This window comes from Schistocerca serialis, chromosome 7 (assembly GCF_023864345.2).
Source record: "Schistocerca serialis cubense isolate TAMUIC-IGC-003099 chromosome 7, iqSchSeri2.2, whole genome shotgun sequence".
In the NCBI taxonomy this organism is placed as follows: domain Eukaryota; kingdom Metazoa; phylum Arthropoda; class Insecta; order Orthoptera; family Acrididae; genus Schistocerca; species Schistocerca serialis.
Window position 1 is genome coordinate 227,159,056 of NC_064644.1, and position 72,089 is coordinate 227,231,144.

At 41.8% G+C, this 72,089-nt stretch overlaps 1 protein-coding gene across 1 annotated transcript; it reads left to right on the forward strand.

The window, feature by feature from the left end:
- Positions 1 to 20,719: 20,719 nt before the first annotated feature.
- On the forward strand, positions 20,720 to 38,184 carry LOC126412883 (uncharacterized). Its single transcript, XM_050082774.1, has 4 exons — positions 20,720 to 20,858; positions 22,568 to 22,717; positions 31,647 to 31,801; positions 37,933 to 38,184. The coding sequence occupies exons 2-4, from the start codon at positions 22,570 to 22,572 to the stop codon at positions 38,065 to 38,067; spliced, it is 438 nt and encodes a 145-aa protein (XP_049938731.1). The 5' UTR covers positions 20,720 to 20,858; positions 22,568 to 22,569; the 3' UTR covers positions 38,068 to 38,184.
- The last annotated feature ends 33,905 nt before the right edge of the window (positions 38,185 to 72,089 follow it).

Sequence of the window (72,089 nt, forward strand, 5' to 3'; positions counted from 1 at the left end):
CATCTGAGGTCATCAGTCCCCTAGAACTTAGAACTACTTAAACCTAACTAACCTAAGGACATCACACACATCCATGCCCGAGGCAGGATTCGAACCTGCGACCGTAGCAGTCGCGCGGTTCCGGACTGCGTGCCTAGAACCGCTAGACCACCGCGGCCGGCCATCCTTTTGTTACTCTGATTGTATACCGTAGTTATTTAAAACTCGCCCCTATATTTTTTTCACTACCCACAGTTAGCACTTCTTTACTTGTTTATTTCTAAGAGTAAAGGAAAAAAATGACGCCGTATCATCGGCTTCGTCGATATAAAGCAAAACACATCAATATGCCCAATTTTACCTCTTCCTATAGGATCGGCTACCTTACTCATTAATTGACTACATATTATTTCCAATAACACTAAACAGGTATCGCCGTTATAGTTTAATTGTATTCAAAAGCATGTTATTATTATTATGACCGACCAAATTGTAACAAATCGCGCGGCGTGCGTTTTTAATGATAGCTTTATACTCGCCCAGCCTTTATTCATGCAATATTATATATAAATATACAGACAGGATCGAAAGATCGATCTCTCTACCGTAACCAATAGAGGCAAATACTCTATTCAAGTTCCGTTGCAACTATCTTGACTCGCATCGTTACATGGTCCTCCAGACTGTGATGTCTTGATGAGGGTTCCAGACAGAACAGACTTATTTGTTGTGTACTGTGAAAGGAGAGGGTATTTGTTTCGGCGAATCCACTCACTCTCAGATTCACTCAACAAGTCAGTACATACATTCTACAATATTTAAGTTGAATTAATGGGCCTAGACAAAATGCCCTTAACTAAATTCCACATTTGTTTATAGATCGTCTTAGAAACACTTCGCACTAATCACTTCATATTCACACCACATTTTTTCTTGGACGAAGCCCTCAGTTCTTCAACCGATTGTGCAAGGCAGGGATCACAGACAGGTTCGACGATTGGCATCCTAGGTAAAGACCCTTATCAGGCCACTTGTTTAGCCAGAGAGGATTTGGTCCTTTTCTTTTCCTCTTAATTCCACTTTTAAATCATACATCCTCGCTGTTCGGTGAAAGGATAAATCGTATTTCAGAATTGTCATTGCTGCTGATACCAAGAAGGTATCTCATGGAAATCTTCGGTATGTTCTTTAATTAGTATAAGTATGTATTAGTATAAGTATAAGTATGTATTTATCCACGAGTGCTTTTATTTAGTCCACTCTGAGTGTAGTCTTGGTGTCATTCAGTGTCTCTTGAATCTATATTTCGTTCATTATTGATAATACTTCTTCAGGTCTATGTGAGGGAACAAGCCTTTAATTACATCAGTATCACAATCTGCCAGGAGGGAGCTCCCGTCATCATGTATTTTCATTATTTTGTATGGACCTGTATATAAATATTGCCATTTCTTATTCAGTCTTTCCCTGGTTGATGATTCTGGGTGATTTCTCAATAAAATTTCTTCCCCTACATCATACGTGACTACTTTCTTCAAGTTTTTATCAAACCGGGTTTTTCTCAATTGTGCTTGATACTTCAGGTTTTTGTAGACCTTCTTCACCATATCTTCTTTCTTGATAGTCTTTTGTTCTATCGCAGGTAATTTATTCATCCATTCTGGCACAATACTTTCACCAAATACTATTTGGTTAGGTGAATAACCTGTCGATAAGTGCGATAAGTCATTATACACGTTCTCAAATTCATAAATCCAATCGATCCATTTATTTGTTTGGGTATGTATGTCCGTAAAAATCGGTTCAACTCTCGGAAGATTCTCTCAACCGAATTTCTACAAGGGTAAAATCTTGAGATGTAAATGTGCTGGATTCCTTGTTCTTTCATAGTGTCTCTCTTTACTTTGCTTGTATAATAAGCAGCGTTGTCTGTCAAAATCATTATAGGTTTGCCAAGCTCAGTTATACAGTTGTTGATACATTTACGTAACATGGGTCGAATATGGAGATTTTTCAAAGGATATAATTTCACATATTTTGAAAACAGATCGTAGAAAGCCAAAACATATTTGAACCGTCCTCGTGTCATGGGACCTGGCCCACAGACCTCACATGACACCAACATTAAAGGTTGTTGTGGGATGATCGGATGTAATTCTATCTTCCGACAAAAGTTTATGGGTTTTGCCTTCTGACATATTTCGCACATTTTAAGAATATTCGTAGCTAGACGTCCCAAATTTGGATGATAGCAGTATTGTGCTATTTTGGCTGTACATTTAGCGGCACCAAAATAACCCCAATTCAAGTGAGTGTACCATACTAGTGATTCTAAATATTTATTTGGAACACAAACTTTCCAAACATCTTCTTCATCCTTCCTTCGATACAATATTCCGGATTTTAATTGATACTGTTCTTGAGAGTGACTTAGCGTTTGGCTTTCAACAGCACGTCTAATGGCTTTCCACAACTTATCCTCTTCTTGCAGTTGTGGGAGACTTCGACATAGCTGTGAAATCTGCCTCTCACAATATTGCCATGATAAATGACTCTGAGCACTATGCGACTTAACTTCTGAGGTCATCAGTCGCCTAGAACTTAGAACTAATTAAACCTGACTAACCTAAGGACGTCACACACATACATGCCCGAGGCAGGATTCGAACCTGCGACCGTAGCGGTCGCTCGGCTCCAGACTGTAGCACCTAGAACCGCATGGCCACACCGGCTGGCTGCCATAATAAATTCATGACTTTAAAGTCAATAGTCCGTTCTTCGCACTCGTTGTCATTCTTCCTTTTCGGTAATCTTGAAAGAGCATCGGCTATGATGATTTCTTTCCCTCTGATGTATTTGAGCGTAATATCATATTATTGCAGTAGCAAGGCCCATCGGGTTAAATGTGAATGGAACATCCTTCCCGTTAAAATAAAAGATAAAGCTTTGTGGTCGCAGAATACAATGATCTTCTTTCCATATACAAAATAGCGAAACTTTCTAAGGGACCAGACCACGGGCATTACTTCCAATTGAGTAGTACAATACGCACGTTCACAGCTAGAGAGTGTTCTGCTGGCAAACCCAATTAGTTTGATGGTACTGGATTGTCCATCTGGAAAAGAGTGGCACCCAATCCTGTTTCAGAAGCATCCGCAGCAATATAAAAATCTTGATCAAGTCTCGGATGATGTAACAGTGGAGCATTAGTCAAAGCATTGCCAATGTTATCAAAAGCTTGCGTGCATTCGGTATTCGATTCCCATATGACATTTTTTCTTAACAGCCATAACAGACAGTCTTGGCTTCCTAACTGATTGGGTAAAAATCGTCGAAAAAAAGAAACTAAGCCGATAAACGACTTTAATTCCGTTCTATTCTTTGGATAAGCACATCTGTTAATTGCATCCATCTTTTTAGGATTTTGTTTTATCCCTTCAGGAGTAATTATATGTCCAAGAAATTTCAATTGATTATGAGTAAACTTGGATTTGCTCAAATTTACAGTAACTCCATATTCCAAAAATTTCGCAAAACTATTCTTAATAAGTCCAAATGTTCCTCCCAAGTTTCAGAAGCAATTAGCAAATCAACCACATATATAGCAACTTCATCCAAAAGGTCTCTCCCCAGTACGGTATCTAATGCCGATATGAAAACACCACCGCTTATTTTCAACCCAAATGGCATGACGGTAAATTGGTAACTTCGGCCGAGAAAAACGAATGCAGTATATTTTCGAGATTCTTTCGATATTCTAGTTTGCCAATATGAACTACGTATATCCAAACAAGTTAAGAAGCGGTCGCCATAAAACTTTTGTACTAACTCTTCTAGGTTCTCCGGTCGCGTTTGTACAGGTATAATGATCTTATTGATCTCTCTGGCATCCAACACCAATCTGATGTCACCATTGGGTTTAATTACCGCCACAAGAGGGTTACAATATTCGGAATCTGAGGGCTCAATAATACCCCATTCCAACATTTTATTGATTTCCTTTCTATTTCTTTCTTTGTCCATGGGATAGAATAGGAAGTACAACAAAAGGGTTTATGCGCATACGTCTTTATATGGTATTCAAAGTCTTTTATTATACCTGGACGTTTACTAAAAATCGACTGATATGCTTCCAACAAGTAGTACAATTCGTCCCTTTGGATAACAGATAAATATTCTGATTCTAACACCTTTTCCTGCAATGACATTTTATCCATCATTTCTTCAGAACATTCAATAAGGCAGATATCATACACATTTTCATCATCAATATTGACATATTTTACCATTAGATTGATACACAGTTGATTTGGAATTACTCGGCCCTTTCTCATGGTGGCTGCCAAACATTACCATTGGAATTAAATATACATTCACCTTTCTCTAAATTAATGATTGCACCTGTCTCACATAAAAAAACCCAAACTCCAGGTACATGGTACTGTCATTTTAGGAACAACCAGGAACGTACTTTCTATTTGAGCCCCCCGTATTGTAACGTCGACACGTTCACAACTCTTTGCATTTTTGCGCCGAACGAGCCAGACACGGTACATCCTGTGATCGGAAAAGTGGGCATTTTTACCCCTCGGCTTATCTGTTTTAAACAGTCCAGCGTCATGACACTAATAGTCGCTCCAGTATCAATTAATATTTCAGCATCAACATCATTTATACTTGTTGGAATCATTGCCTGTAAAATTTGTCCGCATTTATTAGAAACTTCAGGTTTTTCTTCACTTAATTCATTCCTTATATCGCCCGCATCTCGTGGTCGTGCGGTAGCGTTCTCGCTTCCCACACCCGGGTTCCCGGGTTCGATTCCCGGCGGGGTCAGGGATTTTCTCTGCCTCGTGATGGCTGGGTGTTGTGTGCTGTCCTTAGGTTAGTTAGGTTTAAGTAGTTCTAAGTTCTAGGGGAATGATGACCATAGATGTTAAGTCCCATAGTGCTCAGAGCCATTTGAACCATTCCTTACATCCTGATCGTTACTGTACCTTGATACTCCCAGTTGAAATTGATGCCAATCTTCCTTCTCCCTTCCAGTCATTCTAGGAAAGCATTTGGTGACTGGTATTAGTTTAATCTATCTCGTTGAGTCATCGGTGGGGCTTCATGAACTTCCACAATCCGTACAGTATGATCCGAGTAATGGTATTCACCCCGCCGCACATTGGAGGGTCCTTCGCCCATTGGTATAACTCCTTGTGCTGGATGAGGACTCGAGGCATTTGTTCCATCCTCCCGATGAACATTATGCTTCGAATTATCTTCCCAAGGTCGAATACAATTGGGTTCATCACTTGGGTACCTGTTACTCTTATTAATATCACTACTATGCACATTCGCGTTACCATATCGGTGTTTACCTCTAGCACAGTAAGTATCTCTTCTATGTTTATTATAATCATTGTTTTTGTTGTAACCTTAGGACTAAGATTGTCCACGCTCCTGTGATGCGGGTTTGACCTGGTTTTCGGTATTATTATTATTATCATAAGTTAAATTATTATTATAATTATTCGTATTACTCTGAATGTGAGTCGACGACATTTGATTACTACTCATTTGTCTTGCGTCTTCCATAATCGTATCTATAGAGTCAATCACCGACAAGAATTGTTCTACGTCGTGGTCACGAACATTTATTAACTTTTCACGTATATTTATGGCAACCTTCCCTTGTGAGCAATCGGATCACTCCAATAACGTGTCTTATTTATGTACTTTTCAAAATATTGCCTTAAAGTACTCCTTTTACTGTTAAAATACTCAGGTCGATAAACCTCTTTTCTTAATTTCTCTTGTTTACTCGACGACCAATATTTAGCCAAAAAATGTTGTTCAAATTCAGCGCAAGTATGGCAACTTTCACTTACTTCGGCGGCCCATAATGCGGCTTCTCCGGTAATTTTGAATACTATAAGTTCAAGTCGGTTGTGTTCAGACCAGCTACGTGGAAATATTCTTTTGAAATTATTGATAAAGATTTTCGGATGCAGGTTGTTCTTTTCAGTGGAGAATGTTGGGAATTGTCTACTTTTAAAAATGCTATTCTCCACCTTTAAAGAAGACAAATACACTCGCTGACCAAAAGAATCATCATCTTTACCAACCAAATCATCAACTTCCCAATGCAAATTTTCACCACAGTTGTTCTTCGTATTATCACATATTCGGTTGTTTTTCGTCCTATTCTGTGAACGTTTGTTCTCAGTCAACAAATTTTGTGATGACTTTCGTTCTAACTCCGCCAATTTATGATTGGTTTCCTTTTGCCATTTAGGGAACTCAGCAACTATTTTGTCTTTTTATTTTCTGAATTTCGCTAGTAAAGAGCTTAATTAATTCATCATTTCTACTTAGGTGCTCATTGATATTTTCATTTGGCTGGGATCCAATAGTAGTCTTAACCTTGTCTACAATTTCATTTCCTTTTATTTCTATCCATTCAGATAGATCTTCGTCAAGTCTTTTATTCTGATCTACCAAATACTTGTCAATCCCCTTACGAGCATCGGACTCAAACTCGACTATTTCTTTCGAAAGCCTTTCTATCTGTGCGTTAGCATTGAAACAGCTACTTTCACACGTAACCATCCTATTGGACAGGCCATCATAACTCTTCGAAATTACCTCAGATTTCTTTTCTACGTTACGAAGTTTTCCCATTAAATTATTATGTTGCCTTTCTAGGGTGTTAGAAAACTCTACATCTAGTTCTCCAAATTTCGCATTTAATTGAGTCTCCCAGTCCGCCTTTAATTCTTTCTTAGTATTTTCCAGTTTATGATCAAAGGTGTTCAGTTTGCTCTCCAAAGAATCCATTTTACCTTCTAATGAACCAAATTCGGCCTCAAATTTTTCATGTAACTTTTGATTGTCCTCTTTTAATTGCTTATTACCTTTTTCTAGTGAACCAAGTCTTCCATTCATTACACCCGTTTGAGTATTTATTGATACCAGCATATCAAACATTATTTGATTAATAATTCCATTTTGAGGATCAACTTGCTGATCTACTTCCGAAACCTCAAGATCTTTATGTTCTCCCACGCTACTTACCTTACGTATCATTGTATTTGATTCTCCTAACTACTCTAAATCAATAACTGTATTATTATCTGCACATGTCTCCTGTCCCACATTGAGCTCATGGGATGCATTATCCATATCCACCTCACTTTCTCCTCTCTCTCTAATCATTACTCTAATCAACTGCACATTATCATGTATTCTTTAGGTTCGCTTTGACATGATTATTCACTACCAAGACATACATTATTTTCACTATGTATTTATATATATTTATCTACCAAAATCACAAGTCTCAACTTCCTTTTTTTATAATTATATTGTTATTTTAATCATACCTGGTCGTATCGCTCATTTTTAGCGATTATTGAAGAATACCTCTCTCATTGGACAGATTCACTGGCTGCTACAATATTTTCCAACTCTAGGGTTCGTGAATCCGGATGACACTCGACTCGATGCAGCAATCCTCCTCGATCGAGCCGCACGTAGTGGCGCCACCTCTGTCGTATCTTCCTTCGTCGTCGGCGTTGTCGTTGTTGCCGTGAGGCACCGTTATACCAAGTGGAAAGGCGCGTCGATTTTAGAGAATGCGATATGGTAACCTTAAGTCATTGACAACACACAACGGTCACGGTAGCACCTCATTCCAGAATAGCTGCAGTAGTTAGGATCTACGAACTACCCCCTCTTGACCAGGTCCCCAAAACTTAACTCGTAACGAGATCCCTTCGAAGCAAATTGTCATAACGATCGTATATAAAGGCTTCGTACAACGATAAGAAATGTTACAGTTTATGGAATAATGACAGATACGACCAAACTGTCTTGTTTCTTCTGTTTTATTTAACGTAACTTCGTTCACAGTTTTATTTCGCATTCACCACTCATTCACACTCTGATGTGGAGTATATGCAAGTGCCTGAACCCTAACTCCCAAGTTCCATCGAAACCCTTTGATGAACAGTTTTCGTTGCTCGACACCAACAGTCAATGATAATGATACAGTTTTTCTCCTTTTCGTAAATTGGAGACCGCTCTCCGCGATATAATTAAAAAAAAATTAAAAAAACTGTCTCAATACCGCGTCCCTCGTGAGATACGTATAGATTTATCCCGGAATTGACCGCCCTGTAGGTGTACTCAATTTCATGACCACACGTCGCTATCCGCGATTTCGTGTAACTAAATGTCCTTTTGTTACTCTGATTGTATACCGTAGTTATTTAAAACTCGCCCCTATATTTTTTCACTACGCACAATTAGCACTTCCTTACTTGTTTATTTCTAAGAGCAAAGGAAAAAAATGACGCCGTATCATCGGCTTCGTCGATATAAAGCAAAACACCTCAATATGCCCAATTTTACCTCTTCCTATAGGATCGGCTACCTTACTCATCCTCGCCCCATGAACCATGGACCTTGCCGTTGGTGGGGAGGCTTGCGTGCCTCAACGATACAGATAGCCGTACCGTAGGTGCAACCACAACGGAGGGGTATCTGTTGAGAGGCCAGACAAACGTGTGGTTTCTAAGAGGGGCAGCAGCCTTTTCAGTAGTTGCAGGGGCAACAGTCTGGATGATTGACTGATATGGCCTTGTAACAATAACCAAAACGGCCTTGCTGTGCTGGTACTGCGAACGGCTGAAAGCAAGGGGAAACTACGGCCGTAATTTTTCCCGAGGGCATGAAGCTTTACTGTATGATTAAATGATGATGGCATCCTCTTGGGTAAAATATTCCGGAGGTAAAATAGTCCCCCATTCGGATCTCCGGGCGGGGACTACTCAAGAGGACGTCGTTATCAGGAAAAAGAAAACTAGCGTTCTACGGATCGGAGCGTGGAATGTCAGATCCCTTAATCGGGCAGGTAGGTTAGAAAATTTAAACAGGGAAATGGATAGGTTAAAGTTAGATATAGTGGGGATTAGTGAAGTTCGGTGGCAGGAGGAACAAGACTTCTGGTCAGGTCACTACAAGGTTATAAACACAAAATCGAACAGGGGTAATGCAGGAGTAGGTTTAATAATGAATAGGAAAATAGGAATTCGGGTAAGTTACTACAAACAGCATAGTGAACGCATTATTGTGGCCAAGATAGATACGAAGCCCACACCTACTACAGTAGTTCAAGTTTATATGCCAACTAGCTCTGCAGATGACGAAGAAACTGAAGAAATGTATGATGAAATAAAAGAAATTATTCAGAAAATGAAGGGTGACGAAAATTTAATAGTGATGGGTGACTGGAATTCGGTAGTAGGAAAAGGGAGAGAAGGAAACGTAGTAGGTGAATATGGATTGGGGCTAAGAAATGAAAGAGGAAGCCGCCTGGTAGAATTTTGCACAGAGCACAAATTAATCATAGCTAACACTTGATTCAAGAATCATATAAGAAGGCTGTATACATGGAAGAAGCCTGGAGATACTGACAGGTTTCAGATAGATTATATAATGGTAAGACAGAGATGTAGGAACCAGGTTTTAAATTGTAAGACATTTCCAGGGGCAGATGTGGACTCCGACCACAATCTATTGGCTATGACCTGTAGTTTAAAACTGAAGAAACTGCAAGAAGGTGGGAATTTAAAAAGATGGGACCTGGATAAACTGACTAAACCAGAGGTTGTACAGAGTTTCAGGGAGAGCATAAGGGAACAATTGACAGGAATGGGGGAAAGAAATACAGTAGATGAAGAATGGGCAGCTTTGAGGGATGAAGTAGTGAAGGCAGCAGAGGATCAAGTAGGTAAAAAGACGAGGGCTAGTAGAAATCCTTGGGTAACAGAAGAAATATTGAATGTAATTGATGAAAGGAGAAAATATAAAAATGTAGTAAATGAAGCAAAAAGGAATACAAAAGTCTCAAAAATGAGATCGACAGGAAGTGCAAAATGGATAAGCAGGGATGGCTAGAGGACAAATGTAAGGATGTAGAGGCTTATCTCACTAGGGGTAACATATATACTGCCTACAGGAAAATTAAATAGACCTTTGGAGATAAGAGAACCACTTGTATGAACATTAAGAGCTCAGATGGAAAACCAGTTCTAAGCAAAGAAGGGAAAGCAGAAAGGTGGAAGGAGTATATAGAGGGTCTATACAAGGCGATGTACTTGAGGACAATTTATAGAAATGGAAGAGAATATAGATGAAGATGAAATAGGAGATATGATACTGCATGAAGAGTTTGACAGAGCACTGAAAGACCTAAGTCGAAACAAGGACCCGGGAGTAGACAACATTCCTTTAGAACTATTGGCAGCCTTGGGAGAGCCGGGCCTAACAAAACTCTACCATCTAGTGAGCAAGATGTATGAGACAGGCGAAATACCCTCAGACTTCAAGAAAAATATAATAATTCCAATCCCAAAGAAAGCAGGTGTTGACAGATGTGAAAGTTACCGAACTATCAGTTTAATAAGCCACGGCTGCAAAATACTCTCATGTATTATTTGCAGACGAATGGAAAAACTGGTAGAAGCCGACCTCAGGGAAGATCAGTTTGGATTCCGTAGAAATGTTGGAACATGTGAGGCAATGCTGACCTACGACTTATCTTAGAAAATAGATTAAGGAAAGGCAAACCTACGTTTCTAGCATTTGTAGACTTGGAGAAAGCTTTTGACAATGTTGACTGGAATACTCTCTTTCAAATTCTGAAGGTGGCAGGGGTAAAATACAGGGAGCGAAAGGCTATTTACAATTTGTAAAGAAACTAGATGGCAGTAATAAGAGTCGAGGGACATGAAAGGGAAGCAGTGGCTGGGAAGGGAGTGAGACAGGGTTGTAGCCTCTCCCCGATGTTATTCAATCTGTATATTGAGCAAGCAGTAAAAGAAACAAAAGAAAAATTCGGAGTAGGTATTAAAATCCATGGAGAAGAAATAAAAACTTTGAGGTTCGCCGATGACATTGTAATTCTGTCAGAGACAGCAAAGGACTTGGAAGAGCAGTTGATCGGAATGGATATTGTCTTGAAAGGAGGATATAAGATGAACATCAACAAAAGCAAAACGAGGATAATGGAATGTAGTCAAATTACGTCGAGTGATGCTGAGGGAATTAGATTAGGAAATGAGACACTTAAAGTAGTAAAGAAGTTTTGCTATTTGGGGAGCAAAATAACTGATGATGGTCGAGGTAGAGAGGATATAAAAGGTAGACTGGCAATGGCAAGGAAAGTGTTTCTGAAGAAGAGAAATTTGTTAACATCGAGTATAGATTTAAGTGTCAGGGAGTCATTTCTGAAAGTATTTGTATGGAGAGTAGCCATGTATGGAAATGAAACATGGACGGTAAATAGTTTGGACAAGAAGAGAATAGAAGCTTTCGAAATGTGGTGCTACAGAAGAATGCTGAAGATTAGATGGGTAAATCACATAACTAATGAGGAAGTATTGAATAGGATTGGGGAGAAGAGAAATTTGTGGCACAACTTGACCAGAAGAAGGGATCGGTTGGTAGGACATATTCTGAGGAATCAAGGGCTCAACAATTTAGTATTGGAGGGCAGCGTGGAGGGTAAAAATCGTAGAGGGAGACCAAGAGATGAATACACTAAGCAGATTCAGAAGGATGTAGGTTGCAGTAGGTACTGGGAGATGAAGAAGCTTGCACAGGATAGAGTAGCATGGAGAGCTGCATCAAACCAGTTCAGGACTAAAGACCACAACAACAACAACAACAACCTTACTCATTAATTTACTACATATTATTTCCAATAACACTAAACAGTATCGCCGTTATATTTTAATTGTATTCAAAAGCATGTTATTATCATTGTGACCGACCAAATCGTAACAAATCGTGCTGTGTGCGTTTTTAATGATAGCTTTATACTCGCCCAGCCTTTATTCATGCAATACTATATATAAATATACAGACAGAACCGAAAGATCGATCTCTCTACCGTAACCAATAGAGGCAAATACGCTATCCAATTTCCGTTACATCTATCTTGACTCGTATTGTTACAACAGGATACATCTCAATCTCGGATTGAGCGTTGACAGATACTTTAAAATCGCAGCACAGGTGGATATACCAGGATGGCTTTCGCACTTTGATTAATGAGGTAGCCCATTGACTAGTAGGAATGGGTTCTAGAACTCCATTTTCAGTTAGGCGATCCAATTCATTCTTTACTTGGTCTCTCAGAGCTAGCGGAACGGCGCGAACTCGAAAGTACCTACGATGTGCGCCTCAAAATCATTTGCAGTGCTGAGATCCGGGGTGAACAGGTCCTCATAATACTGGAAAAGTCCCTGTAGGTCAGAGTATGGAACATCTTCTGGTACCAAATTCACGGAATCATCTATTGAAGTCCCGGCGGAGGTTCGAATCCTCCCTCCGGCATGGGTGTGTGTGTTTGTCCTTAGGATAGTTTAGCTTAAGTAGTGTGTAAGCTGATGACCTTAGCAGTTAAGTCCCATAAGATTTCACAAACATTTTGAACATCTATTGAAAATTCAAATTTCTGAAAAGAGTCAAGTGCAAACAAGTTCTCAGCGGAATCACTGTTAACGATTAAAAAAGTAATGTAGTAGGTGTCATTATAATATGTTGTTGGCAGTTCGACTTGACCACTTCCTGGGATGGTACGTTTATTATGCGCGATTAAACGTCTCTTTGTTTCTTGCAAAGGATGAGCTCCAATAGGTACCATAATTCACAATGCTCACGCTGTGCCGCTGTTTACTTGTAATTGAATTGGTTTTTCTGCAATTTGCACGTCTACGAAAAACGTATTAGAGGTCTCTTTATGGTCTATAGGGGCTACCAGATTAACATCCATCTGTTGGGGAGGAGGCTGTCATGCCTGACGGGACATACAGAAGCTAAATTGCCGTTGGCAGAACAGTTTTGACAGTAAACCCATCTGTCACGACAATCTTCACGTTGATGTTCTTTTAAAACAATTAGTACATGACGGCAATCGTTTCGGTACCCAAACCGGTTTGATCGGCTCGAGAGTGATGGAGGACGTTGTTGGTTAATGGTACGGCCCCCCGCCTGTACTGTTGCGAAGTCCAAATCGCGACTAGTGTGGCCATTGGCTACTTGGTCGGATGTGTTTGCATTAACGGCTGCTATGTCGATCCACCACTTTGAAGTTTTGTCTGATGACGGATCTCTGAGTTGAAGTGCCTCATGCTGGAAATCCCTGTCTGGGGTACCCCGGATCATCACGTTCCTAATCATTTCTTCTGCATACGACTCCTTACCTTTAGCGGTAACAAAATGACATTTTCGCCCTAAACCTTGCAACTCTGCAGCCCATTCTTTATGAGTCTGGTTTGGCAGATTTTTTACACTGGTAAAATGCTACCTGGGAGGAAATAACATAGGTATGCTGCTGGTAATATTTAGTCAGCAACGAACGAATATTTGAAAAGGTGAGCTCTCAAGGCTTCGATAAGGAGACGAGTTTGCACAGTAGCCGATAAATCTCAGGTTTTAACCATGACAAAAACAAAGATTTCATGAGGCTGTCGTCAGTTGCCTTGAATGCGTGGAAATAGCCCAGTAACCTTGATTCGTAGGCTTCTCAATCCTAAAAAGCCTCATCAAAGGAAGGAAAAGCCGTCAATTGCTGTGTTGCTTGCGTCGCTGTAAACTTTGAAGAAGTGGCTGGAGGGTGTTCAGTAGCAGCTTCTGGTTCTCGTCCTGCTGATGAAAAAGTTGCGTGAGTAGAGCTTTCAGTGTAGATGGTTGCTGGCTCGTTGCCATTTTATTGTGTTATAACTAGGAATAACACAAAAAACACAGTACATCCAATTATCTGCTGCATAAAGTACAGTTCCTTCAATAAATATAACACATCAACAGAAGTCAGTAGACAGGGTAGAGCATACTAAGTTTTTGGGTGTACGTATAGATGAGAATCTTAATTGGAAAATCCATATTTTCGATCTTTTAAAGCGACTAGGTTCAGCAACTTTTGCAATCAGAATAATTGGCAATTGTGAGGATATAGAAATTTGTAAGCTAACATACTTTGCATACTTTCACTATCTGATGTCACACGGAATAATATTTTGGGGTAACTCAACATTTAGACAAAAAGTATTCACTACTCGAAAGAAAGTGGTTAGAATAATGTGTGGGGTTCATAGTCGCATATCTTGTAGGCACCTTTTTAAAAGCTTGGGAATTCTTACAACAGCCTCACAGTGCATTTACTCACTAATGAAATTTGTTCTCAACAACATGGATCAGTTTAAAAACAACAGTGACTTTCATGATTATAATACCAGAAAAAAGAAACACTTGCACTATCCTCTATTCAACCTATCTTTGGCTCAGAAAGGGGTAAAATATGCTGCTATAAAAATTTTCGACAAATTACCAGATGAAATAAAATGTCTGACAGACAGCAGTAATAGCTTCAAAAAACAAATTGAAATCATATCTCCTTGACAACTCCTTCTACACCACAGATGAATTCTTGAATAGGAATAAATAACTCTATAAATATAGTATATGCATTTTGTGCCATTTAATGGAATGGGGTAAATAATAGAAATATTAATCCTTAACTCTGTATTGTACTATATATATAGCCCATATATTAAAAAATCTTGTTTCATATGTGCATTTCTTGTGCGCTTGACACGTTCCACATCATAACGGCTACCGTACCGTGCGATTGATCAATGGAACACGCAACCAACTAACTAACATACAGCACCGTTCTACGCTTCTACTGACACAACTCTGAGACAAATAATTCTGTTGCCAAGCGCCGAGTTGTAGATGAACACTTTGTGGAAAATTATATAAATTAATGGTCGTTATACCAATTTTCCAGGAAGTGCAAGCGAAATGCAGAATTTGAGCGGAAATCACAAGTCCGTTGACATAATAAGCCTAGTGAACATTGGAGTGCGAGTTCCAGTATAGCACCGTGATTCTAAGTCCAGAGTGCAGCCGAATCAAACTCGAACACCAGATCTCCCACAGCGTAGCACTTGCGAGTTGTGAAGTAGAACAGAGCATGATGAGAACTGGCACGTAGACTTCAGTAGCGGTGTTAAATAAGGCTCCCGATGGCTGGGGTCACTGTATATTCTGGGCGGCCGAACGCTGCGTGCATGGTTGGCCAATCTCTGTGTTTTGAAGAGCGCGCGCGCGTGCGCACGAAGGCGGCCTGCGGTGTTGCAGCGGGCCGCGCACGGGGAGTTGCGGCCAATAATGCATTTCTCGGCCGCGCGTAATGGAGCACGCCACTGCTCTGTGCGATTTATTAGTGGTGGGTACCACTATTACAGTAATAAATAATCTTCATCGGAACTGGAGCAGTTATCAAAGAGAAATGTTTTCAGTTTAGTTTCAAATTTTACTTCGCTGTGAGTCAGGCATTTTATATCAGTGGGTACGTGATCAAATGTTCAAATGGCTCTGAGCACTATGGGGCGTAACTGCTGAGGTCATCAGTCACCTAGAACTTAGAACTACTTAAACCTAACTAGCCTAGGGACATCACACACATCCATGCCCGAAGCAGGATTCGAACCTGCGACCGTAGTGGCCGCGCGGTTCCAGGCTGTAACGCTTAGAAACGCTCGGCCAGTCCGGCCGGCGGTACGTGATCAAAACTTACGTTGCAGCATCGTGAACGCCTGTTTCTTCTACAGACAACCATAATGTGGCGTAATGAATGTCATTTTTTTTTCTTCTGGTATTGTCATTATATACGTAACTGTTCCTATTGAAGTGCTGTGGATTATTTACAACAAACTTCATGACGGAATATCTATAACGTGAAACAGATAGATTCCTAGTGACACGCCGAGCACAAGGCAGGCACGACGAAAAGAGTGTTCACATACATTTTCAGTCAAAGCCTTCTTCAGAAAGGAAGCACAGCACACATACACATTCATATAATCATCCACACGAAACTCACGCACACATGACGGCTGTCTCTGGCTGTTCTAGCCAGAACCGTTTTAAAGGGATTGGAAATGTGAACAATGAATGATAATTATCGGCGAGAGGAATTTAGGCATCAGATGCTGCCGCAGCCATCAGCGCAGCTACGTAGCCGTTGTGTTGTGCAGGTACGAGACCATTGATACAGTGTGGCTCGGATGTCTGAGCGTTTGCGATTTGGAAGTCACCGACCGCTGTGGCCGAGGGGTTCTAGGCGCTTCAGTCCGGAACCGCGCTGCTGCTACGGTCGCAGGTTCGAATCCTGCCTCGGACATGGATGTGTGTGATGTCCTTAGGTTAGTTAGGTTTAAGTAGTTCTAAGTCTAGGGGACTGATGACCTCAGATGTTAAAGTCCCATAGTGCTTACAGCCAATTTGGAAGGCAATGAAAAACACAGGAAAGAAGAGAAAGAACGGACGCTGAGTAAAGTAAGTAAATCTAAAGTCAAATGACGGACATAAAACCACTACAATAAAAGTAAACAGTGCAGCAATAATTGATGTATATGAAAGAAAATATTGTTTGAATTGCTCCACTTATGAATAAAATGTGATTCCCTTAAACCTTAGAGTATGATAAGATCGATTAGTACACCCGTAAACAATGCAAGCCGGCCGCGGTGGTCTCGCGGTTCTAGGCGCGCAGTCCGGAACCGTGCGACTGCTACGGTCGCAGGTTCGAATCCTGCCTCGGGCATGGATGTGTGTGGTGTCCTTAGGTTAGTTAGGTTTAAGTAGTTCTAAGTTCTAGGGGACTGATGACCACAGCTGTTAAGTCCCATAGTGCTCAGAGCCATTTTTTAAACAATGCAAGCTCGCATTTTTGATGAAACAACTACGTCTCCACACAATCAAACTACCCAACACGGTCGAAACTGGACACGGGCACATCAGAGTGTTGTCTCAGGGAAATGACACAGCGGTGAACTGTGAGGGTATGAATGCTGTGATCCTAATGTTTTGGGCCAGTTAAGATGGCGTATATGAGCTTCAAGTTTGTGACACAATGACCCTCTCTTCTTTTTTTACCTCCGTGGGCATTACAGACTTACGCTGTATGTTGTTTTGAAGTCAGAGTGAGCATTAGTAGACTACTGTTTACTATTGTTTCTCGCTCATTACTTCTACATGCTTTCGTAATCCATTTAACTCCACTTTTACTGTATTTGTATCAACAGCATACTAAAATCGAGCTACGAAACCAATGTTTGTTTTTAGATTGGATTAGATTAGGTTTACCTTCATTCCAATTGATCCATAGTGAGGAGGTCCTCCAGGACGTAGAACATGTTAGAAAAACAATACGTGACAAATATTTACAACTAAAACAAATAAGCTAATGTACCGTTCCACAAGTCCCAAGTGGAATGATCGTAATTTTTTAATGAACACTATATGAAAGAGTCATTTTACAAATCCTAATGCACTGAGAAGTTATATTAGTTGGTTTTGCTGAGAAATTCATCAATGGTGTAGAAGGAGTTGGCCACCGACAAATCCTTTAGGCTTCTCTTAAACTGAATTTCATTTGTTGTTAAGCTTTTTATGACTGCTGGCAAGTTATTGAAAATGAGTGTTCCTGAATAATGCACACCTTTTTGTACAAGACTAAGTGACTTTAAATCCTTGTGAAGATTATTCTTATTTCTAGTACTGATTTCATAAATTGAGCTGTTGGTTTGAAAAAGTGATATGTTTTTAATGACAAATTTCGTTAAAGAATAAAGATATTGGGAAGCAGTGGTTAGTACCCCTAGTTCCCTAAACAGGCTTCTGCAGGATGTTCTTGAGTTCACACCACATATAACTCTTACTGCACGTTTTTGTGCCCGGAAAACTGCTTACTGGCATCGGTACTGCTTCTTGTTCGTCACATTTTCAGCTTTCAAATCATATGCACTCTCCTTTTAGTGTCCACGTTTGCAAAAAAAACTTACCTACATGTCCTTTGCTAGCCCATAAATGTGTTCAATGAGGAAAGGGGTAAGGTACGCTATCTTATCTTGTGCAATATCAACAAAGTGAATGATTACTGAAATGTCAAAGAAACAGAACTATATAGAAGTATACCTCCATGCAGAATACAGTTCTTGTTTTATTGGATTGTCAGTGCATTAATCTAACTGTACGCTAATTTGTCAAAAACTGACATTTTGAGCCCGTGGCTGTGTACAAAATATAGGTTGACTCTTACATAGAACATTGCAGCAACCAGCCACTTTGTCCAATGCTATTTATTTAAACAGCTTCGTTACCGGTTTCCAACCGCCAGGTTCATCTTCAGACGGCTAGTTCACGTTTTATAATAGATTTCGCCTTTTGCTTCCCCTACTGAAGAAATTTCCTTGGGGTGGTGGAGCCCTACAACCAAAAACAGCTGTGAGACAATGTCGTTTTAACTGTAATTGTGCATCACAACGATCTTAAGTGATGTGAACCAATTATTAAAGGAAAGATATTTAGGTTACTTACGATGAAGAATCCACGCCATTATGTTCAAGGGTAGACTCCTTATGATCTCACGGCAGCGAAAACTTTACAATAGACTTTCCTGTAGGTATATGTATGCACAAAATGTAAAGCAGCACTCACACACTAAGACGTTTCATCACATGGAGGTATGTACACAAAGATGACGATATTACAACCATAACAATGTCAAAGACTTCCACTCTCAGAGATATATCTATATGTACATGTACGTGACAGTAGAAATCTACAAACTGCTAATACTACATTACTTCCTATTTACATTGCAAGAGAACTGATTAGAATTAAGATAAACAAATAAAGCAGTCAGTTTCACCCTGGGACCTTGGTGTGGGCGAAAGGAACTGGCCGGCAACCAGCCTGGATTTCGGGAACAATAGTCCAGCCCCGGGGCCGGAAGGTCTTCAGTGTGCAACTTTTGGACCAGGAGGTTCTGCAACATGCCAATCAAATCTGTTCCCGACTACTTCCCTAACAGTATTTTCCGTCCGTCTCTCCGCACCACCATTACGTCACCTAGTTCCCATCCCACCCAGTCAGAGCAACACCAGTCTTACACATGTCTATTGCCCACAGCTGGGTGACCAACAACACACCCCAAGAGGAGTGACTTACACCAGATGTCGCCTAGCTCCAGAAGCTGCCCTTCCTGGACGGTCACCAATCACGAGTAATTCCGGATGAAGACGAAGACATGCCAATGTCTATCTTCAGGAGTTCTAGGAATCGGGGTGATGCAAAACTTTTTTTGATGTGTGTATGTTAGTCTTAAAAGATTTATAATTTTTAGTATTTTAAACAGTTGTTGCGCGCAAGCGACAGAAATAATGAACAAGAAGCAATCGCAAACAGTAGTCCGCTAATGTTTTGGGCCACCTAAAATGGCGGCAGACCCCGGCCACTCTAGCTTCAAAACGACGTACAGCCTAGGTCTGTAATGCCAGCTCCCTTCTTTTTTTACGTCCGTGGTTATCCGTCTTCGTATCGTAAATCAATGACGTCTTCCAGGACGTCATGGGTCAAAGTGGATTGGTGGAATCGGATATTGCTCATGACTATCTCCGAATTCCCATGAATTTATAATTTTACAGCACAAGGTTAAAAATATCAGTACCTGCAAAATCAGAGTGTGTCAGTGTTTTTATATTCGCAATCCTTCTTACTATATGCGGCAACTCAAGATTCACCTTCACTTTTCAATGTAGTTTGTGTTCCCTGATTAACTATAGATTCTAATGTAATTTCTCACTCTGTGTTGGCGTAGCGGACATGAAACATAACTAGACGACAGCACTTAACATCCAGATAAATGAGTAGCAGCCAGGCAGCTATATCGTCACACGTGGCATGCCATTCATCACATAGCATGACTTGAGCATCATCCATAACGAAGAAATCGATTATCTTGCCAAAGAAGCCACAAACCCTGGAACTTTCATCGACCCAAACTTTCGCCCTCTGAACTCTACCATCTGGCCACATAGAATGCCTTTCGACAATGCCAAGAGGACTGGAACGTATCTCAACTGTTCAGGGGAAGATATTACGCCTATGTTCAGCCTTTTATCCCACGCAGTCCTTGGTCTCGCGAAGTTCGCATACCCAGATGGCTAATGTCTACTGTCTGCCGTATGAGATTCAACATCGGGAGGTTTCCAATGCACCTCTATCGCATTAGTATCAGTCCAAAACCGCTCTATGGCTGTAATAACACTACAGCCAGTGACATAAATCACATAATCTTTGCATGTGCGAAATAGGAAGGCACAGACAATCCTTTTTTACAACAATTACGTCGTCTTAAAGTAGAGTTTCCTACGAGTGCCCCCATTCTTTCTTTGATTAATGCTACATGTGTCAAAGAGCTTTTCAAATTTTTACGAGCTGTCAAGATATCTTTGTAAATAATAACTGAGCACCGGAGAATGTGTTAGCTGTTACGTTAATAAGTATTTTACGTGGATAGTTATTTTAATTTAAGCTTTGGACATTGTATTTCTGGTGCTTCTATTTTTTCAATTTATTTATTAACTTGTACTGTTAATTTTTAGTGTTGTTATATTTGCATCACCGTTATGTCATCAATTATGTGTTGTACTGCATGTCTCTTATTTAACGTTGGCCGATAGCTGCCGGTGGCCAAATAAATAAATAAATCACATTGCATGGGATTTCGATTTCCGACCAATCAGCGATCGATGGATCGATCGTTGCAGTCTGCGACTGCTGACAAACGTGCGATCTGTGGAGAGATCGCGTGATCTGGCAACGGATTGTTGCTATGCACCGCGCCTATGCGGCAGCCCTAAAGCGTTCCAAGAAGGTTCGATACGACAGCTGGGGTGTGGTTTCCAGGACGACAGTTTCAACACGTTCGCCATCAGCTGCCGAGATCTCTCGCCGCTAACCATTCTGCAGTAAGTACATTCTTTTCTGTAATCTTTGACACCCTTGGTGAAATGGTGCCGTCATCTATCACCATACAAAATAATATGTGCGATTATGTAAGTGTTCTCTGCCTTCCAAAGAATAAATCTAAATTTTAAAAGTTTCCTTCTAACAGCGGTTGTAAATTTTGTTGTGACATTTATTATGCGATAGTTTACAATCGGTACCACAGTGCCGTATCCATCTTAGTTCAAAAGAAACTGTGACACTATTACAGCCGTATGGGATCCGTTGAAAGAAAATTTTGAGAATAATTTCGTTGCAAACTCACAATATACTCAAAAAGTATTTCCGTCTTTTGTGCATTCCAGTACTGTTATTATTGTGGTCTTCTGTCCGAAGACTGATTTGATGCAGTTCTCCACGCAGCTCTATCCACGTCTATTCATCTCCGAATAACTACTACAAACTATGCACACGAAAGAATTTATAAAGTTAGTGGGTTTTGCCTTTCGAAGAATGTTACCTTCTATTGAAGATTTGGGTACAATCTCGATTTACGATTAGTTCATTTGCTCTATAAATAGTGTAGTTATCCGCTTTTCATTTTTTACTGCTCGTGGAGCCGTCTACTGATGTTCTTCAGTCTTGTCGTTTCCAGTTAGGCTGCTCAAGCGAAGTGTAAACCTGGCGTGAGGGAACACAAACAGTTAGTTATTCGTGTATTCAGAGTAACTGAAGCCACAGCACTTACGTGTAACCATGTACAGCCCGTGAAATTCTGCCCGATGAAAGGATACAAGAGAACAAAATGACAAAACCACGCTTGGCACGCTATTCCTTCAGTAGATCCGAAATACACCATTACCCTTCGTCAGTGTAATAATGCCACACTGATCCTGTGGCCGTGGAAGAGATTTCTTATTGCGAATAATTCATTCTGCATCTTGTAGTGAATGGTTGTTATGCTAACATATCTTATTCTACTTTTCCTGTAATAATTATTGGGCTAGGTAAGCAATAGCCGTACACCTGATTAAGAAATTCGAGTACGTTTTCATATGACGTTTTTAACTGATAGCATGATAATAGAATTATTATTTTAACATCTGTTTATAACACATATGTTTTGGGTCTTTCCATCTTGAAGTGTTTATTCGTGGTATATTCGAAAATTAAGGAACGTTTACTGTCATTTAAATACTGCCAATTCGGAAAGAAGTTACACGAATTCAGTGTGATCTATTGATTGATTACAAAGCCAAAGAAATCATTGTTTTGTAGTTGTTCGATTGTAGGTGAAATCTAACGTCAGTGGATTCCAAAATCGTTGATCTCGCCAGCTGCGAGGTGCCTGCCGTTAACTCTATTTTTGTATGCAACAGGATTTCAAGTTAATCAGGAGTTGAAACATCCTGGCAGATTAAAACTGTGTGCCTGACCGAGACTCGAACTCCGGACCTTTGCCTTTCGCGGGCAAGTGCTCTACCATCTGAGCTACCGAAGCACGACTCACGCCCGGTCCTCACAGCTTTACTTCTGCCAGTATCTCGTCTCCTACCTTCCAAACTTTACAGAAGCTCTCCTGCGAACCTTGCAGAACTAGCACTCCTGAAAGAAAGGATACTGCACACTCCGCTGCAGAGTGAACATCTCATTCTGGAAACATCCCCCAGGCTGTGGCTAAGCCATGTCTCCACAGTATCACGCTGTGAGCACCCCGTCTGGCTTGTTGCAGAGATGTCAGAGCCGGAGGACAAGTGGGTACCGAAGCACCGTACTAGCAGCCGCCCGTGGTTGCTGGGACCACCCGGCGTGACGCCAGAGAAGCACTCCTGCCTACACGACGACTATCCTCCGCCCGTGACGATGCGGCCGAGCGTCAAAGGTACACCAAAATAGTATATCTTTCATGTGCTGTTCTCTCTCTCTGAGACAGAACGTACAGAGAAAGCACTTTTATTGAAGTTAGCATAGTATACAAGTGAAACAAATGCAATAGCGGTTATACCAGACTGGGTCAAAGATAATCACGAAGTTACTAATAGTAGTTCTCGTTACAATCAATCTTTGAATGTTCGATGTTCGATGTTCCAAGTGCTCTGGGTACTGCATGTGATATTGCTCCCTCTGAGGATCCCCTCACTGGCACTCATCTCGAGCTTGCCATGCCTCTCTCTTCCTCCTTCACTACACTCTTTAATGTGAATGTCTTCTCTTTCCTACCGAGCGGGGTGGCGCAGTGGTTAGACACTGGACTCGCATTCGGGAGGACGACGGTTCAATCCCGCGTCCGGCCATCCTGATTTAGGTTTTCCGTGATTTCCCTAAATCGCTCCAGGCAAATGCCGGGATGGTTCCTCTGAAAGGGCACGGCCGACTTCCTTCCCCATCCTTCCCTAATCCGATGAGACCGATGACCACGCTGTCTGGTCTCCTTCCCCAAAACCAACCAATCTTCTCTTTCCTGATCGAGGATCTCTCTTTCACGGAGGAAGACGGCATCAGTGCCTCAGTCGACAAACATGGCCGCCTTACGATCCGAGTATGCCTGGTCGGGCGCGACCCCAGTCAATCCCTGTCTCTCGCGATGGCTGCCCACTCTGCTCTCTGGTGTGGCTTCAAGACCATGTCGTTTCGGACCTATACAGCTCTGTGCCTTTCCTCCCCCCCCTTCCCCCGTTGCAGCCTGCAGCGCAGAGGAGAGGAGGGGGGAAGAGGGAGGAAACAAAGAAGCTGGAGTGTGACAAGTTTGCCCGACCAGCCTGGAAGGGGATGCGGTTGGACTGTTTCTCACAGTGAGAAAAGGCACAGAGCTATGTACATCCATAGTCGAAGCCACGCCAGAGAACACAGTGGGCAGCTTGTGCAAGAGATAGGGATCAACTGGGGTCATGCATGACCAAGCATTCTCAGATGGAAAGGCAGCCATGTTTGTTGATCGAGGCACTGATGCTGTCTTCCTCCATGAAGGAGAGATCCTTGACCAGGAAAGAGGAGACATTGACATTATAGAGTGCAGCGCAGGAGGACATGGCAAGCTCAAGATGAGTGCCAGCGAGGGCAGTGTCAGAGCGAGCAATATCACTTGCAGTTACCCAGAGCACTTGTAACAACTTGGATAACACTGGGGAAGTCAGTCAGTGGGGGGTCCCTGGAGAGGGAAGAGAAAACTCAGCAGCTGGAGGAGTATCTGATGTACCTGTGGGAGGGAGATCATCATCAAGCGTCCAAGCTGCCTCGAATCTGTTGATGGAGGCAGTTTGTGGCTTACCATGTAAGAGGATATCAAAGATGTGGGTGGAGTGATGGAGCACTTTGTGGGGGCCAGAATAAGGCTGTTGGAGAATAGCCCACACACTGTCATCATGGAGCATTTCATAGTCACAGTGCTGTAAGTTCTTCTGAGTATAGATACATGGGGCAGTGTAGGCGCACAGGGCTGGAGTGTGGATATGAGAAACGTGAGTGCACAGACATGCCCGATCAAAGTTGAGAGCTCGGAAGGGAGACAAGGCTTGGAGTATTCAACAAATTCAGCAGACAAGATCAGAGGTTCACCATAAAGTATGTCAGCTAGTGAAGCCTGCAAGTCCTCCTTGAATGCTGTGTGAATTCTGAACAGAACACAGGGGATGTCCTCTGACATGGAAGTAGACTTACACATTAGCGCTGTTTTAAGGGCACAGTGCCAGCTTTCACCCAGTCCATTAATTTGGGGATGGTAAGCAGTTGTGCAAAATTTATTGGCACTGCACAAGTTGTGCGTGCAGTGTGCTGAAAAGGACAGTTTCGAACTATCGCCTCTAATCAGTAGTAATGTAAGACGGGCAACCAAAGCAAGCAATCCAAGAGCTGATAAATGCACAGGCAACAGTGTTGGCAGTAATGTCTGGGATAGGCACAGCCTTGACCCACATCCTGATGTGGTCAATGATAGACAGTATCTGTATGCGACCAACTCAGAGGAAGAGGACCGATGAAGTCGAGATGAGCATGTCGACACTATGCTTTGAGGATGTCAATTGACCCAGCAATTGACCCAGTGGAGGTTTGGTATCGCATCTATCTTTGCTATGTCCAAATGAATTGTTCAGCAAAATGGTGAATAGTGGCCCTAATGCCCAGATGAGTGAGATTGTGAATCGCTGAGAAGGCTTTGTGGTGCAGGAGGCAGGAGGCTGGAACAAGGGCGTGGAGGGTACCTGTAAGGGTTTCACATACCACAGGGAGTGAAGAGCCATGGAGGCGATGTGACACAATAGTTAGTGTTGTAGCATCGTTTTGTCGTCAATGGCAGATACACTATGTGATCAAAAGTATCCAGACACCCCCAAAACATACGTTTTTCATATCTGATGGCACGTCAGTGGAGTACTGCAAATAAGGTCTGTGTAACGAAAACGTCAGGGCTGCAAGTCGCTAACAGCATTACAGATGGATCTGTGAGTGGTTTGTGATCTGTTTAGTTAGTTACAGGATGGTCTTCTATGTTGTCACGAAAGTTGTGGACTGCCTCATACATCGCAAACGGTTCCCTATCAAAGTTGACCACTTACATTGTGAGGTGAAGACTTTGTTGGAGAAGAAACGAAGGTGCTGCATCGAGTCATATATGTGCTGTTGAAGAATGGTGGCAATTGATGATCTGCACACATTACTAGTGATAGAAATGCAAGCATCAGTGATGGGGTGAGCAAGCATGACAGTGATGTCCAAATCGGTTTTAAGAAAGCTTGAAGGCACGCCGCAAATCGTCAGATCATAGCACTTTTTGAAATTCTACAGCTTGTAGCAGCATTTAAATAAGCCGAAAGGCATGCCAATGGCTGTATTAGGTCACTGTGCATAGACATTTTGTGAAAAGTTTCACGACAGTCGATAATTCTGAAAATCTATGCACCGTGCTGTTGCGGCACAAGATCCTGGATGTGTGGTATAGGATAATTGTCAAGGATCGACCGAGAATTGAGTTTGTGATAGTCTCCACAGAAGCAGAAAGTACTGTCTTTGTTAGGTACAAGTTATATAGAGGACGACCAGCTACTGTCCAAACGGCGCACAATTCCAGAATCTAAGAAGTGCTGGATAGCAGCTTTAGTGTGGCAGAGTTTGGTGGTATTGAGGTGGCGACCCTTACACCAGACAAGGAGGCCCTTAGTAGTAACTAGCCATCAGTAATAGCGCCTATAACTGAGGGGGGCAGACGTGTAACAACACTGGACAGTGGAGAGCTGGAGCAATGAAACACTGAGAGTTTGATTGTCACGGTCCTGCAGAGCTTGCAGTGAAGGTGAAGGGGGAGACAGGTTACGAACAGGAGAAGCATCAGTGACATCATGTGACCACAATGCGGAGAGGTCAGTAACCGTGTGAAGAGCATGCACCAGGTTGGCTGTCACATTGGCGATTATGTGAAGCAGTTTGTTGTGGTCAGAGTGAAAGCCGACGATCTTGCGACATTGAGCCATAAGCTGGGCCAGCGAGTGGACAAGATGATCTGTCAAATGTGAGCACTCACAGGTAGTGCGGATAAGAATGTCATACTGAGCAGGAAATGAGGAGGGTGAGGGGACGAAGGAACTGGTAATGACTGAGCACAATGCACGGTGAGGCAGTACGGCTGTCTGAAGGTCCAGTGAGAGGCCTAAATGTTTGAGAAAATAAATCCCAAGGATGGGGTTGTCGACGTCAGCAACCTTTATGGTCAAAGGGAAGAGTAGGTTCAGTGCATGCTGGAGATGAATGTCAGCCATGCTGTGGACAGGTATGTAGGAATTATTGGCTGCACTAAATGATGTTTCCAAACGTTACTAAACGGTACTACAAATAGGACATTCTAGCAGAAGTCAATGAAAATTTCGATGGCCACCATTAAATGCGAGAGTGCGAAAAACAGATGGGAATAAAAGTAACGTAGAACACGAGCAATATGCTTACAGTGCGTTTAAACTGAGCGGTTCACACACGGATGCACAAGTAGTAAAAAATAGATATGGGTCCACAGAACCCCATGTAGTGAATACAGCTTATGTTTCATAAGAAACATAAAAAATATGGAATCATTTACCCCACCCATTATTACAGATAAGAGCAAACATTAAGCAGAACACCAAAAAACATATTTACATTGCAGTACACACAAAAAATCGAAATCACATAATAACAACTATATGTTAGAAACTGGTTCAAATGGCTCTAAGCACTATGGGACTTAACATCTGAGGTCATCAGTCCCCTAGATTTAGAACTACTTAAACCTAACTAACCTAAGGACTTCACACATATACATGCCCAAGGCAGAATTCGAACCCGCGACCGTAGCAGCAGCGCGGTTCCGGACTGAAGCGCCTAGAACCGCTTGGCCACAGCGGCCGGCGTAGAAACTGGAATACTGGGTTTTACAAATAAATATACTTTACCATCAGACTACCAGACCCTACCATAAAGAATAAATGAAAAATATTATCGTCTGACATTCGTATTTCACAAAGCAAGAATACAGATTATCGTGCCATGTTTTCTCGAATTCGAATGGCTCTCTCGTGCGAGATGCCGTTCCATGTGAATCATGCAGCTGATGAGGTTCTTGGCTGCTATGAGATGTTGGTGTCCTGTACCTACTGCTGCAGAGCGTTTTTCTTTTCAAAATGCTACACATACGTATATTACAGACTGCTACTCTCGTACAATTAAATTCGTTTTGACACCTTTTTTTGCGTTGTTTTTGAGAGTTACAATTCACCTTGTCACTTTGTATAAATGTGTTTAGGTGTCAATTGCTGATAGTACATCCAATTGCTGGTAGTACATACATAAATTGGCGTGTTTTGGCGTGTTTGTAGCCCATCTTCGTTCTCTTTCCCTTCCTAGGCGACACCTATCGCTGGTAGACCCCCACCCCAACCACAATCATATACACCTCCTGTTCTCCTGCCCCCACCATTACCTCCTGGAGTGCCTCCACCAGGCTTTCCCCATCTGCTCCCCTTCCATCTCCTTCCCTCCCCTTAATTCCCACCTGTATAATACCCCTGCTCCTGCTCCTCCCCCTGCTCCCATTCATTCTCCTGCCCCCACTCCCTCCGCTACTGCCCATCGGATGACTTTCCTACACTCCCCACTCACTTGCTATGACCGCCCCTGTTTCTGCTCAGCCTGATGTATCTCTAACAACTCCGGCCCTACCTTCCTTATGCATATGTTCACAGTGTCTGCCTGCTCCATAGATGACCTCCTCACTCAGGGAGCCCTGATTCTCAACTGTCGCCACCCCATTCCCCCCCCCCCCCCCATTCCCGTCATCAATCCTACCACTGCCAATACTGTCTCCTCTACAATGACCACCTCATTCAAAACTGCCCCCACTGTAAGCCCTCCCACAGTGTGCTAGCCTCTCCTCTCCTCCTTCCTGCAACACCTGCAACGAACCCCACCCCACCTATTCCTCCAAAAGCAAGGCCAAACCCCTCCCACCATCCCCAAGGTAAATGGTCCCGTTCATCCCATCGAACAGCCCATTCAGCCCAACAATTTCCTTCACCCACTACAGCTGAAGACTTCATCTGTTTCATGACTATCGTCTTCCAGAATGTCCATCCCTTCCAACGCCCCCACACCCTCCAGCAGATCTCCCTTGCGGCACACTTCATCTTCCTTTTGAATACCTACACCTCATACTCCCACAACCAGGCCCGCTTCACCTTCACCTGCCTAGACACCCTTGCTTGAGCCTCTCTCCTCCTCCCTCCATTCCCTTCCCCCTCCTTCCCCTGACATGCTATCAGTATCGTCTTCTGTACTTAAACATTCACTCTCTCCCTGCCAATAAATACCTCTCCGTGCACACCCTGTCGCAGCACTAGGTCTACTTCTTCTTTCTTAACGAAACCTTCCCCCAACCTCACCATGTTGTCTGCACCTCTCCCTACCTTCTTCACTGCACTGACAATCCCTCTCCTATAGCACAAGATGGGGTCACTACTGGCCATCTCAAGCATACCCCTGTCCTGCCACAACCCCTGCTCAATTATCCAACCAAACACCTCATCCACAGCATCTTCTTTCCCTGCCTCACTGTCACCTATGCCAATACCTATGTCTGTCCTGGAGTTCCTCTCCCCTACGAATTCATCTCTCATGTTGATCACACTTTCTCCACCTTTGTGATTGCCACACATCTGTGACCCTGCCACCCTTTGACGGTGCCATCAGTTCCTCGCTACTTTCCATGGTGACCTTCTTTCCCTCATACAGCACACCTGTCCTGAAAGTAACTCGACCCCAGATGGCATCCTCACTTTCCCCAACTTCCTTGGTCATATCTCCGTGGACGTCCTTGATCCGATTGGTAGCGACTACCTCCCAGTCCTTCTCACCATCTCCTCAGCCCATCGCCCACATCCTGCCCCACGCCCTGCTGCCCCTCCAAAGAATGTCCATGACTACTGCTGAGCCAACTGGGATTCCAACCGGGAATCCATTACCTGACAGGTCGAAAGCCACCCACTTACCTTTCACCTTCCGCTGACATCACCCATGCCTCATCCTTCCTCCAGAAGACCATCACTGACGCTGTGGAGGCCCACATTCCTGCCAAACATATCCATCCTCACCACCCTATTCTTCTTCCACACTCCATCCTTCTTCTCCACAAATCCCACAGGCTCTACCTTGTCATTAGTTACGTGATCTACTCATCTAATCTTCAGAATTCCTCTGTAGCACCACACTTCGAAAGCTCACCAAATCAAAAAACCAAACATTTGTGTAACGACAGAATCGTCTATTACTCATGGGGGTTTTTCCACACTGTTGCTGGGCAACGTCAGCAGATGATGGAATGTCCCATCACTTGGATGCAAGCTTGAATACGCCATGGCATATCATCGATGAAGCCAGCCCTGGTCCAAGTTATCCCATTCTTCAGTAGCCACTCTGCTTAAATCACACAGAGTTCTTGGTCGTTGTCGACGTCCTAAAACTGCTCGTTTCAAGCGGTCCCACGCATGTTGAACTGAATTCATGTCCAGAGAACGGGCTGGCCACTCCATTCTGGTGATCCTAGTGCGCTAAAGGAACATATTCTCGAGGACAACAAGATGAGCACGCGAGTTATCATCCATTAAGATGGAATTGTCACGAAAATGTTGATGCAGTCCCACCGTCGGCTGCATAATGTCATCTCTGTTCTGTAGAGCGGTGAGCTTCCCCTCAGCAGCGGTGGGAGGTCTATGTTGGCCACATGCAATGCCAGCCCAGAACATCATTCCACCATCACCACCACCACCACCACCTTGTAGCACAAGGGGAGCACACTGCTGGAATATTCGAATTACTAGGTTATCTCCAAGCACATTATTTGCAATTATGAAGGTACAAACAGACCAAGTTTCTTCTGTAGACAAGACCCGGTGCGAATCCTGTGGAATCCATTCTGCATGACTGCAAGAGTTCTTGTCCATCTGTAACGCAATCAATGGCATTGTGGCTCTCGACAGGGTCGTCGGGAATCGTGATTCGTATCATGAAGTCGTCCCCTAATAGTTATGGATGCGATACGTGACATCCAGGAACCTCTTCGAATGCCAAATTCCATTGTGAAGCTGTCAGCCCACGATTTCTTTGGCTCAATAGTCGTAGATATCACTCATCCTATACACCTATCGAACGTGGACGGCCTGTGTGTTATAAGACCTCAACAGAACCTGTCAATTGTAACTGATTCTATGTCCGCACCATATCACTTTGACTCCAGTGCACACATCGAGCAACTTCCCTGGTTGACAAGACTTCTGCATATAACGTAATGATGTGGGCCCGATAACTGGCCGCTATTGTCGTTGGTGATATGATGGTCGTTCACTGCATTATTTCATAAACGTCTCTACTGGTGCTTTACTTTCAAACGAAATGCCGCAGTCCATCAAATGTGGCTTTCTGCTCGAAGCGATCTTGGTGACTCTGTGTGTTTTACAAATAACATCAAGGGTGATCTTCCGATCGGTACAGGAACAGTCACAACAGCAACACACCGGCAAGATACATCGGGGTGAGGCAACACTTTTTTTATGTATGTATAATATGTCTCATTCCACATCTCTGAAGGTTCTCCATCATTATCGCCTTGACGGTGATGGACGTTCACTCTACTGTTCCATAGAAGTCTCCAATGCGTCTCCACTGGTGCTTTATGTTCGACTAAAATGCTGCAGTCCATTCGAGTGCGGCTTTCTACCCATAGGAATTGCTCATGGTAAATGTGTCAAGGGTGGTTCTCCGATCGGAGAGGAACAGTCACAACAGCAACACACCTGAACAACATATCGGGGTATGCAACATATTTTTTTTTCGTATTTGTATAACATGAATTATCCCTCACCCCTGAAGGTTCTCCGTCATTATTGCCTTGACTGTGATGGCTGTTCACACTACTGTTCCGCAGACATCTCGAAAGCATCTTTACTGGTGCTTTATTTTCATCTGAAATGCTGAAATTTATTTGAGTGCGGCATTCTACTCGTAGGAATCGCTCATGGTAACTGTGTGGATTTTTACAAACAACGTCAAGGATGATGTATGGATTGGTACAGGAACAGTCACAATAGCAACACACGTTCACGACATATCAGGATGATGCGATACTTTTATTTATGTGCGTATAACTCGATTCATCCCACATCCCTGAATGTTCTCCTTCATTATTGCTTTGACGGTACGTATGAGAGTGAATGTGTGGTTGGATGGATGGGCCCCTTAGACAGTCAGTTTGAAGCGCAGCCTTGAGACGCTAGAGCAGTATAATTTTTGGCTGGCAGGGCGACAGGCGCAGCTGCTGGAGGCGTTCCTGTGGCAGCAGGCGCTGGAGGAGGCAGCCGCCCGGATGACGCGGCCGCAGCCGGTGCAGGAATACTCCACCGAGTACCGGCGCCACTTCTACAAGGACGTGCCGCCGTCGCCGCTGCCGCGGGCGGTCTGTACAGCACAGCCTCCAACCTCTCCCTTCTTAACACCTCTTATATTTATTTCACGTTTGGGACTGGTTCAAACACATTCAGTACTGCCAACATTCACTATCTGATCAAAAATATCCAGACACCTATATGTACCGCAGAAGCGACCACAAGATGTAACGAGAGCCAGAACAGCCATTACAAAACGAGGCGGAGAGTCTGCGTTGTCAGAAGAGAACCAGCAACACCAAAATGGCTCGGTCAACAGAGCTGTGACTTCGAACGTGTTCGTCACCTGAGTAACAATTGAGGACGTTTCAGCCCTCCTACAGCTGCCCAAGTCGACTGTTGATGACGTGATTGTGAAGTGGAAACGGAGGGAACAACTACAGCTAATACGCAGTGTGTATCAAAAAGTATCATCCATTTTAAAAAATCATAACTACTATTGCACGCGAACAACTTACTGTTGGAAAGAGCAAACTCTTGAGATTCACATAGTTCCCGCAAGGCAGCAGCAGTGTGCGCCCACTTCAGTTCCAGTAAAAATGGTGTCAGCACAACAGAAGGCGTTTTGTGTTCTACGTTTTGCGCAGTGCGGGTCAGTTATAACTGTTCAGCGTGACTTCCGTTACCATGTATGGTGTGGATCCTACGATAACACATAGCATTAAAAGATGGCATGAACAATTCCGAGAAGCAGGTTGTTTACGTAAAGACAAATTGCCGGTCCGACCCCCAGTGTCTGACACAGACGTCGAACGCATCCGCCATAGTTTCACAAGGAGTCTGCAGAAATCCGTTCGCCGTGCAGCTCGACAGCTCAACATTCCCCCGATGTCCGTCTGGCGTGTGTTGCGGACGCAGGATGACAGTTTTCTTCCATGCTTAGTGTTCAGTGACGAGGCAACATTCCACTTAAATGGAAAGGTGAACCGTCAAATGTGATAATATGGGGTACGGAACAATCACATGATATGCCCGAGAACTTTTTTTCCCGCAGTTGGAGACTGATTGGAACGACTTCATTTACCAACAGAATGGGGCATCGCCACTCTGGCATCTGGAAGTGCGGGAAATTTTAAATCAAAGGATTACTGAACGATGGATTGGTGCCACTGGACCAAATGATTCAGCCTTACATTACCGGCCTCCTAGGTCACCGGGCCTGACTGTTATAATTTCTTGTGGGGGTTTATAAAAGACTGTTTATATGCCTCCGTTACCAACAACAATGAATGAACTGAAACATCGCATTAACAACAGCTGTGGAAGCTGTAACTCAAGACGTGCTTGCTGCAGTGTAGGAAAAATTTGAATACCGCATTGACATATGCCGTGCATGTAAAGGGAGACATATTGAACACCTATGAAAAGTTATAAAAAAAAGTTTTGAGTTTCCCGTTCATCAGAAAACAGAATTCCCTGTATATGTTTATTAGTTTCAGAAATATAATGGCTCTGAGCACTATGGGACTGAACATCTAAGGTAACCAGTCCCCTAGAACATAGAACTACTTAAACCTAACTAACCTAAGGACATCACACACATCCATGCCCGAGGCAGGGTTCGAACCTGCGACCGAGCGGTCGCGCGGTTCCAGACTGTAGCGCCTATAACCGCTCGGCCAGCCCGGCCGGCTCAGAAATATAGACGTGCCTAATCGGATGATTCTTTTTGATACACCCTGTATATGTAGTAACTGTTCTTTAGAACATATCTGAAAGAACAGACACCATTTTGATCCAGCACCATCTACGAATTAAGGCGCAAAGAAATTACAGACATTGGCTGCATATGGGCGTTAATTTAAATCAATGCAGCAAGTTGAAAATTTGTGCCGGATCAGGATTCGAACCCAGGTCTCCTGCTTACTAGCAGATGTGCTAATCACTGCACCATCCGGACACAGCAGTCATCGTAACTGCACGGACTACCCTAGCACACTTCCTGTCGAACCCAAATTCTCAATTTATCCACACACTACTAATGGTACGCCCCTTGCCCGTTATCGTCATTACTCGCGGCATTTCGTCGATTCCCAAAACAGTTCGATCCCGGTGTGCATCTGCACTGAAGAGAGTCCATGCAGTTGTGATAGCCACTGTGCCCAGATGGCGCAGTGGACAGCGCTTCTGCTAGTAAGCAGGAGACCTGAGTTCGAATTCGAGTTCAGCATAAATTTTCAACTTTCTCCATTGGTTTAAATCAATGCCCACTCGCGACCAATGTCTGTAATTCCTTTATGCCTTAACCGCAGCCAAATTGAAACCAGGCAGACCTCATGTACTGATGGACAAGGACCGCCGAGCATTGGCGGTGGTGGTTGTAAAAAATAGCACGAAATAAGCAGAAGTAATCACTTGTGAGTTTTTAAGTGCATCCGCAGTCCAACTAGAGCAATAACTCGTAGTAGCACCTATGTAGGGTGTGTGTGTGTGTGTGTGTGTGTGTGTGTGTGTGTGTGTGTGTGGTGATGCCATAGTTGACGGGGAACCAGTGGAAACGCTGTGGACAATTTATCAATATTATTTTATTGTATCTTCAATTCTACATAAGGCAGGCCCGCCTCTCCTCGTGAGCTCTGGACGGTTCAGCTCGCGTCGGCTGCTAGGACGGACTCCGTCCCGGCGGCGAAGGCAAGGTCTGTTGCGCCTGCTGCACTTCATGGAGGATTGGCACGCCAGGCGGGGGCGCACCTGCTCTTCGTTCCGCGGTGCGGAGGCGGCTATGCAAGGGTCTCGCTCCTCGCCCCTCGGACAGGCAGCGAACGGCGGCTGGCGTGGTGACGCCGAGTCCCGCCCCAGGCCGAAGGACCCATAGGCGGCCGAGTAGCCTGGTCTCGAACCGAAGGCTGCTGCTGGCGCTGCCCAGTCGTCTTGCTGTCCGGAGGTGCTCAGGCGTCGTGGTGCGGCTGTTCAGCAATGACGAAATTCCCGACCCTAAAGATGTCCTGACACCAAATTCACCCTCACTTATATTCCGTTACTGTCCACTTGTTTCTCTAAAACCTGGTGTCTAGTCACGTCGCCCATAACAGAGAGACTCTCTCGAGTGTGGTGGCAACGACCCGCTTGCTACAGCGTTCATTGCTGCGCGCGACAGTTTGCCGCTGCACTCAGCTATCCTAGTTTCGCAACTCATCTGTGCATCTGTCATTGTGAATTTAGACAGAGCATGGCTGACGGCCAGTGCTGTTATCGCAATACTCCGTGGCGGCCTCCTTGCTACTTTCACTCACTTACACTAAAGATGTACTACTTTTGCCCGAAATACTGGGTAGTACTACTACCCTCCCCCCCCCCCCCCCCCCCCCACTGTCTGAAAAAAAGCTGCACAAATATTCAGTCAGAGTTTAATAAAAGTTCAAAGTGGTGCAAAGACTGGTAATTTGTTTCAGATGTCAATAAATGTAAAAATTTTGCAGTTCAGGAACCCAAACCAGTGAGTCACAGCTAGAACAGGTTCTCTGAATTTTCTCAATAGTGTTCCTCCAGCGATTCCCATTCGATCCCGAACCGTCTCCGTAATACTGTACTTGTGTGCTGTTCGAACTTGCCTGAGCCTGCCTCTGAACTGCTTCGATTTCTTCCTTCAGTCCCACCTGGTCCGGATCCCAAACACTGGAGCGGTACTGAAGAATGAGTCGCACTAATGTCCTATATGTGGTCTCCTTCCTCTTCGGCCACTTTCCTAAAATTCTACCAATAAACTGAAGTCTACCATTCACCTTCCCTACTAAAGTCCTTAACGTGCTTGTTCCGTTTCATATCGCTTTGCAACATTACACCCAGATATTTAATCAACGTAACTGTGTAAAGGGCACACTATTAATGCTGTATTGGAACATTGCCGGTTTTTGCACTTACTGGTAACACCAAGTTTCGTCACCCGCAATGATCTTTCCCAAAAAGGAACAGTTCGCGTTCCGAATTTCAGAAAGATCGCGGCAGACGATCACGCATCCTTTTTTTTCCTTTTTTTCTTTCTTTTGTTCGGAAGTCAAGGTATGCAGGACAAACTTCGAAACATTATGGAGAATGTCTTGCTTGAACAGTTGGTTTAGAGATGTTGCTACATAGCGATTTGTGACGCAACAACGTTGACACACTACATTCGCACGTCCACTACTTAAAAAAGTCTGCTCACAACCAACTGGCCGCATGCACATTTATCGTTCACAGTTGTTAGTTCAGGATACCACCGTAGCTACTGTGCTGATACTGCGTATACGCCAGGAACAGGATCAGTCTCGGGACTTTTTGGACGAACGATGTATATTACAACGCCCTCTGCATCGCGCCCGTAGCGGTCGGGAGGGCAAGTTGTAATTACAGCACGCACAGATGCGTTTAAGCAATCATCCCTCCCGCTTTCCATACGTGAATGAAACAGGAAAAAGCCGTAACGACTGGTAAATTGGTAGTACCCTCTGCCATGCGCTTCGCAGTGGTTTGCAGACTGTAGATGTAGACGTAAATGATGTTCTTTGGCAGCTGTCTAGCAGTGTAGAAAGTAGTATTTGTCCACAACATGAAGACCCTTCTCGCGGTGTCTGTAAGGAACGACACAGACGTGCAATGCCCTTGCATCACATTGAGGTGACAGAAGTCATGGGGTAGCGCGATGCACATGTACACATGGCGGTACTGTCGCATACTTAGTGAAAACGCGGAATGGTAGTGGAGGCTAGACGCTTGGAACATTTCATGTCGGAATCGTCGAGGAATTCAATATTCCGAGATCCGCAGTGTCAAGTGTGCTGAGCAAATCAAATTTCAGCCAGTGTCGTCTCTCACGTCGGACAACGCAGTGGGCTTCACTTAACGACAGAGAGTAGCGGCGTTTGCGTAGAGTTGTCAGTGCTAACAGACAAGCAACACTACGTGGAATAACCGGAGAAATCAATGTGGGACGTACGACGAACGTATCCGTTACGACAGTTCGGCGAAATTTGCCGTTAAAGGGTTATATCAGCGGACTACCGACACGAATGCCTTTGCTATCAGCACGACATCGCCTGCAGCATCTCTGTTCGGTTATGACCATATCGATTGGACCCTAGACGACTGGAAAACCGTGCCCTGGTCAGACGAGTCCCGATTTCAGTTGGTAGGAACTGATGGTAGGGTTCGAGTTTGACGCAAACCCCACAAAACTATGGACCCAAGTTGTCAACAATGCAATGTGCAAGCTGGTGGTGGCTCCACAATGGTGTGGGCTGTGTTTACATGGAATGGACTGGGTCCTGTGATCAACTGAACCGATCATTGACTGGAAATGATTACGTTCGGATACTTGGACCAATCAAGGACTTCAATTTTTATTTATCGCAGTGCGCCATTTCACCGGTCCACAAATGTTTGCGATTGGTTTGAAGAATATTCCGGACAGTTCGAGCAAATAATTTGGCCACCCAGATTGCCCGACATCAATCCCATCCAACATTTATGGAACGTAATCGAGAGGTCAGTTTGTGCACAAGGTCCCGCACTGGCAACACTTGCGCAGTTATGCACGGCCATAGAGGCAGCATGGCTCAGTATTTCTGCAGAGGACATCCCACGACTTGTTGAGTCCATGCCACAACGAGCTACTGCACTACGCCGGGCAAAAGCAGGATACTGGGAGGTATCCCATAACTTTCGTCACCTCAGTGTATGACTGTTGCGAGGATGCGAGCGCTTTGTCCTCCAAATGCGAAAATATTTTGTTGACGCCCACCTACATAGAGAGAAATGATCGGTGTAATAAAGTAAGAGGAACCAGAGCTCGCACGAAAAAATTTAAGTGTTCGTTTTTCCCGCGCCCTGTTCGAGATGGAACGGTAGAGAAATAGTTTGAAGGTGTTTCGACGAACCCTCTGCCAGAATTGTGAATTGCAGAATAGTCACGTAGATGTAGTTGTAGCACAGACTCATTCCCGCAATACTTGCACCATTGCCCGTGTTTTGTGAGCATACGAAGCGGACATGTGGCGGAAATATGGGTAACTCTCGGAGAAAAATGGATATCTTCTAACTAGTGGCGATTTTCTCCGCTACTGGCAGCTCTAGGGAAAAGGGTCTTCCTATCGTGGACAGGTGGTAGTGCTTTGCTGCTGTGCCGCAGGCGCTACACGTGTTGTGGTTGTTTTGGTTGTTGTTGCAGCAGCTGGACCTGCACCCGCTGTACTGGGACGCGGCGCTCAGCTACTGGCGAGACGAGACTGGCCGTCGCGCCTTCCGCCGCTGCTCAGAGTTCTCCAAGCCGCTCGGCGAGGAGATGGACCGCCCTATGCGCTAGCCGGGCACCGCCTCCTCACCAGACACTGCCCTCACCACAAATTAACCGAGAGCCCAGCTTCCTGCCTGGCGACAGTCTCTCCCACGGCACGCTTGTACGCACGCTCACGCAAACTATTTAAACAATATGTTCAGTTTCGGCATACTCAGGACGAATTTCATGTAATATTGTGCAATAAACACATGTGTTACCTTTATTATATTGTTAATGTAGCATCAGCGATCAGCATGCATGCGGATCTGGAGCATCGCTCCCACCTACTGAATCAGATCAGCTTGCGCTTCTGACAGCAGTACCAACATTGCAGCCAACTTACCAACGGCACAGTAGCCTGATGCACTCGGACTGTCGACTCACTGTCTCGTATGAAACAATTCCTCCCATATTCAAGAAACAGAGTGAGGTGGACTTGCATTCGGAAGGACGACGGTTCCAATCCGCGTCCGGCTATCTTGATTTATGTTTTCCCTAAATCGCTTCAGGCAAATACCGGAATAGTTCCTTTGAAAGGGCATGGCCGATTTCCTTCCCCGTCCTTCCCTAATCCGAGCTTGTTCTCTGTCTATAATGACACGATGTCGACGGGGCGTTAAATACTAATTTCCTCATCATCCGCCTCGTTCAAAGAACGATCTAAAACACAACACAGACATGGTTAATCTCTCCTGTTCGGAGAGACTACTAAACAAAACAGATAACTTGAAAATATAGATTCTGTTTCGCCAAGTTACAGACGCACCCTTGAGATCCCCATTCACCTGACTCCAAATTCCTTACGCCAAAACACCAATCTCTGAAAGCAGAAAAATACACTGCCTTGCAGAAAATAGTGAAGCACCTAGAGGACATATCAATGTAATTTCGTAGACGTACGCACTTTCGGCAGGCATGTAAATGGTTAGAGCTGCATTTGTCAGTGACAGGTAGAATAGCCACCGTAGTGCAATATTGTTGTTCGTGTTTAGTGTTTTTAGAGGGTCTGGTAGGGTTTACAAGGGGTGGCTATAAAATAACGTGACTATTGCAGTAGAACATTTTATTTCAGAAAAATACGTATTTAGTTATTGTCACCCTCAATATTCTCCCTTCTATCCCTACAACGCTTCATGCGGATTTTCCGTTGATGGAAACACTGCTGGAAGTCTTCCTCTGTGAGCTCCTTGATGCTGGTGCTGCTTTTTCTTTCACTGCTTCAGCAGACAAATCTTGTTCCTTTAAATGCAGATTTGACATTGGGGAATAGAAAAGTCACATGGTCCTAGATCAGGCGAATAACGTGGGCGGTCTAACACTGGGATGCTATACTTCACCAGAAACCTCGTAACAGACAATACGATGTCAGCCGGTGCGTTGTCTTGCTGCGCAACCAATGAGTTATTTTTCCACATTTCGGGGAGTTTCTTTTTCTATTTTTTCACGGAATTCAGTAAGAACCTCAAGGTAGTAATGCTGATTAACAGTTCGATCTTCAGGAACTCAGTGAAGATAAATAAGTGCATGAATATAGAAAAAGCACCATCGCTTACAATCTTGATTTGCTGATTCGCTGTCAGTGATGAAGGTCCCTTCCAGTGCAAGGAGTGGCGCTTAATTTCTAGACAATAAGTGAAAAGCCAAGATTGACCACATGTTCTCACTTTTTCCAAAATATCAAGGATCATTTTCAGTGATATTCAAAGTGCCCGTGCAAACATTTTCACGAGCTATGTTCCATAGTGAGAATTTTCGGCATCAATTTCGCACACATTTTTCTCACTGTGAATTGGTTATGTAAAATTTGCCGTAAGCATCCTTTTTCAATTTCTACAGTTTCAGCAATCGATCGAACAGTCAACCAACGGTCAGATTGAAACAGATTGCCTGCTTTTTCGGGATTTTCATCCATTTTAATGTTGAAGGGCGTCCGTGCGTGAGTCATCTTCAGCGTCTCTTCTGCTTAAGCCGCTGGAAAACTCGCTTATGTACTAAACAGTCTTCGCCATGAAACTTCCTGGCAGATTAAAACTGTGTGCCGGACCGAGACTCGAACTCGGGACTTTGCCTTTCGCGGGCAAGTGCTCTACCAAATGAGCTACCCAAGTACGACTCACGCCCCGTCCTCACAGCTTTACTTCCGCCAATACCTCGTCTCCTACCTTCCAAACTTTCCCGAGTTCGAGTCTCGGTCCGGCACACAGTTTTAATCTGCCAGGAAGTTTCATATCAGCGCACACTCCGCTGCAGAGTGAAAATCTCATTCTAGTCCTCGCCATGCACTTCTTTTAGTAAAAGTTGGGTTTCAGTAACAGTTTTCCAAGTTTCGTCTGAAATTTCACGACAGTTCGTTGCTCCGTTGTTACACTTACCATTTTCCCGCCGAAAGAAAATAACAGCCTTTATACAACGGCCACGGCCACACTGATTTGTCTACTGACATCAGAGATATCGCATTGGACTGAGAAGGGTTCACGCTTCACAACTATTGGCCGTTCATTTTTTGGCGCAATCGTACTTACTCTGTGACAGCATCAATCCCATTATTTTACAGCCACACCTCGCATATTGGGCGTGAGCATAGTCAGATATTGAGAGATACCTGTGAAGGACACGAAGATGCCGCGTACTCGTGTAAGACAGCTTTATCAGCGCCTGACAGACTTAAAAAGGTGGTCGAATCGTGCAGTATGCACCCGTATGGGATATTTGGATGCGACAGTGACCCAATGTTGGACAACATGGGAACTTGAGGGAAAGCATACCCGTCGTCAAGGGTTCGGTCATCCATTTCTGACCACCAAAAGGAAGGACCACCGCAATCTGCAACAAGCACATCATAAACCCTTCACGCCCGCGCCTGCCATCCGAGAACAAGTAATAGTCTCCCTGCCAAGTCCCGTGTCAACCATTGGTAGGAGACTTGCAGCAGCCGGGCTAGGAAATTATGATCTCATGCATAGGCTGCTGTTAACACCACAGCATAAACGGCTGCGTTTGGAGTGGTGCCGTGACTGGGAAGCATCTACATCTACATATATACTCTGCTAGCCATCACGGAGTGTGTGGCGGAGGGCATAATTCGCGCCAAAGTTTGCTTATATGGAATGGTATCTGTTCTTTCGGACATGTCCGAAAGAACAAACACCATATCCATATAAGCATATAAGTTCTGGCGATACCGGACATGACCTTCTTCTTCTGTGAGGATGCACACATACTACCCGGACTCTTACGGCACTTGGTAAGAATGTCTTCCACGAGTAATGAGTGTATTGGGTAGCGGCACTACGAATGTAGTGTGTAGGCAAATAAGGTGAGAATGTGGGTCGGGCGGGGGGCGGGGGGAGGGGGGTGCACGGGATAAGTCCCTGCAGTTGCACTATCTTCTGTGCCCTCGGTGGTTCAGATGGCTACAGCAGCTGCCCTGTAAGCAGGAGATCCCAGATTCGAGTCCCGGTCGGGGCACACATTTTCACCTTTCCCCATTGATATTCAGGGTGGCGCACGAAATGTGTTACCAATTGTTTCTTTCACAATTTACGACGCGCATTAGATATTCGGCTGGGATCTCTACAGCAGTACCAGCAGAGCTTGGAAAAACAAATGAGTTACGAAATGACGCGTAATTCACGATACTGCATCTAGGGGACTAGTAAGCAGCAATGGCTGACAATGGAAGACTGACGACACAGCAACGATAGGCAATTGTGTTACTTTTTCATGAAACGAAAAGCCTTGTTGTGACTCAGAGGCCTTTTCGACAGCAGTTTAACACACGATGGGTCCCTTGCAAGAAGACTATCAGCAGGTTGTACGACAAATTTATACTGGAAGGAACAATATTGGAAGCGAAGCGACCTCGGACTAAGCCTGTTTGTTCGCCGGAGAATATTGAAGCGGTACTTGTTGCTGTACAGAGAAGTCTCGGGAAATCGTGTAGAAAGGCAGCAGTGCAACTGGGAATATCCAGACGCTCCGTTCAACGCATTCTTAAAAGTGACCTCCATATGTACCCATACAAGATGACCTGTGCACAGAAGCTCACTGAAGAACACAAGCAGCAGAGACTACTGTTTGCTCAGTGGGCATAGGAAAGGGAATAAACTTTCAACAACGTTTGGTTTTCAGACGAGGCGCATTTTCATTTAGATGGTGTGGTTAACAAACGAAATGTACGCTTTTGGGCCACTGAAAACCCGCAAGTGCTTCATGAATGACAACATTATGCTCCGAGGATTACAGCGTGGGCAGCAATTTCCAGTCACGGACATATTGGACCCTTTTTCTTTGAAGAAACTGAACAGCGAGCGTTATTTGCGCATGCTTCGCAATAGCTTCATTCCACAGCTTCTTGCTACTGCCTTGCCCTTCAACACGCGGTGGTTCATGCAAGATGGAGAAAGGCCACATACTGCAAACACAGTGTTGGAATTTTTACACGAGCATTTCGACATGCGGATCATTTCACTCAGGTTTCCAGGTCGCTTCAATGACGGACAAAATTGGCCGCCCAATAGTCCAGACCTCAATCCATGTGACTTTTTTCTTTGGGGATACCTAAAGGAAAAAATTTTCCCGAAACGTCCACGTGATTTAATGGAGCTCAGAAGACTTATTCTTCAAGCTTGCAGTGAAATTACGGAAGACACGTGCCGTAGGGTAATCACTAACTTCAGTGTTCGTTTGAAGGAAGTTAGGAAACGAAATGGTGGACATATTGAGCATGAGCTGAGTTAGAATAAATCTCCATGGACGGCTCTTCATTGTAGTATATGTTTCTTTCAGATTGTATTGACAATAAAGTTTATATTCAAAAACAAAATGGTAACACATTTCTTGCGCCACCCTGTATATCAACGCCCGTCAGCAGTTGAAGGTATTGATTTCATTCTAATTTTCTAAAGTCATATTCCCCCCCCCCCCCCTCCCCCCAGTCACGCCCAGATATTTGACGGATGTTACCGCTTCCAAATACTGGGCATTTATTTTGTACTCGTACATTAATGGGGATTTTCGCCTTGTTATACGCACTAAGTTACACTTACTAATATTGAGAGATAACTGCTGGACTGCTGATGAACGGCGTCGAGTTGCCTTAAGCGATGAATCGCGGTTCTGTACTACCAACATCGCCAGCGAGTAAGGCGGCGACGTGGGGAGAGGTCAACTGATGTTACTCCAGACGACTTGTTGTGGGGAGCCATAATGAATGACTTCAGCTTCAGGTCACGATTGGTAGAGACTGAGGGAACTCTGACGGCACAACATTCTGCGTCCTCATGTGTTACCTTTCTCACGACAGTATCTCGACAGTCAGATTCAGATGTCCCTTAAATCTTGTTTTAAAATTTCGTCCGGTTTGTCCTGTGTAACCTGACTCTCACGAAGCTACCTTCATTTAGTACGCACTTAAAAGAACAAAGTCACACAACCAGTTCCGCATATTGCCAAAAAACAGCTTATTTAATAGCTGGGAAGAAATAGAAATAACGAAGTACCGTTATTTTAAATGAATAGACCAATTAAAAAACAAAAAACTTCTTAAAATTTCGCTATGCTTTTATGACAAATTTCTTCGCTATATATATATATATATATATATATATATATATATATATATATATATAAAATAATCGCATTATTACACAAATGTTAGTGCTAAGACAAGCCACATTATAATGATATGAAAAATCACATTACACACTACTATATACACTATAAGTAAAGTATAATAAGAAATATGTGTCTTTTATAAAGTAGATACCGCTCGAGAAGCATTAGCATTATTGAATACCTTATCTAGAAACTACTTACAAGAGATAGTTCGGAACCCCACTTATTATGGAAATATATTGGATCTAATGGCAACAAAGAGACATGACCTCCTTAAGGATGTCCACATTGAAACAAGTATCAGTGACCATGACACAGTTGTGGCAACAGTGATTACCAAAGTACAAAGGACAACTAAAACAAGCAGAAAGATATGTAAGTTCAGTAAGCTAGACAAAAAAATCAGTAGCTTCATATCTCAATGAGAAACTTGAAACTTTCAGCACAGAGCAGAAGCATGTAGACGAACTATGGTTCAAGTTTAAAAGACTAACTGACCATTGCACTGGATAGATATGAAGCCAGCAGAACAGCTCATAAAGGGAGGGGTCCTCCACGGTATTCAGTCAGTGTAAAGAAACTTCTAAAGAAACAGAATTTACTGTGTTAATAGATCTAAAACAAAGCATAGGGCTATAGACAGAGAGATGCTGAATGAAATTCGTTTGGCTGTCAAGAGAGCAATGGGCGAAGCCTTAGAAATTCTGGTCGTGTGGGAAGGCTATTAGTGGCACCAAAGTTAGTGTTCATCCCTGACGAATGAGAAAGGACCTGAAATTGAAGGCAGCAAAGAAAAAGCTGTAACGTTTAACTCCGTTTTCAAATGTTTCTTTAGAAAGGAAAATCGGGAGAACTGCCCCAATTTAATTCTCGTACCACTTAAAAAATGAGTGAAATAAGTATTAGTGTCAGTGATGTCGAAAAACAGTTGAAATAGTTAAAATTGAACGAAGCTCCAGGGCTTGATGGAATCGCTGTCAGATTGTATACTGAATTTGCAGCTGAGTTAGCCACTCTCCTAATCATAACCTATCGAAGATCCCTCGAACAAAAAACCGTGTCCAATTCTTGGAAAAAGCACAGGTTCCATTCATTTACAAGAAGGTTAGTAAAGGTATCCACAAAACTACTGTCCAGTATCCTTGACATCGATTTGTTATAAATTCTTAGAACATATTCTGAGCTCAAACATAATGAGGTATTTCGAACAGAATGACCTCCTCCAAGCCAACCAGTATGGTTTCCGAAAACATCGATCATGTGAAACCCAACCCTCACTTTTCTCATATGACTTATTGAAAGCTTTGTATCAAGGCAGGCAGGTATATGCAGTATTTCTTGACTTCCGAAAGCGTTTGACTCAGTTCCACACCTACGCTTATAGTCAAAAGTTGGATCATATGGGGTATGAAGTGAAATTTGTGATTGGATTGAGAACTTTTTGGTAGGGAGGACCCAACATGTTATCTTGGATGAAGAGACATCGTCAGATGTAGAAGTAACTTCGGGTGCGCCCTAGGGAAGTGTGATGGGACCCTTTCTGTTCGTGTTATATGTTAATGACCTTGCAGACGATATTAATAGTAACCTCAGACTTTTTCCTGATGACGCAGGTATGTATAATGAAGTACGTCTGAAAGAAACTGCACAAATATTTGGTTAGATCTTCATAAGATTTCAAAGTGGTGCAAAGATCGACAACTTGCTTTAAATGTTCAAAAATGTAAAATTGTGCGATTCACAAAACAAAAAAACATAGTATCCTCTGACTATAATATCAATGAGTCACTGCTGGAATCGGGCAGCTCGTTCATGTACCTGGGCGTAGCACTTAGTAGGGATATGAAATGGAATGACCACAGATGCTCAGTCGTAGGTAAAACAGGTGGTAGACTTCGATTCATTGGTAGAATCTGGGGAAATGACATCAATCTTACAAAGCACTCGAGCGACCGGTTCTGGAATATTGTTCAAGTTTGTGGGACCCGTACCAAATACGACTAGCAGGGGATATTGAAAATACACAGAGGAGGGCATCACGAATAGTCATAGCTTGACATGTGGAATAATCGGGTCTACTGCCGGATGTTTGTGTCGCTCTGGCACAATATTTCGGCCACGTAACTCGAGATACTGAAGGAACTAAGCTGGTAGACACTTGAAGACAGACGTAAACTATCCCGAGAAAGTCTGTTAACAATGTTTCAAGAACCGGTTTTAAATGATAACTGTAAGAATATACTACAGCCCCCTAAGTATCGGCCACATAGGGATCGTGAGGATAATATCAGAATAATTACAGTACGCACAGAGGCATTCAAACAATCATTATTCCCACAATCCACGTGAATAGTACGGGAAGAAACCCTAATAATTGGTACAATAGAACGTACTCCCTGGCATGCACTTCACAGTGGTTCGCAGAGTATAGATGTAGATGCAGATGATAGGCAACGCACGAAACTAGTCCGGTAAAGGAAACTGATACCAACAAGCAGCTTACGTCCAACAGTTAATTATTAATATGACATATTTACAGCGGATAACGGGGTTCGTACTGCCAAGTTCTTTGTAAAATTGATCAGTATTGTAATCACTGTAGTAACATCACAGGCCCTCCCAACCCGTGAATTTTCATTTCGTTTCCGCCTACATTTCTGTGAGCTTCATCTTTTTTCGGGCAGTGTATGCTAAAACCGCGCATCTGTACTACAAGGACATGATCAGCCTAATGACAAAATGAATGCTCAAGAATTTCACAGATTCACGGTTCAAGGCTACTTCAGTGTTCGTTATCCTAAAAATTCTGGCCAAGTGTCTGATCAGACATGCCCATACAGCGATCCTAATGATGCCAATGAAGAGTTGTACAGGACAACCGCACGATCGCTGCATTACGGATACCGTGCTGTCTCGACGGAATTTGGTTGTGCTGTGCGTCCACCACTTTTGTAAACAAATAGAGATGTTCACTCAGTTGCGTTCAGGAACACCTGAACAACATCTTGATATGAGGCCTTTCCGTGTAACCAGACTTGCAGAATGTACACCATTCCTGGAGGCTAAGGAGATAGTGTCACTTATCAGAGAAACAGTTGGTGAACTCTTATATACTTCGAGGAACTGGCATCGGATGCATGAAGAAATGGTGCGAGAAAATTTTGAAAATGTAGATTTTAAACACAAGAGTTTTACTGTAGCCTCTGTTTCATGTGTCACAAAAATTGCGAACAAAGAAGGTACAGTCGATCCTCTTACTATCTGCGAATGAGTCTGCACTGCCAAGCAATCTGATGATGACCTGAGAGAACTGTTCAAATTTGAGCTTGTTTTCTTTCCAGGGAGTCTTTTCACTGAGGACAGTTTATGCAAATGCTGCGTTCTGTCCTATACCAGAGGAAGTGGACCTTGGGATCAGTAAGCGTGCAGTAATCGACGGTGTACACCTTGTGTAGAGTGTTGTATGGAGTAAGACTGCAACAGTCACATTCGAATCGGATGTAATGCAATAGTAGTTTCCGGCGAGTATCCTAGTGATGACCGTCACCAAGGCAGCAAACTTTACTGCAATCGTCCACCAAATTAGCTTTTTCCACAACAACAACCGTCTCAAGAATTTTTTATAAACCAAAGGAACGTCATTTCAGTGCTGTGGCTGAAATGACATTGTGGTCAAGCAGGCAATAAAAGATGTCATTATTATGATGATAAACAGCCCTGTTACAAAAATTGCTGACTGTGGTACTGTTAGCATCACGGATGATGACGTAGATATCCCGGTACAGCTGACAGCATTCGTCTCTTCTCAAAATGACATTTATTTCCAGAAGAATGGGAAGAATAATTCTCCAGTGTTCTGTTCTCGTCAACGTCATGCAAATTCAGTCCACATGATATTACTTCCTTTCATGACTCTATATCAGTTCCCTTTGGACAGAGGAAAAGACATTCAGTGCCATTTGTGAGAAAAAACACTCGACATTTTCAAATAACCAGACTTAAGAGCACGCCAAATTTATGATGCAGGGGAAAAGTTCCTTGTGACATTGCACATTGGAGACATGGACAGAGGTTGAAAGTCCCCTTTAAACAATTTATACAAGACTGTGCTTAACCTGACACACAATATTTTGTTAGCGCAACGCAATCTGACTTTCAAAATTCCCTACAAAATAATGGCCCTGACTAACATTAAACTATACCTTTCACAAATCACTAAATCACTTACCTCACAATAATCTTCGTTTCTCCCACTACTGCAATACAGCAAGCGCCACTACTGCCAGCTAAATAAAAGATTCAAACTACTAAAGGCACTAACTACTGATAGGGATAGTTAGCAAATGAAAGATATTAATAGAGAACAAACAATGTATTTACCTTAATATCATCACAAGCCATAATATATATATCAGTTCATGACAAATCTCCGCCATCTCTCTCCCCACATCCACCACTGCTGGCGGCTCACCTCCAACTGCGCAACGCTACGCGCTGTTCACAGCCAGCTGCCTAACACTACAATGGCGAGTATTACAACAATGCAAAGCAGACACAGACTGCCCACAGCACAGCCAGTGATTGTCATATTGAGCGCTACGTAACGTTGCCAATAAGAAAACATAAACAGCCTACTTACATAGAGAAAACATAAACAGCCTGAGAAAACATAAACAGCCTACTTACATAGAGAAAACATAAACAGCCTACTTACATAGAGAAAACATAAACAGCCTACTTACATAGCCCCCATGCTCCCCACAAAAATTTTTACAAATGGTGTTGGGCACTGGCCAATACAGATTTGACAAAAATTTTTCACAATTACAGTAACAAAGATATAAAATGCACACACTTATTAATATTATGTTGGTCAAAAGATCAAAATTTCTCACAGTCCATTAAGACAGTCCACATTGTTCATCACAGTAAAAATGCAGAGCTTTTCTCAAAGTCTGAGCAGTAAAAGAAAATGCACACAGACGTAGTGGATTTCCATGCCGTCTTGAAGAAGTAGTGTTGTCCTTCCAACGGAAAGACAGTGCTGACTCGACATGCAGACAGGTAATGGGCCACAACAGAGCAAACCCACAGCAGAGTCATTCGAAGTTTGGAAGAATATTGGTAGGTAGGTCATCACAGAGCAGACCCACTGGAGTCCTGGTAGAGATTACGGTATTGGTGGGCCACCAGAGGTGCAGACCCACTGCAGTCCTTGTAGAAATAATGGCGTTGGTAGGTCATCATAGATGCAGACCCACTGTAGTCCTTGTAGAGATAATGGTATTGGTGGGCCACCAGAGATGCAGACCCACTGGAGTCCTTGTAGAGACGGCCAGCAGCCATCCGTTGCGACTGTGCAGGTGCACAATCACCATCGAAGATTCTTGCGGAGAATATAGCAAGTCCATAAACCACCACTTGTCCACTCACAAAAAATTTGTTTGACATGTCCTTAGAACCAGCAATGCTGTTATCCAGTCCCTTGCTGAATTACCAACACACGTGCAAACACTATCAGTCCCTACTTCTCACATATTGTCCATATACTATGACCAACAGAAATGTGTGCAGTGAAATGGAACTTACAAGTTACTTAATTTGATTAACTGGTGTCAATTACAATTTTATAACATAAGAATACAATTACAAAGGTACAAAATACATCATTAAAAACATAATAATACAGATAACATTTGTAGTACAGGCTTTACAAAAGAATAGAAATAAACATATACATCAGTGTTACAAACATAGTGACATAAGTACATACATAAAATAATGAGAATAGTTTTCGAAACATTAATTTCACACATGAACATTGAAACAGAACAGAATTGTAAACAACTTTACAAAGAAAATAACATATTATTAATGCAACTTATATTTGAGGATAACAGTATTCCTCCTCATAGTGAATATAGCTTAGTATTAGAAGAGAAAAAAATTCTATGAAACAGTACACAGAGACAGGAAGAAAACAAATACACAAGGGTACACAAACATATAGTGGGATAACACAAAAGGGAAAGGACAGGGTTCGTTTTCAGTGTAACATGTGGTACTGCAGTCCAACCCAAAACTTCATATATCTTTCCTCTTATTTCATCCTTTGTTTCCACCAAAAAAATTCGATCTAAGCATGCTTTCTGTATTTATATGTTCACACATTTCTTACCTCATTTTTATTTTCCAGTATCTTACCTCATCATTTATTTCCGAGAAAATCCTACCTATACCTGCTTTCTGTACGTTTTTCGTATAGATTCTCAATGCATTTCTTCCAATTCATCGCAACTCATTCTCTTCTATAGTCTACCCCCTCTTAAGCTAACTTAAATCTACTGAGCTCAGATGCTAAACTAAGGGACGAGGCAATGCAGCAGCACAAAACAATTAACACAAACATCAATGACGAAAAAAATTCAAATTTGCAAAGCAAGCAGCATTAAACCTGGCTTAGCAGAGTAACACAAATTAAAATTCAGTAGCACTACGCCTGGCAAACAGCAGCAACTTATACCTAGACATGACATAGCTCAAGCAGAAAAAATATTACAGTAAAAACAACAATGGAGATAAGGGAAATGTATATTCACATCTTAACACTAGAGTGATGCATCACGAGAACTTACACTAGCAGATAAGTTACCAAATCGTAAAGAAATTATTTATGCAATTCCTGTGAAGGGAAATGTCTATTTATGTGCCCTCATTTTCTTGTAAGTAGATCATAAATTTCTTATTGACTGGATCTGTAGGCATAAAATAACTATATTAGTACATATATTAAATTTTATTTTAACCAATGCTGCAGTGCAGCTAGAAACTTGATATTAAACAAAATGTGTAAATAAATACATAAAGCAAGCCATATGGCATTTTTCTTAACTAGCAAGGCAATAGCTGTGAAATGTTTCTCATCGTTTCATTAGGCATTTCAGTAAATATCATAAATTACGAGCTCCACAGTATGCTTTCAACAAGGAGATGTCAGTAGCGCGGACAATGGCCTTCCCTTTCTTTTTTTTTCTACCTGTGCCGCTGAAAAGGGCTCGCAATAATGGCTTTTTCTCCAGGCGTCTGACACAGCTGGGTGCCCGCGACGCATTACGTGCAGGTGGTCACTTTGGTTTCCAACAACCTTTTCCACAAATCAGAGTCCCTAAACACTACTCATTATTCCTTACCTTATTCGTCGACACTTCTTCAGTATTTCATCATAAGAAATACGTAGCATAATAAACATTCCTCAACAACATAATACACATCGTCGTCGTAATAATAACATCATAACACCTCAGTCAAATCTCAAAATCGTCGTAGCTTCCTCCAATAATTTCTAAGCCTAAAAAGAATTCTCTGCTCATTTAAATAGTGTCATCTACCTCAAACGTACTTTAAAAATCATGATCTCATACCCAATATATCATTCAAAGCTTCAAACTACTAAAGGCACTAACTACTGATAGGGATAGTTAGCAAATGAAAGATATTAATAGAGAACAAACAATGTATTTACCTTAATATCATCACAAGCCATAATATATATATCAGTTCATGACAAATCTCCGCCATCTCTCTCCCCACATCCACCACTGCTGGCGGCTCACCTCCAACTGCGCAACGCTACGCGCTGTTCACAGCCAGCTGCCTAACACTACAATGGCGAGTATTACAACAATGCAAAGCAGACACAGACTGCCCACAGCACAGCCAGTGATTGTCATATTGAGCGCTACGTAACGTTGCCAATAAGAAAACATAAACAGCCTACTTACATAGAGAAAACATAAACAGCCTGAGAAAACATAAACAGCCTACTTACATAGAGAAAACATAAACAGCCTACTTACATAGAGAAAACATAAACAGCCTACTTACAAGGTACAGCGGACGATCTTCGCTATTGACAATTCTCTAAATCGGCGACAAAACTTAAATGCCAACTCCAGACGCCGCCCAGTGCCATCCTTTTCGTACTTGCCTAAAAGTACAAGCGTGGCACGGTGATGAAACAATTCCATTCGCTTGGGGCTGGACGCGGACAAGCAGAGTAGTAATTCCCATAACAACGAAAAATGCAGCTTCAGACACGTTACTGAAAGTAATCTCTTGCAAGTATACAAATGGACCAACAGTTTCAAAAAATCACGACTCCAGTACTTTGCCACTGACAAGCATTGTTTTGGCCATGTATGCGGAAATTCATCCGTCCGGACCTCAACAAGGAGGATGCAGAGAGGGATTACGACGAGAAAACCCTAACCGACGACACCACTGCTTGGGAGAAAAACGCTGATGCCCAGTTTGAGCTCCCACATGGACTAACGAGGACAATACCTTAAATTTTTGGGTTATTCTGTATTCTGTTACATCTTTTCTCATTTGTGCAACCAAGGGGATCGGAAAAAGTCTTTTTTATTTCAAATTCAAACAGTTAAATTGTTCACAAGTTTTTATTTTTAATCAGTGATATAATGATCTTCGTTGCCAACAATCTTCTTCCATATAGTGTGCGGATTTTAAATGCTGGGTCGATGAAAATCAATTGATTTTTGAGGAAATACCTTGTAACCTCCCCCTCACTTATCGACCTTACTGACAGTGAAAAATTAAACCGCGTGCACCTAATGGAAATTTGGGAAATGCAATCGTCACCGAAGTTAATTTGTCGGTAAAGAGGGAGGAAAGGGTTACATCTTAATGAAAGGAAAAATACAAATGAAACTGGTGGAAATTAATTTTGAGAAAAGGGTAAAATTAATAAAGAAAGTAAATGTGCGGTCGTCACGTTAACAATTAATTGGCGTTAATATTTGAGATTTGGGGAAAATTACGGTCGCCAGTCCTATGGACAACTACTATAATAACTGAAAATGAAAGATTAATGCACATATAATTAGCACTAAAAGTGTGGCAACTGAAGGTTGACACGTGTTGTTTGAAAACTGAATGTTTGTCAGAAGTAATAAATTTCGCTACACTCTGACTTAATTTAGCAAAAGAATTAATAAAACCGGAAAATTGAAAGTTAATTTAGTGACTGAAATTAATAGTGAACTTTGTTTCTAAAGCACTGCGAAATTCAATAAAATAAGGTTAGTCTTGGGCTACCTCCACAAACATTTCAAAAGCTGCTTGAATCTACGCAATTTAGAAATATGAGATTTAACTTTGAACTTGAATTAAATGATTCTGAACAATTAACAATAGTAAAATTTAGTACGTACCAAGCTGAGCTGCAGTCACAGGTAAGCTAAAATATGGTAACAAAACTCGCACTCTTAATTTCTGCTTGTGTAATCTAAATATTGCAGCCAGCTGTGAGTACTAAAACTTAACTTTGAAATTAAAGCAGTGAATTGGAATGATATTACTTTAGTGCTGGCGTTTCAATTTCAACGATACTCGGGTTCATTCCGGAAAAGGAAGGGACCCTGCGTGGTAATGCAATTGGGACAATGAGCAACAAAGGTTCATGCTAAGTTGCTCTAATTTTGTGAGGCAAATGCAATAATTTTAAAAGTTGAGGTCTGCCATACAGTTCTAAAACCTTACGTGCTTCCAGTCTTCCTTGTTGGTTGATTGAAGGTTTGAAGTCGTCGATCGGGGAGGTGGCGACACTCACTCATTGTCGGCCGTCGCTGTTGCAGAAGCTGGATGTTGGCGCGCCTTCTTCTCGACACGGTCACCAGGAAAAACGAGCTCTTGATGTGCGCCAGCTAATGCTTCCCGTCCGCGACACCGCCTCAGAAACTATCATAGCAAGTCGAGCGCAATTACATGCTGCCAAACCCCGAAGCCGCGCTCCACGCGGCAGAGTTAACACTCCCAAAGATCCTAAACACTTTGGTTCTCCACACGACCTATCGATGTAATCGTTCGATAGCATAGTTTTCCCTAGGCAAGACCCAGCGTAAAAATACAAATAATATTTACAAAACAAACCAATTATACATCGACATAAATGCATAAACATATATATATATGTACAAATAGTAAAACAATTACAATATATAAAGACACAGAAATGTCGTATCTTCATGTAACAAAATAAGGAAAAAATTTATAGTACAATAGATGGAAATAGGATATGCATTTCCGGCGTTACAACCTGGAGATGGAATTTGAACATTATCTAAATTTTCAATATTTTGCCACTTAGTAGATGTTGTAGTGATCGAAATAAATGGCGCACTATTGAGCGAGTATGGTGGGTGGCGTATATCTTCCACCGTAGTTCATTAATTTTTCCGGAGGTCATCTTATGCAGCGCTGTCTTGCATTATCGTGTTGCAGAATAACGATTTCCTCTTGACAATCACTGGGTACTTCTCAATTAAAGATTGATGTACTCGATCCTATCATTCACAGTAAAGGTCTGCATTCACAGTGTGTCCGGTTTTCAGTACGTCAAAATGAAGGGCTCCGCGAGTACTCCATCAAACATACAAAAGCGCCTTTTTCAAGTGTAAACCTGGCTTAGCTGTACTTCTTGGCGATTCATTCGGAGAGAGCCCTGCCTTTTGCATTTTGGATTATCATAGAGGACCCATTTTTCATCTTCAGTGATCAAGCGAACAAAAAATCCTTCCGTATTGTGCCACTGAAGCAATAAATTGCATATGGTGGATCTGTTAGTTTTGTTTGCCTTTATCAGTCTGCTGCAAATGTTCTTGGATGGTCGACCAAGGTTTGTAAAAGGGTTTGACAGATACTCGACTGTTTTGCGGGGATTTGCTTCCATTTCCGCCCTCAAGTTGTTGGTCTTCCCGGTAGATACGAGGCGGAAAGATCAAAATTACATGTTTTGAACTTAGAAAATCACCTTTGATATTTGCGAACGTCTAATGCACTTGAATAAACATCGCGAATGTTTTTGGTAGCAACTGTGATTTTGAAAGGGTGCTGTCCTGTTTGTCATGACGATTTTCAGGAAGTTTTGGCCATAAATATGAATGAAGTCACGAATCTGATAAATGTACTGAACTTCTGTAATATCGATACAATTATATTCTTTGGAAGACTGTGTTTGAGATCGGAGATGTTGGTCAGAGAGGTTAACTTTGCTTTGTCAGAGTAAGTCAGAGAGTAGCAGTAACAGGGTGTGTTGGACTGTCTGGCAATGTACTTAGTTTAAAAAGGAAGGAAGCTGGCCGGTTGTGTAGTGGAGGCAGCATTGTTTAAAAAGGATTTTGTAATAACACGTTTTGAGAAAACATATTCAGCGAAAGACGTTATATTAATGAAAGAACGATAAGTCCAACTATTAAGGCAATCCAGTATTGCGTATGGTTTAAGATGACTGTAGAAATTTTGTAATGAAGCATATGGTTTTGTTTTATAGTTGAAACAAGTGTCAAGGGAGGCAATTGTACACAGAAAAGTTATTAATAAACTACTCACTTGCATTGCACATGGTAAGTTGTACTAAGAAGCATTTACGAAAACTGGTAAGATACTGTCTTGCGTTGCACATGGCAAGTGCGACAAATGAAATTTGATTTTTGACAGTCACATCATTATTCCTAATAGCAACAAGTTGCAGAGCAAACGAGCGTTCCGCGGCCAAGGTAGGCCAATAAATTTAATTACCATCAAAGTTCATTTTCACTGTGAGGCACAATGATTGGCAGAGTGTATATGTGAAAATAATAGCAGTATCGGTTCAGAAGCATAATACTAGTAAACGATTTGAGTAAAATGCAACCTTGCGAATTTTCAAAAAAATTTATCAGAAAGTCATATGCGCTAATTTTTATCTTCATTGTCTCTGTAATTACAATAACAATTCTGGTACAAGATTAGCAATATTCAGGACCAACATTTTAAAATGAGTCGTTTTGTTTTGCAGTCAGATCGAGTATATAATTCTCGCTGGAAACGGATCGCTTTCTCGGGGACGAATTGTTTGATGTACCGGCTAGACTGGATTTCGCATCATGCAGAATGAACTGCACGTATTTCTGTTCAAAATTAAACTTTCACATAGCTCTATTGCTCTGCACTGAGACGTATTTATTTCAGCGTTACTATTCTTGTGAAAGTGAAAACGCAAACGATGCCGGATATGTGCCTCCTCTGGTATTTGGCTGGCCATTTCACCATAAATTGCGAAAAAAATTAAGATGTAATTATTTACGTGTAAACAAATCACTGTAAATTTAAAATGTCTCTTGCACGATTCTGAAGTATTCAAAGAGCTGATAAATGACAAACGAATATCGACAAGAGCAGAAACGATATTACTTTCCGATCCCCATAATAATTTCCATTTTTTTGAAGGTACATTTATCTGGTAAGAAATTACATCTGTTAGGAAGGGTTTCTTGCGGTTGCGAAACATTGACATTATGAACTACCTACCTTACAAACCTGCAGCTTTGCCATTTTTACGCAAATGAGCATCCCACTGAGGACAGGGGTGCGATGAAGGACGGTTCCTAACTTTAAATGTTGACCATTAAAGGCACTTACATTTACCCTTTTAAAGAAGTTGTGCAGTTAAAATAATAATGCTAAAATCTATCTTTTTTACAGTTTATTTTAATTTAAAAATTTTGCCGTTCTTTGAAGCTCTGTATCTTGGCAAGTATGTGATTTAAAAGTATATTTTACCAGTGTAAATTTCAGAAACTTTTACGCTCTGCGGGGAGAGAGTGAATGCTTTCTGTCGTAGGACACAAGGGGAAATTTATAGAGAAAAAAACTGGAAAAAGCGCCAAAATTTCGCAGTTTTTCGGTTCCACCGAAGTTAGCACAGGAGTCAGGATTCTCGAGGTCGACAGCTTGAGGCCTATACTACCTACTTACATACAACATTATAAAAAATTCGTAAGATTCGGACCTTTTTCTCGGTCCAATGTACCTGCCGACAGGACTAATGGCAATTAGCTGTGTATAGAGCAGGTTTTGATTAATTGATTACTTTCACTACCGTCGTTCTGATTTTAGCCTACCACAGCTCAATTTTTAGGATTCAGTGAGACTCTGAGGCCTTAGATTCGATGAGAAAATTGATATATCTGCCTCACCTTACGCTACACTAACATTGGATCCGTAATTCTCCAGATTCGATGTGGGCGATATCGGACAGCATAAAAAGGGAAACTAGGTTTGTAATGAAAAGGCCCACAATGGCAGCGAAAGTCCGATACAAGAATCGATGACGCGCGATTACAGGCGGACGAGTTGGCAGACCGTATATGTTTGTTTTTCATTGGTTTTACCTATTACATAATAATTGTTACAAAGATGTAAGTTGTGACTTATAGTTATCGGCAGTAAAGTATAGTAATTTGAAATCTAGAATTAAAAATATTGTAATTTATGTTTACCTTTTACTAATAGCTGCTTCCCAATAGACACCAAAAGCTTATGTTTCGGTAGTCATTGTTCCGCAGGTCCCATAGGCGGACTCACTCCTCATAACTCTTTGTCAGTTTTGTACCGTCGGATTGGACTGGAAACAAGCATGTTTGCTCTATAAAGTTTGTAATTGGGCATCATCGTTGTTATCGTATGGCGCTTCCGCTGCCACTGTAGACACTTAATTTGTAGTCTTGGTGTTTGTTTTCCCTTCCAATGTCGCCCGTTGGTCTTCCGACATTGGATAGGGAGAATTACGGATACAGTGTACGTGTAGCCTAAGGCTACACTTAACACTGGATCTATATTTCTCCCGATTTGATGCAGACCGACTACGTGTAGTCCGACGTCGTCCGTGCCAACATTGGCGTCGGTTAACGCCCGGCCGGGAACTAGTCACGCTTGTGTTGAGCGGTTACCATGAGTGGTTCTGAGGATGATTAGCTTCTGCTGTAGAACAAAGTTTTCCTTAATAACAGATACGGTTTCAATAGCGTAATGGACACAGGTATGCAGAGGAGCTTTTTGAAACCTGTATGTGTTTACGAAATTACCTAGTAAATTGATGAACTACCACCGCATGAGTAAAGAAACGTTTGACCATATTCATGAGGTAATAAGAAACGAGATAACTGATCAATCTAACTTCAGGTTATGGATCACTCCGGAGGAAAAACTTCCTGTCACAATAAGGCAAATGAACACACATAATTTTAATAACATCGCGTTTATATTAGGTGTTACTAATAAAGAACTGTTAATGAGCGACTATGTAAGAGCTAGAGATTGTAATGAAAAAACTGTTTTCTTTAGTACTGAAACAGTATCAGGCTACAGTAATAGCAAAGAAATTTTTTTAAGTATGTGGCTGCTTCACTCTTCGGCAGTTGCCATGTATTTCCATTCGCCAGCATTCATTATCATTGCAATCCTTCAGACCTCTCTTCGTAATCTTTCCAGTTATTCCCGCTCTCCATGGTTTTCTCGAGCGTCCGCGCTTCCTCCTTGCTGGCGGCGACCATTCCAGGGTTATTTTGGCTATCGACTTTGCTCCTCACTGTAAAGGCCGTAACCCATGACACTGAAGAGTTTTTTTCTCAACTGCTTGCACGACTGCTTGTTCCATATCCATTACATTCCTAATTTCCACATTTCTTCTCCTCTCTGTTCTGGATACCTGGCTGCCCTCTCTATTCCATCCACCTCTACTGCCTGTACTCTACTTCTCTATCGCTCCCCGAAGGCCCATCCTCCTGTGCCATATGTCACTACACGTTTAACTAGTGTTTCCAGGATTACTCTTCTTTGTTTCATTTCATATTGCCCTGTTCCACAGATAGCTCAACAAAGATAGCTCTGAAAAAGGAGCTGGATTGCAGAAGGTGGACCAATTTTGATTCTCAGGTCGGTTGCATGTCTTGCCCATCACGTGAAAATTTCAAGTTTTAGACATTCTTGCCCTTCTGCAAGTTTCATTCATAACACATTGCAAAATTCGGAACAGCTACTGAGATACAAATCCGTAAAAATGAGCAAAAATATCTAGAATTCGCAAGAAGATAGATACGTCAGTGGTTTCGTTTTAATAACTTCTTTTAGTGCCCTTCTTTGCACAATGCATAATAACCAGTGTCGAAGAGGATTTAATTTACTTCAGGATTCATACAAAATTTTGCAGTTACTCCCTACACACGCTGAGAAATGTTACATTAACAGTTTAGTGAAAGTGAACTCGAAACTAAAAACACCATCTTCAGTCAAAAATAGTGTATCTGAATATAATATCTTTATATAATGTATGCAATATATACGTGCAGTTTGTGAGTTTCGTGTACTTTTTGGAGAATCAGTTTATCTGAAAAAGAAATACACAAGTTTTCAACACTTTTACATATATACTTATATTTCAACAAACTACAGTTGTTGCCCCACTGTTGACATGACTTCCCCTTCTTCCATCACTCCCCCTCTCCAGCATTCCCCTTCCGTTGGACAGCTTTTGGAGTGTTGCAAAGTTTCCGTCAATTACTTTTTAACTGATGTGAGTGCGCATTCATGGTGTATTGTAGTATGTGTCCATTCGTTCGGAATGTCAGACTCACATTGGGCTCTGTGCTTTATCTGTGCTCAAAGTCCGAGTGAAGGTGACAGGTCGTTAGTAAAGAGAGAGATGAAGACAGACAACTTGAGTCGATTGCAAGTGTAAACTTACAGCACATTCCGATTTTTTAAATAGCGTGAACAAAGTCTAGGTTCTTTCTTCAGGCCAAATGGGATATAATAATGATAAGCTGATAGCAGCTTACCTCTGAAGAGAAGCTGTCTGTACCTGGACCGTCCCTTAGATAGTCGAATGAACATGTTTTCGATTTCAGAGATCACTGTTTTCTCTGTGCCTACGAAGTGCCAACGTATTTTGAGGAGAAACAGAAAAAACTTCCTTTGACTAAACATGATCAATGATAGTACAATTTTTCCGCAGGTGCCAAAGTATAGGGAAAGGTGGGTTAAATCCGACCTAGTAATTTCTTGTGGCTATAAAACACTTATCCGAGGTCGGATCTTAACGTTATATACGTTAAACTATAGGTAATATAACGGAGCAAATGTTTGCAAAATATTTTTGTTATACCATCAATAGTTTTTGAGGTATCCGTATTTTAAGAAACTTCCATTTTTGCAAAGAAATAGTTCTAAATGAACGGTTTTTCTGGGAAATAATTATAAGCAATTATGTTTTTTTACATAGATGAACAAAATGTATTCAAAAAATAACAAAGTTTAGAGTACTAAATGTACTGAAAGTTAAATGAATGTAAATTTTAATTTAAAAAATTATTTCATTGCACGGCTGTGCAACAGCAATGTCGATCTCGGAATGTTAAAATCACGAGCGACAGCTCGTAAAGACATTCCCATTTGCTTTGCAGCAACTGCTCGGTGAATATCGTTCTGATTGCGTTTTGTTTTTTTCGTTTGTAATTTCGTACTATTTTCCTAAAAATAAACAAAAATTTACTTTGTTTACATAAATAAATAATTCCATACACATAACGATAAAAAATATGCTGCCGGACTTACCCTACCATTTAGCGGTCGGATTTACCCCACCATGCCATGTTTCATTTAACACACACAGAAACTATTTACATGACATTTCCAACAAAAACGATACATACACTGAATAGGTCACTAAATGTACTACAAAAATCACTTACCGTTTGTTTTGCGATCGTTTTATTTAATAAGGTAAATCTAGGGATGCAATTTGCACAAAAACTAAATTGAAACAATCGAAAACACACTTGTTATCTTTTGGATGTCTAAATGTCAAATGCGACAAAACTGTCAAGGCGACATTTTCATTATTTCGAATGCTCTATACCGTAACACTAATGTGGAATCGCTCCACTTTTCCGTTTCTCACAAATAGAGGGCGATCTAGTTTATCCAACCGCTCGGATTTACCCCTCCCCCCCCCCTTACTCTAAACTGTTATCGAACGAAATAAAAAAAAAGCAAATTCCACTTCAAGTCATTGCTCAGGAATTTCAGCGAGCATAGGTGGTGATCAAGCTGGTAACAGAAGATGCAAATATGTTAACTGTGAAAAGTGCCATTTCGTTGTCTTCTACACACGATTCTGTTGTTACTGGAGAAGACCTTGGTATTTTGGTTTTGGTGACGGCTTTAACGCCAGACAACATGTTCCTTTGCAAATCTGGAAGGGGTAACACAGGAGGCGCGCTGTATTCCAAAACATCCTTCAAATATAAGGATACTGTGGAAAACATTCTATTTCTCCATGCGATAAGTGGTTGCGTTCCACCTCCGCTCTGTTTAGACAGGGGAAAACTAAATTTTGCACCAATGTTTCCGTTTTCAAAGATCCAGCTGCCCGAGAAGAGAAGACCGTTGAGCCAACTGAAAATTTGCTTGTGGCACTTCATTGTGTTGTCTCTAATACTTATATAGATGAGTTGCGATACCTACGCTTTTCTAAACTTCTACAAATACTAGATTCGATTTGGCACGCCTACGTCCAACAAGGAATGCAGTTTAATATCATGCAAATACACTGAAGAGCCAAAGAAACTGGTACGCCTGCCTCATATCATGTAGGGCCCCCGTGAGCACGCAGAAGTGCCGCAACACAACGTGGCATGGACTAGACTAATGGCTGGAGTAGTGCTGGAAGAAACTGACAACATGAATCCTGTAGGGCTGTCCATGAATCCGTAAGAGAACGAGTGGGTGAAGATCTCTCCAGAATAGCATGTTGCAAGGCATCTCAGATAAGCTCAATAATGTTCATGTCTGGGAAGCTTGGTAGCCAGCGGAAATGTTTAAACTCAGAAGAGTGTTGTCGGAGCCACTCTATAGTAATTCTGGACGTGTGGGGTGTCGCATTGTCCTGCTCGAATTGCCCAAATCCGTCAGAATGCACAATGGACATGAATGGAAGCAGGTGATCAGTCAGGATGCTTACGTGTCACCTGTCTGAATCGTATTTAGACGTATCAGGGGTCCCATATCACTCCATCCGCACACGCCCCACATCATTAAAGAGCCTCCACCAGCTTGAACAGCCCAGCCGACATGCAGGGTCCTTGGATTCATGAGGTTGTCTCCATAGCGCACACGTCCCTCCGCTCGATAGAATTTGAAACGAGACTCGTCCGACCAGGCAACATGTATCCAGTCAGCAACAGCTCAATGTCGGTGTTGAGTTGCCCAGGCGAGCGTACAGCTTTGTGTCGTGTATTTATCAAGTGTACACGTGTGTGCCTCCGGCTCCGGAAGCCCATATCGATGATGTTTCGTTGAATGGTTCGCACGCTGACACTTGTTTATGGCACAGCACTGAAATCTGCAGCAATATGCGAAAGGGTTGCACTTCTGTCACATTGAACGATTCTCTTCAGTTGAAGTTGGTCCCGTTGTTGCAGGATCTTTTTCCGGCCGCAGCATTATCGGAGATTTGATGTTTTATCGGATTCCTTATGTTCACGGTACACTCGTGAAATGGTCGTACGGGAAAACTGCACTTCATCGCTACCTCGGAGATGCTGTGTCCCATCGCTCGTGCGCCGACTATAACATCACGATCAAACTCAATTAAATCTTGCTAACCTGCCATTGTAGCAGCAGTAACCGATCTACAACTGCGCCAGACGCGCGTTGTCTTATATAGGCGTCTATTGGTCAGCGTGATGAATTATACACTCAACAAGATCTGAGCCAAAGAACAGAAACTGGTTAATTTTTAACTTAAAATTTTGCATCATCCAACATTAAAATAAAATTTAAGATCTGTTTTTAAACTGTAGTTTGTTGAAATATAAGTATGTGTAAAAGTGTTGAAAATTTATGTCTTTCCTTTTCAAACATATTCATTCCCCAGAAATCACAGGAATCTAATGGACTGTATGTATATATTGAATACACAATGGCTTAAAGATGATTTACATTCAGGAATACTATTTTTGACGATGCTCCATTGTATCACGTTCAATGGCGTTGCAGCCCCACGATGTCCTCAGAGTAGGGCTGAATCGTCCGGGGGGTGCAAGAACGACGTCATGTTGCTGATCGCACTTCAAACTGTCGTTTTCTGCCGCGAGATGTTTGGGAATCAGCGCCTCAAGGTAAGGGGGTGGCTTCATTTTACACCCTTTATGCCACCTTCTGAGGACTTTCTCTGTCGATTCCGAGCGGCGGTGTGTCTGAAATGTTTTCCTCGGCTACCCATACGAACACCGCGTGATTTCAATGCTGGGCATCGCGATACTGACGTCCGTCGCAGAGCGTCAAAGTATTGGGTGGAACGTGAGTAAGAGGGGGTGTCATGACCTTTCCATCGTGTGACACGTCCACCCTGACGTTGGACAGAATCGTGGTGAAATTTGGTGCCGATGCGACATCATTAACCCACCTTACACTCACGTGAACTTCTGAGCTGTGGCCTTTTTTTCGCATGCTCTTCGAAGATCGCCAAGATGTGTTGTCGCAGGTCGCCACACTTTTGCACCACTGCAGAAGTGAGTTGTAGCGATCTTTAAGCCAAATTTCAAACTTGTGCGTCGTATGGAAGACAAGTAAAGCTCTTCGAAAAAGTTATACTTTCTTGCGCAATGTATCCTTTCAACCGGCCGCTGTGACCAAGTGGTTATAGGCGCTTCAGTCTGGAACCGCGCGACAGCTACGATCGCAGGTTCGAATCCTGCCCCGGGCATGGATGTGTGTGATGTCCTTAGGTTAGTTAGGCTTAAGTAGTTCTAAGTTCTAGAAGACGGATAGACTCAGATATTAAGTCCCATAGTGCTCAGAGCCATTTGAACCATATCCCTTCAATTTCCTCCCACTTCGAGATATTCTGCTTCGCTCGTATTTATTCTAAACCCTCCTCGTTCAAATGCTTCCATTATCTTCTTTATCGTAAACTTGACGTCTTTCCTACTTTGTTCTATCGATACTTCATTACTGCCAAATAATAATGAGTAGATAGTTCCGTGCCGGAATGGAATTCCCATACCTCCACACGACTGATTCCACCATTCTAATATACATCGTAAGTTAATTATTCGAATACACAGTATTAATGTTCCACAACAACATTTATTTATTTAATAGCTCTTTATGAACTAGCTTTCGGCTTCTTACGCCATCGTCAGATAACTTAATACTAAATAGATACTCCCACACAACTTCAGCGAGAATTCATAGATTATTGTACAAAGACATATGACATTTTATGACTATATCGATAAAAAACACAAGCATAATGTTAATCTAAAGAGACTCTGAACAAATAAACCTTATATTACAGAAACAACAATATGGGATTTGTGAGTCCACCTTGATGCAGAACACTTTTTGTTATTTATTAATTTACTTATTCTCCAAACTGCTTCCAGCAACAAACGTCGTCATTATGAGTGTGTTCTTTAAATCTAAAACATGCAGAAAATAGCATAGTTATAAAACATTATCATATTTGTACTGTTTTTTTAATATTGTTTTATGTGAATAACTTCGTACTACCTTATTTATTATACTTTACAGCATGGTTTTAAGATTGTTGTAGCTGTTTGCGGCATATTTCCTGTGTTTTTCCGTTGCCGTTTTTCCCGGCATACGTCATGTCATCTGCAACTGTGTGAGTATCTGTTAGTAAGCAATTACAAAACTGCTGACATATGTAAGTTCACGTTTTTGTATTTCTTTACTACCACCTGCTCACGCAGTTGCAGATGACATGATGTAAGCCGAGAAGAATGGCCACAGAAAAACAAACGCCACAAACAGAGACAATAATTTTTAAACCATGTTGTATAATAAATAAGGTTGTATGAAAGTATTCACAGAAAACAATATTTTTAAAAAAACTGTATAAATGTAATAATGTTTTACAGTGTTTTATAACTACGCTATTTTCAATATGCTATAGATTTAAAGAACCCACAGTAATAACAAATCTGTATTTAAAAACTTACCTTGAAGTCGTAGTTAGCATTTCAATAGGCTGTATACAGTTTCTGAATTGCGTGTTTTGGCGTTACAGAACATTCTTCAGTTTCCCATGCAATTCATCGAAGGAGCCAACTGACATACGAAAGTAGTTAAAAAAACTTTCGGTCGTCGTCTCTCAGGTCTGCAAATAATGTGTAGAAAACCCCGACTTTCTAACGTCTCAGATTAGTTGGACGAACGTAGTGAAGGCGATTGCGCCTTCGTCTTCTCCGACGTCGATACAGTATCCATAACGCAATGACTTGTCCACCATCCATAATAAGAACTGTATCATGTCACAATTTGAAGGGAACTGATGTTCTTGTTTAACGTTTAAAAATCGTTTAGTGTGAAAATCAACCGACTACGATTTAAACCCGTACCGTTTTTTCCCGTACGGGCGAATTCGTGTAATGTGCAGGCAGCCTAAGGATCCCATACATCACAGCAGTACTCTAGCAGAGGACAGACAAGCATAGTGTAGGCAGTATCTTTAGTGAGTCTGTTACATCTTCTATGTGTCCTATCAACACAATACAGTCTTTACTGCACCTTTGCCACAAAAATATCTATGTGGTCGTTCTGGTTTCAGTTATCCATAATTGTTATCTTTACGCATTTAGCTGAACCGACAGCCTTTAGATTTGTGTGAGGTATTATGAACCTAAATTTAAGGAATCTATTTCAGTACTCATATAGATCACCTCACACATTTCATTATTTAGTCAGTTGCTACTTTTCACACCATACAGACATCTTGTCTAAATCATTTTGCAATCGGTTTTGATCTTCTGATGACTTAACTAGATGGTACATGACAGGATCATCTGCGAACAAAGTAAGAGGGTCACTCAGATTGTCTCCTAAACCATTTATGTAGATAAGGAACAGCAGAGAGTCTATAACAATTCCTTGGGGAACACCAGGTATCACTTCTGCTTTACTTGTTGACCTTTTCGTCAGTGGCTATGAACTGTGATCTTTACGACAGGAAATCACGAATCCAGTCACACAACTGAGATATTACTCAGCAGGCCTGCAATTTGATTAGAAGCCACTTATGAGAAGCGGTATCAAAAACCTTCTGGAAATCCAGATATATGGGATCAATTTGACATCCCCTATTGATAGCACTCATTACTTCGAGTAAAGAGCTAGTTGTGTTGCACTAGAACGTTATTTCCTGAACCTTTTCTGACTGTGTGTCAATAGATCGTTTTCTTCGAGAAAATTCATAATGTTCGAATACAATATGTGTTCCAAAATCTTACTGTAAATTGATGTTAGTGATACGTGTCTGTAATTCATCAGATTACTCCTACTCTCTTTCGTGGGTTTTGGTGTGATCTGTGCAACTTTCCAGTCATTAGGTACGGATCTTTCATCAAGCGAGTGATTAGATATCATTGTTAAATATGAAGCTGTAACATCAGCATACTCTGAAAGGAATCTAATTAGTAAGCAATCTGGACTGGAAGACTTGCCTTTATTAAGTGAAATGAGTTGCTTTGCTACGCTGAGAACTTACTTGTATTTACTGTATTTCTTGATTAGAATTCTGGAATATTTACTTCGTCTTCTTTGGTGAAGGAATTTCGGAAGACCATATTTAGTAACTCCGCTTTAGTGGCACTGTCATTGGTGACATTACCATCTACGTATCACAGAACAGAGAACATACAGATAGGAAAGCGAAGGATGGACCCTTTGAATTGTATGAAGTCAAACGTTGCGCTCGGCGCCATATAGAAACCGAGTAAACGCGAAACATTATCTGCTTACTCTTATGGCGTGAACGTACGTTCTTACAAAATAGAAGTAATCTAACTAAATGAACACGTATACGAAAGAGAACACTAATAAAGCAATCTGCGATAAATCTTTAGCTTTTAAATTCATTACTATCCACACGTGCAAACTGTGAACTGCCACTGCTCTTCGCTTCAGAAGACAACGATTCTAATTTGTTTTGTAAATATCGGTTTTCTCCTTGCAGAAATTTTATTGCACAATTTAATTTTTCTTTTCTGGGACTTTGAGCTGATAAATCAACTTCACTTCCGACAGAAACAGCTGTTATGGGACACTCTCCAAGAGTTTCAGTGTTTGTATCAGTGCTGGAGTTTTCACTCATGCTTTCAACCTGAATGTAACACACAAGTATTAAATTAAATGGAGATAGTAGGCTGCATTAAAATTTTATTTATATGCTTGTTCTGAATGAGACCCAGACCTATAATTTCATTCTGACATGTAATATGAACAATATTCGTTTAATAAATGACGATTGATAAGTGTCGCAAAGAAACTTTTGTCAAGCTTTGTCCTAAATGTAAGATGTACTTCGGCATTTCCCTTACATAACTGTTGATGTGGAATGTCTGCTTCTTCATCATCATTTCCTTCTGGCAGTAAGAACAAAAATAAATCATGATCATTAATCTGAGAAACATGCATCTACTCGTACGAAATTATCATGTCCTCATGACAGAGCTGCAGGCTACTGCCACGTGGCGCCATCAAGCAGTGCGCTCGGCGCTCGGCTCAAATAAAATATTTTAGCTTCCATGTGGTCTACATTGTAGTGAAATGTGGCCTTCCTTCCAACTTCTAAAACAATTTCTATATATTAGCTATATTTATTCCACAGCAATACAGGGTGTTACAAAAAGGTACGGCCAAACTTTCAGGAAACATTCCTCACATACAAAGAAAGAAAATATGTTATGCGGACATGTGTCCGGAAACGCTTACTTTCCATGTTAGAGCTCATTTTATTACTTCTCTTCAAATCACATTAATCATGGAATGGAAACACACAGCAACAGAACGTACCAGAGTGACTTCAAACACTTTGTTACAGGAAATGTTCAAAATGTCCTCCATTAGCGAGGATACATGCATCCACCCTCCATCGCATGGAACCCTGATGTGCTGATGCAACCCTGGAGAATGGGGTATTGTATCACAACCGTCCACAATACGAGCACGAAGAGTCTCTACATTTGGTAACGGGGTTGCGTAGACAAGAGCTTTCAAATGCCCCCATAAATGAAAGTCAAGAGGGTTGAGGTCAGGAGAGCGTGGAGGCCACTGAATTGGTCCGCCTCTACCAATCCATCGGTCACCGAATCTGTTGTTGAGATGGGCACGAACACTTCGACTGAAATGTGCAGGAGCTCATTCGTGCATGAACCACATGTTGTGTCGTACTTGTAAAGGCACATGTTCTAGCAGCACAGGTAGAGTATCCCGTATGAAATCATGATAATGTGTGAAACGTCCACTTAGAAAAATTATATACGACTGTCCTTAAACTGACACACAATATTTTTTTAGCGCAACGCAATCTGACTTTCAAAAATCCCTACAAAAGAATGGCCCTGACTAACATTAACCTATACGTTTCACAAATCACTTACCTCACCAAAAATCTTGGTTACTCGAACTACTGCAATACAGCAAGTGCCACTACTGCCAGCTAAATAAAAGATTCAAACTACGGAAGGCACTAACTACTGATAGGCATAGTTATCAAATGAAAGATTTTAATAGAGAACAAACAATGTATTTACCTTAATAGTCGTAATATATATAGCAGTTCATGACATCCAGTCTTACAAATTTCAAAACTCCGCCATCTTTCTCCCCACGTCCACCACTGCTGGCGGCTCACATCCAACTGCCCAGCGCTATACGCTGTTGACATCCAACTGCCCAACACTACAATGGCAGACAACAATGCAAACTGGCCACAGACTGCACACAGCACAGCCAGTGATTTTCGTACGGAGCACTACGTAACGTTGCCAATAAGAAAACATAAACAGCCTACTTACATAGCCCCCATGCTCCCCACAAAAAATTTTACAAATTGTTTTGGGCAGTGGCCAATAGTGATTTGATAAAATTTTTCATAATTACAATAACAAAGATATCAAATGCACACACTTATTGATACAATGTTGGTCAAAAGCTAAAATTTTCTCACAGTCCATAAAGACAGTCCTGATCATTCATCACAGTATAATTTCATTGCACAAAGTCTGACCAGTAAAAGAAAATGCACTTGGAAGTAGTGAATTTCCATGCTGCCTTGAAGAAGTAGTGTTGTCTTTCCAACGGAAAGACAGTGACGACTCTCGACATGCAGACAGGTAATGGGCCACGACAGAGCAAACCCACAGCAGAGTCATTCGACGTTTTGAAGAATATTAGTAGGTAGGTCATCACAGAGTAGACCCACTGTAGTCCTGGTAGAGATGGCCAGCAGCCATCTGTTGTAACTGTGCAGGTGCACAATCACCATTGAAGAGTCTTGTGGATAATATAGCAAGTCCATAACCACCACTTGTGCACTCATAAAGTTTTTGGAATTGTCCTTAGAACCAGCAATGCTGTTAATCAGTCCCTTGCTGAATTAGTAACACACGTGCAAAAACTATCAGTCCCTACTTCTCACATATTGTCCATATACTATGACCAACAGAAACGTGTGCAGTGAAATGTAACTTATAAGTTACTTAATTTGATGAACTGGTGTCAATTACAATTTTATAACGTAAGAATACAATAACAAAGGTACAAAATACATCATCAAAGAACATAAAAATACAGATAACATTTGTAGTAATACGGGCTTTACAAAAGAATCGAAATAACATATACATCAGTGTTACAGGAATTATGACATAAGTAAATACATAAAATATCAGAATAACTTTTGAAACATCAACTTCACACATGAGCATTAAAACAAAACAGAATAAATAATGTCTAAGCATATTTACAAGGTAAATAACATATTATCAGAAAAATTCTACAACATAAATATTATTAGCTAGACACATACAGACAGGAACAACACAAATTCACAGAGTGTAATAACACAAAAATACAGGACAGGGTTTGTTTTCAGTGTGACATTTGGTACTGCAGTCCACCCCAAAACTTCACCCCATATATATTTCCTCTTATTTCAACATTTGTTTCCACCAAAAAAATTCCATCCAAGCATGCTTTCTGTATTTATATGTTCACACATTTCTTACCTCATTATTTATTTTCCATTATCTTACCTCATCATTTATTTCCAAGAAAATCCTACCTAAACCTGTTGTCCCTAAACCCTACTTTTTTGGTTCATATCCTCTTTCAAAATACTTTTTTGGCCAAACCATTTTCTTATAGCTTCTCAATGCATTTCTTCCAATTCATCATAGTTAGTTTCTTATATAGTCTACCCCCTCTTAAGCTAACTTAAATCTGCTGAGCTCAGATGCTAAACTAAGGGACAAGGCAATGCAGCAGCACAAAACAATTAACACAAACAGCAATTCAAATTGGCAAAGCAATTGCAATATTACAACTAATATAAGGCACTGTGCAGCAAACAAGAAAAATAAATCCATAGTAAAACTGACTTAACAGCGTAATACAACGTCAAATTCAGTAGCACTATGCCTGGCACACAGCAGCAGCAAATGCAATAACTTACATCTAAACATGACAAAGCTCAAGCAGAAAAAAATATTACATTAAAGACAACAATGCAGACAAGGGAAATGTATATTCACATCTTAATGTCTATGTAATTAAAGTGGTGCACCACAACTTATTCTACCATAAAAATTACCAAGTACTTGAAAAGTAAATTATATATGCAGTTCCTGTGAAGGGAAATGTCTTTGTGCTCCCTCATTTTTTTGGGAAGTGTATTACAAAATTAGTATTTACTGGATCTGTAGACAGAAAATATTTATATTAGTACATCTATAAAATTATATTTTAACCAATGCTGCAGTGCAGCTAGAAACTAGATATTAAACAAAATGAGCAAATCTCTCAACTAGAAAAACAATAGATGTAAAATGTTTCTCATCATTTCATTAGGCATTTTAGTAAATATCATAAATTAAGAGCTCCACAGTGTAATTATATGTTTTCAAGTTTGAGCATGTCGTATTTGCTGTGCTTCCGACAAAGAAATGTCACTAGCGAGGGTAATGGCCTCTTTTTTTTTCTACCTGTGCCTCTGAAAAGGCACACACTAATGGCTTTTTCTCCAGGTGTCTGACACAGCTGGCCACTCATGACACATTACGTCAAGGCTTTCTTACAGAAATATTTACGACACCAGTTTGCACTACAGTGACAGTCTCATATGCAAAATTTCACAGGTCTAGAATTTGCGTTGCAAATGTGTAGATACAAAATCTTATGAATATAACAGTGTCCAAAAAATTTTCGCCGGCATTGTGATACATTCACGCATTTACACACATTTCATAACTCTTAAAGTACGATTCTTGGTTTCCAACATCCTTTTTCACAAGTCAGAGTCCCTAACCACTATTCATTACTCCTTGCCTTATTACACATATAAATATTCGTCGACACTTCTTCAATATTTCATCATAACAGATACACAGCATAATCAAATTCCTCATATAGCATCAGCTTATTGACCATAAACATACCTCAGGGGCATAACACACATCGTCGTCGTAAAAATAACATCATAACACCTCAGTCAAATCTCAAAACGATCGTAGCTTTCTGCAATAATGTCAAAACCTAAAAAATATTATCTGCTCATTTCAATAGTGTCATCTAACTCAAACGTACTTTAAAATCATGCTCCCTTACCAAATACATCATTCAACGCTCTCATAGTATCACAATGGTTCCGAAAAAATATGAACAGTTCATAAAGTACAGACAAAATACAATTTCGTAAGTGTGAAGTAATCCAACTCTGTAATTGCATAAACATGTGCCACTGACGTAGTAAAAAAAATGTTTATCTCTCAGTTAAATGATCAGATACCTGCGTAATTTGTGTGTTATAGAAATATGGTACCGATGTGTAAAGTTGTATAAGCAAATACCATATTAGCTAGAGCTCCTTGTGCTTGCCAAACACATGGTGCACAAAGTAAGTGTGTACCCCCCTGAGGATTAATGTAATTATACCCTCAGGTGTTACAGATTACAGCAATGGAATGAAATGTATCATGGAAAACTCTTGTATCATTGTACTTCAAATATCTTAAAAAATAAATGTTTTAAGTACAAAATTAATCACTCAAATACGTGTACTGTAGCGCTAAACTGTGCGTCTTGTTGTAAGATAATCTCTGTGGAAGTGTCGTAGTTCTTGTCCTCCGAAAGCTAAGTTCTGCATAAGTCAATGTACTTACCTCATGATAAACAAAAGTGAAATGCTTTGCGTATAGATATCTTAGTTATTACGCTTATTGCTGTGATGAAGAAAGTACTGTACTGTAACATATTGTTGTGCTACGGAAAAGGCTGTCTCCTTGTAGCTATACCACAAAAGTTACTACTAAAACATGTTTTACTTTCCAGAAGAATTCAGCAAAACTTTGCAGATATAAAACAGATACACCGCAAAAGCAACATTGTAAATTGTCACTCATTAGTAGCGTCATGATAAAATCGTGTAGCTGTCACATAAACTAACCACTGTGGCATCTGGTATCTCACAGAAAGTACTTTAAACCCAGAATGTATTTTCAAGTAAACCA

Coding starts and splice junctions, on each gene's coding strand:
- LOC126412883 (XM_050082774.1), top strand. CDS start 22,570: ATGTCAGAGCCGGAGGACAAGTGGGTACCGAAGCACCGTACTAGCAGC. Junction 22,718..31,646: donor GATGCGGCCGAGCGTCAAAG/GTACACCAAAAT, acceptor TTTGGCTGGCAG/GGCGACAGGCGCAGCTGCTG. Junction 31,802..37,932: donor CGTCGCCGCTGCCGCGGGCG/GTCTGTACAGCA, acceptor TTGTTGTTGCAG/CAGCTGGACCTGCACCCGCT.